The sequence below is a fragment of the Ascaphus truei genome, chromosome 5 (genome assembly GCF_040206685.1).
Source record: "Ascaphus truei isolate aAscTru1 chromosome 5, aAscTru1.hap1, whole genome shotgun sequence".
NCBI lineage: Eukaryota > Metazoa > Chordata > Amphibia > Anura > Ascaphidae > Ascaphus > Ascaphus truei.
In genome coordinates, this window is record NC_134487.1 from 133,947,637 (window position 1) to 134,019,725 (window position 72,089).

At 42.0% G+C, this 72,089-nt stretch overlaps 1 protein-coding gene across 7 annotated transcripts; it reads left to right on the forward strand.

Moving 5' to 3' along the window:
- Positions 1–4,943: 4,943 nt before the first annotated feature.
- On the forward strand, positions 4,944–45,883 carry LOC142495413 (uncharacterized). 7 transcript variants are annotated; one of them, XM_075600895.1, is made up of 12 exons: positions 4,944–5,151; positions 6,238–6,351; positions 16,928–17,661; positions 33,045–33,088; positions 34,108–34,173; positions 34,649–34,723; positions 35,513–35,566; positions 36,580–36,621; positions 39,789–39,872; positions 41,370–41,435; positions 43,199–43,588; positions 45,702–45,883. In XM_075600895.1, the coding sequence occupies exons 5-11, from the start codon at positions 34,138–34,140 to the stop codon at positions 43,580–43,582; spliced, it is 741 nt and encodes a 246-aa protein (XP_075457010.1). In that variant the 5' UTR covers positions 4,944–5,151; positions 6,238–6,351; positions 16,928–17,661; positions 33,045–33,088; positions 34,108–34,137; the 3' UTR covers positions 43,583–43,588; positions 45,702–45,883. The 7 variants fall into 7 exon arrangements, with proteins under 7 accessions (XP_075457010.1, XP_075457009.1, XP_075457006.1 ...); XM_075600894.1 differs by having other exon boundaries at positions 16,931–17,661; XM_075600891.1 differs by lacking the exon at positions 16,928–17,661.
- Positions 45,884–72,089: the final 26,206 nt, after the last annotated feature.

The window sequence follows — 72,089 nt, forward strand, 5'->3', positions numbered from 1 at the left end:
GAGAGTTGATTGAAAACTTTTTACGATATTAAAAATAGAAAAGATGTTGGGGCAGAGAAAAGACAGATTTGATTAGGAGTGGCGGAGGGGCAAAACTTTGAAAGAGGAACACAATCTTGTAATTAATGTAGCTTTTGTTTGGGCGAGAAATCTTAAATCGAGTTAGATAATTGCAATAATTGCAATAGTGGAAATTTGAATAGATTTCAAAATAAAGCGCTGTGCAGAGCGGTCACATAGTACAATTATATAATAGTCAAGATGGGAGAGAATGAAGGAATGCATTAGATTTTATTTATTGAGTGACAGAGGAAAAGATGGAAACTATCAGTGTGGCAAAGATAGAAACAGAAAAATGTACACATACTGTAGTTAATAAATAGAATTAAAGGGGAGAATAAGAGGGTTTGGGGACTAGATTAGGAATGTGCAAAATTGTTGCTTCTCTTTGCAAATGTGACAAAAATTTCAGGAACTTCCACAAAAGTTTGTGGTGAGTTTGCCTCAAAAAATATCAGTCTAAAATAAAATTTTCAATCGAGCTTTGAATTTTGCAAGGTGAAAATCTACCATCCAAAATGTCCCGTGACACGAGACCATACCTCCAGTTGTGTAGGCACCACCGAGTCTGGAAGAACAAAGAGTCTCCCCCGCAGGGAGTCTTTGTCTCTGGACCCTGTACTCTGCTCTTCCCCGCTCACCTCTCTACTTCCATCCTTCGCTTTGATCCGACATCTCTATGTATTCATCCTGGCTTATCGAATTACCTGGGCTGTCTGTATAGAGATGAATCCCCATTTTAAAGTACATCTTTTTTCCTTTAGCCTGGGCTTGGGAATATGAATATTACACTAAGCATGGCAGGTGGGCGATAAAATATTTTAATTGGAAAATACAACGGTGATAACGTGTACACGCGTACCCGCAGACCAGCCGCGGTCTGCTGTAAAATGGGTGGACAACCGGTATCTTTCTTCCCCAACCTTTTACACATGATTAAATCACTGTTCCACCCAAATACCCAACATAAAGTCCCACTCCTGAAGTCCCAGGTTTATTGCAATAAATTAAGGGTTACTGTATAACACATACAGTGTATATCAGCACTATAAGCCGCCGGGGAAATATAGGGTGTGGGTATGATGGGGGACATGTCTGTACTGAAAAAGGAGCACACCTGTGCTACTTACTGTAGATGTGGCAGGGAGATATGCTAATGACTATGCAAAGTATATTTAATAGTGTCCCATTATACACTTTGTAAAAGGATTTCCATACTAAATAGCGTTGATTAGCCTAAGGCACCAACCTAATGATTGGGATGGTATCAGACCCAACAGGACTAGAACCCACAACCACTGCTAGAGCTGCAGCCCAGAAAAGCAGTGTGTGATGATAGGGGTAACCAGTCTTCATAATAAAGTTGAAGCCCAACTGTTTCCCCCCCCCCCTCCTTATTATGTCTGACGTGGGACGCAACAAAAATGAAATCACGTGATGACAGCAGCAGCACTGGACTAAGGCATAGCATGTTCGGCGATTGGACAGAGCAAACTGCAGTAATCTTACCCAGCTTGGTCAAAAGAACTCCAGGAGGTGTTTATCATCATTAATAGACTGCACGTTGGAAGATTTATGGGTAAATAAAACTTTCTGGAGCATAACTTTAAGCTATTTATCATTTGAAAAAGGCCATCTCAGGTCAAAAGTCGTCTTTTTGGCACATTAGAAAATCCGAAGTGCCTTGTGTCATTCTTTGATTCCTGGATAATATTTGGGTTTCCAGCAGGCTACCCTTTGGTACAAGAGCACCGGTAACTATGCAAGCTTTTTCAAACTATATGGAGTGCAGCAGTTAACCATTTCTTCCCCCTGGTGTCACGGGAGACCAGGTTATTTACACCTTTTTTACCGGGATCATTCATTGAGCAAAACAAGGTAATGAAGTAATTTGTAATTTATTCGGCATTAATTCGCTTACACACAATGATACACAAAATACAGACACAAAGACTCACTTACTTTGGGACTGGGATCGGAAACTAGATTTTCCTAGGTGCAGGAAACTCTATGGGAGAGTTTTACCCTGACCTTCGCCTTGAATCTCCCGGAACTCAAATCGGCAGGAAACTCCACACGCCACCTGTAAGTTCTCTTCTGAGAACTTGGTCCCTCCTGACCACGAGTTACTACAAATCCTCTGGAACTCAAATCAGCATAAAATCCCAGCCGCGTCCGCTACTTTTGTTTCTGAGAACTTGGGCGCAAAAGTCAGGACTGCGACTCTGGCAGGCTTTTCTGGCTTGAAATCGAAGCCGGTTGCTCTGCTATTCGCACAGAAGCAACTTTGAAAAGCCCACCCGTTCTCTTAATACAGGGAACTCCGAATCTGGCTCACAGATTCTTATAGTATTCTGAGTTTCATTCACAAAACTCAGCAGCCAATCAATGCATGGGAACTTTCCCAAGCGACCAATCAGAGCCAAGCCAGTTACAAAAAGCCGGGTCAGCGGGAAATTCGAAATAGCCAGGAGACATGTGCAAGCTTGCCACCTCTCTCTTTCTCTGGCTATCTCAATGCCACCCACTGGGACAGGCTCTTCCAGGTCTGGCAGATCAAGTGGCATCCTGGAGGACTGCCATTGATCTCCAGGCCTGGAACTCTGCTTTTCCCTGCTGACCAAATGCTATTCCCACCTTTGGGCATTCTCTGGTTTCTTTGAACTCCGATGTCCAGAAGACTTACCGGTGCCTATGGTTTTGCTCAGGCAGCCTGTTTGAACATCAGGTCTGAATGTAAAAACCCTATTACATTAATAAAGTATACTTATCTCTGAGTCTCTGAGTACAGGGGTAGAACATGGGAAAATGTTGTACATTTATTTCTATCCCCCTTATTCTCCATACACTTTCTCTTAGACTCAGTTTGGACTCTCAGAGCCCCTTTACTGGTTGTGGGTCACCTTGACACTAGCTGGGGTACCCCCCTTAACCTAGGGATTATCTCAGCTACAGGAATAGATGTTTTATCCCTGCCCTCATTCACCTTTCTGGGCTGTGCTGAAGCAGTTTACCCTAGTGGTGTGTCGCGCTTGTGTTTTAAAGGGGAAGTATTGCCTGGACAATGTGCCTACATGTATTCAAGAATCAGGCATGATTCCCGTGTAATTTATAGGGGATCCAAAATCTCTGGACCCCGACCTCCTAAGCACATTCTGTCAATGGTTCCTCCACAAACCCCCCCCCCCTTGAAACTCATACCATAGCAATCCCTGCTTGATTGCATGCCCAGTAAGGGAAAAACACCAAAAACACCAAAAATACTTTTAATACGCATAGTACATTGGAATCATACAAAGTTATTGGGCCCAAAAGCTAACTCTCTGGGACCCTTATACATGGATCAGGGGTAACAAAAATGGGCTTAACCTTTATTTGAGAGCCTGGTTACCCTCTACCGTCACAGCTGGCAAGGGGAAGCCATTGCTGGTAAGCAAAGTTTCCTTTTGCCAGTTTGAATTTCTTGTTTGCCGGCTTTCTGAGTGTCCTCGACAAGCCCCCTCCTCTGACGCGTACAGCCAGATGAGCCCCAATCTCGTATTGACTGTTGCAGTTACGATCCATTCTCTGATTGGTCGCCAGCCCCTTATCATGTTGATCATAGGGCACCGAGGTTTATGTAAGGGGACTGCCCTATCAGATAGCAAATGATCTTGAAACGTGGTCTGGTGAAGTACTGGCGAAGTTTTCAAAAGTGCTTTGCTCTGAACAGCAAAGCACTCTGCACAAACTTGCAGGGGAAGCCTGCCCTAGCTGAGGACAAGGTCTACAAATGTCACCAAGTTCTGAGAATCATGAAAGACGAGACCAGCGGGAAGAGCCAAGTATTTCTCCTGGAAAGAGTACTGTGGTGTTCCTGGACGTGGAGCGGACAGAGTAAGCCTTCTGAAGCAGGCACCCTGCACCTAGTGAGGCTAGAGACTCCCCCAGGGCCCCAGTTACGTGTGTAGTACCTTGTGTTAATGGTGTGTCTGCTGGTTTAACCAGAATAAACCCCACTTTTTTATATTACCTTGTCCTGCCTTGTGAATTGATCCCAGAAGGTAAAAGGTGTTAAAAGTATTTGTCTCCTATGACACAGTGGTTGAGGGTTCTATGTCTTGTTGGATTGTACACCATTCCAGTCATTAGGTTGGTGTTTTAGGCTTATCAACTCTTTATAGTTGATATGGAATTCCTTCTAGGAAGTGTGGAATTGGACTCATTTAAATATACTTTGCATAGCCATAAGCAAATCTCCCAGCCAGGTACCCCAGGTGTGCTCCTTTTTCAGGACAGGCATGTCTCCCTAATTTAATTGGAAGAATGTCTGAGGGGCTATATATAAAGAATTGGAGTCTCTTCCCTCTATTCCCTCTCTCCCCCTCTCCCCCTATCCTCCCACCCTATTTCCCCCTCTCGTTTTCCTAGATCCACTTAGAGAACCTTAGACTAAGCTCTACTTGATGTCCTTGCAATAACGATTATCTGTACACTGCTTTAAAATTGTGATGCCTTATTTGTGTTGTCTTCCACTTGATTTGTATTCTTGTATTTATGTTATGTCTGTATAAAACCTATATCCCAAGTACACGAGTAAGGGAGGAAGACTGGTTAAACACAGTATGAGGTTGCCATATACCAATTACCCATATGGAGGAGGTACCAAGGCAGTATGGGTGATATGAGGATGTAATGTATTTCAATGTTAGGACTACCATTGAAGACCACACCCCTAATGAAGGTTCCACGCCTCGAAACATGTAGGGTGGTTTCCATTGGTAGAGGAGAGATGCTGGAAGTTGGAGGAGCGAATGTAGTGCCACTGTAGAGGAGAAGGAAGGGAGCGTGCTAATGTGTAAGCCGTGCTGAGATACAGTACCATCATCCCTGATCCGCCGTGTTGCAACGACGTGAGGAGGTAGTGAAGGAGTTATGCCGTGATGCGCCAGTGGAGAGTCACGTGGTGCGGAAGAAGATCTGAGACACTACCCAAGCGTCAGTGAACAGTGAACGCGCTGACTCAACGGGCGAAGTATCCCTACAGAGGAAGAATGCCTTACATCCCGAAACACAACCTCTAAAGCCATTGCTTTTAAAAATTGGATGTTTGTGAGTATATGTTCATTATTTCTTTATGCTCAGTAAAAATTGTATTGCAGCATGAGGTGTGCGCTTTCTGTTCTTTTTTTCTTGTGTTGTCTTTCAGCAAAGTTTGACTTAGTAAGACACAGTACAGGAACAGTATATAGGGCAAAAAACATTTTCCAATCCACAGTTACTTCCGAATATATTACATTTATTTTTTACCAATTATATATAAGCAGTGATATCATTTATAGACCGGTGTCTGCAAGACCATTGCACGGGCACTTATCCATCCAGGGAAAGAGACGCACTGCCTCTGTGCTCCCAGCTGTGCACAAGCAGGGGAAGGAGTGAGGCAGCGACATGATCCCAGCTTGGAAAGGAGAACATAATCAGCTGACAGAAATAGATTGGTGAATGTGAAAGACACAATTTTGCCCCTGCTATAAAGAAAACACAGAGGACACTGAGGGTCTATATGCTGTAAAACTAAAATTCAAAATTCAAAACAAAAAACAATCCCTGAGGAGAACACGGGTATGATTGTATGGTGGTTGTTTTATGAATTGATATCTATATGATAAATCAAGAGTAATTCATTTGTTGTATTTGTAAAATGCGTGCTTCCAAAAATGATAAAAGCCAAATAAAAAATTAAAAAGCAATGAATTAAAGATAAAACCTGTGATAAAAAAGATATTAAGTATTATAAAAAATTGTTACTAAAAATAGTATGGATATAGTCATTTAAAAAAAATCCCTTTGAATGGTGTGTCTGTGTTTAATTAAAAAAAATATATATATGGGGAAAGGTCAACAAGTGGATCACTCTATGCAACAAGGCTGGGGTATTTAAAAAATCCCACTTTAATGTTCAGTATGGTTTACTCAGGATAAATTTGGGGTTGACTATACAAGATGAAATAACATGATTACTGGAAGACCAACAAATCAATATCTTCTTTTAGACCTCGTGGATGCAATGTTTGTAATCTAAAAATCCAATATGTCTCTTGTTTTCTTAATCTTAGTAGTCTGTCCCCTCTCATAGATCCTTTGCTGATTTGTTCAATGCCTTTGACTGAAAGCTCATTTATGTTTTGTTGTAAGCATTTAGAAAATGTCTAGGCACACCATGAACCACATTGCAAGAAGAAAAGCCCCATCAGGAGTACACGGGATTCCTAAAGAAATTCTGATGCGACTGGGCTTACACAAGGCCGTGTAAGTCTTATATACCTTTATTCCACCTTTACACCAACACACATACACCCATGCGTGTCCATCCTCCCAATTAGACATTAGACACCTGAGCCACGACACCCACTCAGGTTACAACTGCTTCACCTTAAAAAAGAGCAACTATCAGTTCTATAACACTGCCTGTTTCCAACCATTGTGCTCCCCCATTTCTTTTGTATTCACACCATGAACCACAAAACTTTTTAAGATTTTTCATCTGTGCTCATTGAATCATTCTTTTAAACTTACAAATCTACGTAAGTACCAGCACTCACTGTCTAATAGCCTGTGGCTCTGCTCCTTGTGCTCGTGTGGAGTGCTGAGGAGTGAAATAGCAGTCTCAGCTGTTATATGCTACTACATATAACAGCTGAGACTGCTATTTCACTCCTCAGCACTCCTCACGAGCACAAGGAGCAGAGCCACAGGCTATTAGACAGTGAGTGCTGGTACTTACGTAGATTTGTTAGTACTATACAGGGGAATAAGGGTCCCCTTTTGTTCCGTGCACCCTGCAATTGTATAAATTTAACACTATCAGAGTGCTGTCTATCGTCCCATTTTACCCTTAGATTTTGTTCTTTTAAACTTCTTTTAGTGCGACCTACATATTGTAAGCCGTAGGGGTAGGTAAGCATGTATATCACATATTTATGAATTCTTTGATATCGAATTTTTCACCAGTGACCTTGGAGGTAAAAGCCTTGCTCTTATTGGTCAGATGTCTACACACCAAACAGTTTGCCCTGCCACATTTATCCTCATCCACCTTGATACCAAACTACCGTTTACCCTGAAAGTGGATGCGTCCGACGTTGGTGTCGGTGCTATCTTGTCTCAAAGAAAGTCGCCCTTGGCAAGACTACACCGCTGCGCATTTTTTCCAACTATGACGTGGGGAACCGGGAACTCCTGGCAATCAAACTTGTTCTTGAGCAATGGAGGCTCCTCCTGCAGGGTACAAAGAATTCCCTCACCATCCTTACTGACTATAAGAACTACTGTACATAGAAGGCGCTCGTCAAGCTCGCTGGTCTCTCTTCTTCTCCTGCTTCAACTACATCATTTTCTTTGTACGGTACCTGGCTCTAAAAACCTCAAAGTGGATGCTTTCTCTCGTCAGTTCCTCACCGAAGATAAGTCCGAGGATCAGCTGGAGACCATGCTCCCTTCCAAATTTATAATCTCCACCAATGCCTTTGATGTTATGGACGACATCCGTCTGGACCAATCTCATGTCCCAGATGGCCTCAAGGTCCCGCAGGGTCACCTCTTCACCGCACCTCTATACAAAAAAGGGTTCTTGTGTGGTGTCACTCCTCTAAATTGTCTGGACATCCAAGCATTCGTAGGACCACCAACCTCGTACAGCGAACCTTTTGGTGGCCAGGTATGCAGGCAGACATTAAAGAGTCCGTCCAAGCATGTGCCACCTGTGCCCGTAATAAAATGCCTCGAAGCAGACCCTTGGGACTCCTGAGGCCACTTCCAATTCCGGACCATCCTTGGAACTATTTGTCTATGGACTTCATAGTGAATCTACCTCCTTCCAAAGGGATGAACCCTATCCTCATCATCATTGGTTACTTTTCTAAACAGTGAACAAAAAATGGGGAATAACCCACAGAATCTGAGGCTACAACCTGAGGCTACAACCAGGGTTAGATAATATTTAAGTCCATAGAGCATAGAGAAAGACACAACTTCCTGATAAACATGTTGATATAATGAGCTGTAAATCCTTCACACGTTAACGGACTAATTCAGGGAGGGGGGATATGAAGCATGTGTTCTGGTAGAAGTACAATGAGGCATGCAATAGAAATGCCAAAAGGTAAGTAACAATGTCCAGTATCTGCTAGCCTCACCTACATCCCGTGTCCCACGATGAATGAATCAGCTGGCAAGTACTCACAGTAAGATGTGTAGACTGCCGGGTGATGCTGTTAGAAGGCAGCATGGTTCCAAGCTGCTTGTTGTGTCTGCGTGCTCCAGCCAGTGATCAGTACAAGTGGAAAAAAGCAGGTAACTCGGCGGTCACAGCCCTCCGTAATCAACCAAGCGCAGTGAAAAACGAAAAAAAAATTATTGAATCAAAAAATAGACATCAACAGAGAATGTATCACTCTGAGTGATACTTTCTCTTTGATGTCTATTTTTTGATTCAATAAAGTTTTTTTTACTTTTTCACTGCGCTTGGTTAATTACGGAGGGCTGTGACCGCCGAGTTACCTGCTTTTTTCCACTTGTACTTTTCTAAACAGACACATTTTATCCCATTAAAGGGACTTCCCAGCTCAACCAAGCTCGAAGATATCTTTATTCAGGAGATCTTTTGCCTACATGGGGTTCTTCAGACTATCGTCTCGACCGGCGGTCACAATTCCTTTCCCGATTCTGGCGTTCTTTCTCTCAAAGATTGGGCATCAACTTACACTTTTTATAAGGGTACCATCTACAAACAAACGGTCAGAAGGAGAGAATAAATCAAAACTCTGGAGCAGTATCTGCATTGTTTAATTTCCGACTCCAAGGATAACTGGGAGTATAATATCATATTCTGCCCTGGTCTGAATTCGCCCAGAATTATTTTCGCAACGAATCCACCCAGGAGTCACCATTTTTTATTAATTATGGCTGTCATCCTTCCTGTCTGCCATTGGCCTCTTCTTCCTCTGAGGTACCAGCCATGGATAATCAAATTCGTCTTTTTCAGGATTTATGGAAAAAGATCCAGGAGAATCTGAGGGTCGCAACTAATAGACAAAAGGTACAAACAGACGGTCACCGTAGCACAATCCAGGAATTCATCCCAGGAGACAGGGTATGTTATCCTCAAAAAAATATGCCTCAAGGTGGCCACGCCAAAGCTGGCACCCAGATTCCTCGGATCGTATCCTGTGATAAAAAAGATCAACCCGGTGGCCTACTGACTGCGTCTTCCTCCCTCAATGAAGATCCACTCAGTCTTCCATGTCTCTCTGCTTAAATCTGCATTCCAGAGCCCTTGCTTCCTGATACCACCTCACCACCTCCTTCCATACTCATACAAGGGCAACAGGAGTATGAAGTCCTGGCTATTGTGGATTCCAGGACCTCCAGAGGGGCGGTGCAGTACTTGGTCCACTGGAAGGGCTTTGGCCAAGAAGAACGGTCTTGGGTTCATCATCGGCATTTCACGCCCCCAGACTCGTACGGGCTTTTTATCGGAAGCATCCCCTCAAACCAGTCTGGAATCACCCGGAGGTCACTTCTGTAGGGGGGGTACTGTGAGGATCAAGGACTCGCGCAACCCTTGGCGTGCTCCTCACTTCCCTCCGCCCGCTGCCAGTGTTTCCGCATTGCCTCCTCCCACTGCACGTAGGGACGTCGCTACTCCGGGGACCACCCCGCAACCGGCTCGCGCACGCATACCCCACTCCACTCTTGAACACGTGTATACTTACGCCGGTGCCAGGGGCCACGCAGTGCGTGCACATGGTGGGCATTAATTGCACGCAGGGTTCTCCTCCCCAGGGCACATCAGGGATACTGATCTCACCTGAACCCTGCTTGAGATGCTCCAACCACAGCTCGTGCTGTTAGCACACCTCCACACTGCAGTTCTGATTGGACGCTCTCACCTACATATGATCAGCTGTGCCACTGGCACTTTGGTTGAGCATAGTTCCAGTTGCGTTGCACTCACTTTGCATTGCACTCACCCATCTTCTCTGCCACCACAGTCTTGCCTTGTCTTGTTGCTTACCTTCCTGTGTACCGACCCAGCTTTCCACTACCATCTGCTCTTCTCCAAACCTGACCTCAGCAAACGGACTATGACGACTCTGCTCTCTCCAAACCCAGACATGGCTAATAGTACCTGCAACGTTCTGTACCTCTCCTCCTCTGACCCGGCAAGTATATCGACCATCCGCACCTCTCCACACCCGACCTTGCTACCCCGACCAACTCAACACTCCAGACGTGCCCCCTTGGGTGTGGGTGGAGTAACATCCTTTCCCACCTCAGCACCGTGGTCCCACCTTGTTTGTGGGGAGCACTGCTTGACACCCCCATCCTCTTCCTCCCCTTCCCCCATCACTTCTCTCTTTCTCATCCCTTCTCTCTCTTATCCCTTCTCTTATCTTATCCCTTCTCTCTCTCTCTCTCTCTCTCATCCCTTCTGTACCCCAATCCCTTCTTTCTCTCCCTCATCCCTTCTTTCTCTTTCTCCCCTCAATCCCTTCTCTCTCTGCCCATGTCCATTCTCTATCACTCTCCCCAATACCTTCTCTCTCCATCACAATATCTCCCCTTCCCCACAAATAGCATCCCTCCCCCAGAATAGCCCCACACCTTAACTTGAGGGATTCTCCGGCAAGCGCTGAAAGTTACAGTCAGGCCACTGCCTCCTCCACTTTTGCATGCCTCTTACTCCTGCGCAGCTGCATGGTGGAACCCCCCACCCTCCTGGAAGAAGGCCGCACAGCAGCAAGGAGTAGTAGGTGCCCGCCAGTTGGGGAGGAGGCAGATGACTGGAAGCAACTTCCAGCGCTTGCTGGGCTACCACAATTACAGTACTCTGATAGCCCGGGGGTACAATTGCTTGGTGCCCAAATTGACTGCGCCTATTGGTATACCCTAAAGCTGGCCCTGTGTAGTCAGCCTTTTTACTCTCAGTATTGTGAATGAATATGGTATCATATTTGTCCTTATAGAGTAATCTATAGCTTCCTTCCAAATATGTCACCTTGGAATCTCCTTGAAATATTAATACTAAATCCTTTCGCAGATAGTCCAAGACAGTTGTATGTCTTATCTGTCTATCTATAGGTTTAACCACACCTCTTTACTTCTGAATAACCTACATGCAACCTTATCTGCAAAAGAATATTTGCTTATCAGAATTTCTTCATTTAGCATCTTATTACAATATAATACTCCAAAATGCTATTAAACATAAAGTAATAGTATAGACTATGCCCCTTGTTTATTATGTTGTTGTTAGGGACAGTATCCATTAAGTTAAGATCCCTAAAAGAAGCAATGGAGTCCTGTATAAGTAATGAAAATGAATATGGCACGCCATAGAGGGCCTCAGGATAAAGGGCTCCCTGATCAGCCCTAACTGCGGATCGGCGCTAATATTCCTCTTACGTCCGTATGGAAGTGGCAGTTCTAAAATAGGCAAAAGGTATTGGGTCAAAAAAGAATGATCCACCAGGATTCCCGTAGGGGCCCAGATGAATCCTGGTGGATCATTGGTTCCAAAGCAGCAAGAAGGTTCCAAAGCAGCAAGCAGGATAATGGTTCCAAAGCAGCAAGAAGGTTGGATCCCACATTTACTCAGAGGAACTAAGTCAAAGTATCGCATTGGAGTGTTGAGTGGGCACTGATAAAAAAACTCTATTCTTGTATGTGTATTATAAAACACAGTGATAACAATACAGACCGGCGCCTTAATGTCCAATAACGAAATAAGTCCAAAGATGTACTGCAGGGTCCAATAACGGTGCTCCAGTAGTTAGACAGAAGACTCCACAGCAGCAAACATGGTGTTATGCAGGGGAGATAAAGAGAGAAATCATAGCGTAATATTGCATAAGATTAACATATAACTCACAGACAAGACATACACCACTAACAACACTGACAGAAAGGCTGACAATAAAACAGAGATTTATTAGACAATAACTAAAAAGGATGAGAACTAGGGAGCAGGTCCAGGATCCGGTGTGTAAAACCGGAATCCTACTTACAGCAATCCAAAATATTCGAGCGGTGTTTGCAAGGTGTGTAGTCCTGTTTCAGCGTTTCTCTGGCGCGTGGTGCTTCTGTAATGGCCGCCGGCACTTCCTCCGATTGATCTCGGGCTCGGCGTCCCTGCAGGCCAACCCTCGCGAGATTTTTCGTCTGCGCTGACGTCACTCGCTGGGTGTAGCTACTCGCCGCCGCTTACTCCTGTCTGCACGTCTCTGCCGTCCGCTGGCACTGGGGATCAATGCTGAAGTCTGCTCCTTACACTGTTCTCACTCCAAATGATCTCTAAAACACCCAATGCGTTTCGTGCGCATGCGCACTTCTTCAGGGGTAGATTGGCACAGTCTAAGCTTTCCTTATGTAGTGGCAGGTGGAACACAATTGGTGGAAATAAATAGTCTCTTAACATTGATCTCATGACTATTGTGATTGGTTAATCGTCCTGTCACTCATGGCTGTGCTTAACAATGGCAGCCTAACATACACAAAAACAACATGTAACACAAAACTATACAAAAACATATCTTATGCACTTTATCCTGACAATCAAGGTGTAAAATCAATAGTAATTCATTCACAACTTCTAGATGTTTAACTATCCACTATTTCTGTTACACATGTTTGCACGTAAACCTGCATATACTAAATATAAAAAACAAAAAGTGCAATTGAAGATGTCTTCTTTCTATAACGAATACTTAAAATTAGTGGTTATTAGCTAAAAATTATTAAAAAATCCTTGATAAAAAAAATATATATAAGGGGTTTTCAAGATTACTGTATACTTTTACGAATAAATATTTATATGGTAAAACCCTTAATATTATTATCTAATAGGCATAAAACTTATTAAAATATATATATATATAAGAATATATGTAAAACTGTTATTTAAGAAAGACACCCAGGTCGAAGTCTATGTTAAGTCCATTTGGAGACAGGGTTTTCAGCTCGTAGATCCAGTAGGCTTCACGCCTACTGATCTGTTGTAGCTGATCCCCCCCTCTCCAATGTACTTGTGTACTTTCTATAGCCTGACATTTCAGCCCAACAGGACTTTTATTATGATGCACGCTGAAATGGTGCGAAACACTATGTGTGGCTAAACCTCGTCTAATGTTATAGATGTGCTCATATATTCTTCTTTGATAGCACCTGCCTGTCCTGCCCACATATTGTAGGCCACACGGGCACTGCAATAAATAAATCACAAAAGTGGAGTGGCAGTTGATAAATGTTTTTATAGTGTAAATTTTATCTGTTACATTAGATTTAAATGTTTGCGTGTTGTTGCTGAAAGTACAAGCTGTACATTTAATACATGTATAAAAGCACTTGTTTTTATTTGCTTTTGTTAATTTTGAATTGTCAAGGGGACAACTAGGAGCTAGACGTGTTTTTATATTTGCTGCTTTTGTGAAAATAATTTTTGGTTTCTCTGGAAGGCATTTGGACAGTACATCATCACAAAGGAGCATAGGCCAATGTTTATTAAAAATGTGTCTAATTCTTGGCGCCATTTCATTATACTGGGTAACAAAAGCCACCCCATTAGTTGGTTCCAATTGTTTTTTGCTGATGTATTCTAACAGTGTGTTACGTTCAATTTTATCTACCTGTAGGGACGCTTCCTCGAGTAGTTCCTCCGGATAGCCTCTATCTCTAAACTTGTCCTTCAGCTCGTCTGCCTGGAGCGCATACTCCCCAGAATTTGAACAGTTGCGCTTCAGACGGGTGAGCTGACCCCTAGGGATATTCCGGATCCAACTTGGATTGTGCTGGCTGTCTGCCCTAAGGTAATTATTAGCCTGCACTGGCTTGAAAAAAGTTTTCGTTTCTATTTTATTATCTGAGATGTATATTCCAAGGTCCAAGAATTCTATATGCTCCTTATTGTGATTGAAAGTAAACTTTAAATCCCTGTCATTGGAATTAAGATACTCAAAATAAACAGAGATTTATTAGACAATAACTAAAAAGGATGAGAACTAGGGAGCAGGTCCAGGATCCGGTGTGTAAAACCGGAATCCTACTTACAGCAATCCAAAATATTCGAGCGGTGTTTGCAAGGTGTGTAGTCCTGTTTCAGCGTTTCTCTGGCGCGTGGTGCTTCTGTAATGGCCGCCGGCACTTCCTCCGATTGATCTCGGGCTCGGCGTCCCTGCAGGCCAACCCTCGCGAGATTTTTCGTCTGCGCTGACGTCACTCGCTGGGTGTAGCTACTCGCCGCCGCTTACTCCTGTCTGCACGTCTCTGCCGTCCGCTGGCACTGGGGATCAATGCTGAAGTCTGCTCCTTACACTGTTCTCACTCCAAATGATCTCTAAAACACCCAATGCGTTTCGTGCGCATGCGCACTTCTTCAGGGGTAGATTGGCACAGTCTAAGCTTTCCTTATGTAGTGGCAGGTGGAACACAATTGGTGGAAATAAATAGTCTCTTAACATTGATCTCATGACTATTGTGATTGGTTAATCGTCCTGTCACTCATGGCTGTGCTTAACAATGGCAGCCTAACATACACAAAAACAACATGTAACACAAAACTATACAAAAACATATCTTATGCACTTTATCCTGACAATCAAGGTGTAAAATCAATAGTAATTCATTCACAACTTCTAGATGTTTAACTATCCACTATTTCTGTTACACATGTTTGCACGTAAACCTGCATATACTAAATATAAAAAACAAAAAGTGCAATTGAAGATGTCTTCTTTCTATAACGAATACTTAAAATTAGTGGTTATTAGCTAAAAATTATTAAAAAATCCTTGATAAAAAAAATATATATAAGGGGTTTTCAAGATTACTGTATACTTTTACGAATAAATATTTATATGGTAAAACCCTTAATATTATTATCTAATAGGCATAAAACTTATTAAAATATATATATATATAAGAATATATGTAAAACTGTTATTTAAGAAAGACACCCAGGTCGAAGTCTATGTTAAGTCCATTTGGAGACAGGGTTTTCAGCTCGTAGATCCAGTAGGCTTCACGCCTACTGATCTGTTGTAGCTGATCCCCCCCTCTCCAATGTACTTGTGTACTTTCTATAGCCTGACATTTCAGCCCAACAGGACTTTTATTATGATGCACGCTGAAATGGTGCGAAACACTATGTGTGGCTAAACCTCGTCTAATGTTATAGATGTGCTCATATATTCTTCTTTGATAGCACCTGCCTGTCCTGCCCACATATTGTAGGCCACACGGGCACTGCAATAAATAAATCACAAAAGTGGAGTGGCAGTTGATAAATGTTTTTATAGTGTAAATTTTATCTGTTACATTAGATTTAAATGTTTGCGTGTTGTTGCTGAAAGTACAAGCTGTACATTTAATACATGTATAAAAGCACTTGTTTTTATTTGCTTTTGTTAATTTTGAATTGTCAAGGGGACAACTAGGAGCTAGACGTGTTTTTATATTTGCTGCTTTTGTGAAAATAATTTTTGGTTTCTCTGGAAGGCATTTGGACAGTACATCATCACAAAGGAGCATAGGCCAATGTTTATTAAAAATGTGTCTAATTCTTGGCGCCATTTCATTATACTGGGTAACAAAAGCCACCCCATTAGTTGGTTCCAATTGTTTTTTGCTGATGTATTCTAACAGTGTGTTACGTTCAATTTTATCTACCTGTAGGGACGCTTCCTCGAGTAGTTCCTCCGGATAGCCTCTATCTCTAAACTTGTCCTTCAGCTCGTCTGCCTGGAGCGCATACTCCCCAGAATTTGAACAGTTGCGCTTCAGACGGGTGAGCTGACCCCTAGGGATATTCCGGATCCAACTTGGATTGTGCTGGCTGTCTGCCCTAAGGTAATTATTAGCCTGCACTGGCTTGAAAAAAGTTTTCGTTTCTATTTTATTATCTGAGATGTATATTCCAAGGTCCAAGAATTCTATATGCTCCTTATTGTGATTGAAAGTAAACTTTAAATCCCTGTCATTGGAATTAAGATACTCAAAAAACAACTCTAATTGTTCCTGGCTCCCTGACCATACAAAAATGATATCATCTATGAAACGGTGCCAGAGCACAAGGTGGGCCCCAAATGGACAGTTGTTCCAAATGAAATCTTTTTCCCAACTGTCCATGAATAAATTTGCATAGCTTGGGGCGAACCTTTGCCCATCGCCGTTCCACAGATCTGTAAAAAAAAAAAATAAAAAAAAAAAAAAAAAAAAAAATGTGAATTAAACTGAAAATAATTGTGCGTTAAAATAAAATTGATACTATCAACTAGAAATTTTTTAAGTGCTGGTGATGAAGTGTCGTCCAATTCTAACCTGCGTGATACGGCCTGGCAACCTTTAACGTGGTTGATGGTGGTGTACAGTGAGGTGACATCCGCTGTCACCCAAGTGTACTCAGGCTTCCACTCCAGATCTCTAAGTATCTGGAGGACGTGTGTTGTATCACGCAGGTAGGACTGGACTTGATGAACCAAAGGTTGAAGGTGATGGTCTATAAATCAAGATAAATTTGAAGTCAATGATCCGATACCTGATATGATAGGTCTGCCAGGAGGTTGTGTAGTGCTCTTGTGTATTTTTGGGATAAAGTAAAAAATAGGGGTACGAGAAAATTTTACATCCAAAAAGTCTAGTTCTTGTTGTATTATAGCCCCATCCTTGAGACCTTTATTTAGCAAAATAGTCAGCTGAATTTCAAATTGTTTAAGGGGATTGCTTGAAAGGGGGAGTTATGTGTCTTTATCACCGTAGATATGTCTTTGTCTCATAGACTCCTGGAGATAATATTCAATGTCCATAACCACTATACCTCCCCCTTTATCAGCAGGTTTTATAACTATCCTCTTATTGTCCTCCTGCCACTACATAAGGAAGTTCCACCTGCCACTACATAAGGAAAGTTTTGACTGTGCCAATCACCCCCTGAAGAAGTGCGCATGCGCACGAAACGCGTTGGGTGTTTTAGAGATCATTTGGAGTGAGAACAGTGTAAGGAGCAGACTTCAGCATTGATCCCCAGTTCCAGCGGACGGCAGAGACATGCAGACAGGAGTAAGCGGCGGCGAGTAGCTACACCCAGCGAGTGACGTCAGCGCAGACGAAAAATCTCGCGAGGGTTGGCCTGCAGGGACGCCGAGCCCGAGATCAATCGGAGGAAGCGCCGGCGGCCATTACAGAAGCACCACGCGCCAGAGAAACGCTGAAACAGGACTGCACACCTTGCAAACACCGCTCGAATATTTTGGATTGCTGTAAGTAGGATTCCGGTTTTACACACCGGATCCTGGACCTGCTCCCTAGTTCTCATCCTTTTTAGTTATTGTCTAATAAATCTCTGTTTTATTGTCAGCCTTTCTGTCAGTGTTGTTAGTGGTGTATGTCTTGTCTGTGAGTTATATGTTAATCTTATGCAATATTACGCTATGATTTCTCTCTTTATCTCCCCTGCATAACACCATGTTTGCTGCTGTGGAGTCTTCTGTCTAACTACTGGAGCACCGTTATTGGACCCTGCAGTACATCTTTGGACTTATTTCGTTATTGGACATTAAGGCGCCGGTCTGTATTGTTATCTCCGTGTTTCTACTAACTGTGTTTGGGTTAGGTTTTTTCCTTGGCAGCCGTCCTGTATTTAGTCATTTGTCACATTGTGTTTTATTGTGTATCATTCACTTTAATAATATTGTTAGTGCTATTTACACCATTCTTTTTTCTTATTATAAAACACAGTACAACGTTATTGATATGTGAATGAGTTGTCCCTGTCCATGGAGACATAATTAAATAACTGATATACTACAAAAGTTCCTGGCGTCCAATATTTTACAACATTGCTGCCTCATCATTTAGCTTCCTAGCCCATGCAGAGTATCCGTACATAATTAACCGATGTGATCTCCCTAGATGCTGGGCAGGGAGGGGTACACTTACAAGTGATTGTACAATTCCCCCATGTGATGCTAGTACCTACAGTAACCTCCCCTTTTTATTTTTCTGTACCTTTAAAAAATGTATAAATAAACCGTAAAAAAAAGATATTCACTGTCAAAGGTACATTTTATGCATTTCAAAAAGTATGTGCTACAGAGAAAATGATACATTGCATCTGATTTTCATTACATTTACCTCATCTAAGAATATTCACTTAGCTAAATTGACATTTCTATGTAACATTACACATTATTTAAATATTAATGTTATGTACATAGATTTAGATTTGTATTATAAGCATTTAAGCATATATGTCAATATTTAAAGTATTGCATTTATTAAACCTTTTATGTAACTATGGTTTACATAAGAGCTATTCTCATATGTTCGGATTACTATACCACTATTTACCGTAATTTGGTGAACCCAAAAATTAACACGCAGTATGCATTTTCTACTGAACGTCATGTAGTCTAACATTGTACTGTACCATTTATTCAACAAGTGATGTGTGTTAAGCTCTTCGCTACAGTGGGCTTACTGTGTGCAACAATGGTGAATTTCTGAATAAGCACAAAAGGCCTACATACATCAAACTACGTTAAAATTGAGTTAATATCGACGCAGTAAAAAAATTCTCACTTATTATTGCAATTTTGTAACTGTTATTCAAGATTTCGGTAATCATTTATCGGGTGCAATATTTTTGTACTTGACACTATGCGGGAATTAAAACAATGGCTAATAACTCATTAATTCCTGCATTGTAATCACATTACTAATACAGTATTTCTACCAGAGGATTCTGCAACACAATAAAATGCGCACACCTAAATTACTTAAGAAGTGATTAGAGTAATATTCAATAGGTGATGATTAATACGTGGAGAGGTGCAGATTACAGAATGGTCTTTCTCAACACCTTTAGAATACAACAAACAAACTTTAAGCGCAAACTCTCCTCGTGTATAACTTATAAAAAGTGTGAGTGAATAAATAGTGAATGCAATCAATCAACACAAATTGAGCAGTAAGCCCAAATACAAACACATGCTCCACAGAATAAAATAGCGTGGTGATCAGTCTGGGTCTACAGTATGGCGACGGCGCTCTGCTCACAAGCAGTGGGTGATGGCCAGCTGCAGGCACTCTGATTTACCTGGTCTCACTGTTCTCACAGGTGAATCACACTTCTGGGTTCCCCCGGTGGATGACGTCACCGCGATTGCCAGCCAAATTGGAGCCTTTAATCCAGTCAGAATAGTGTAGGGAGCAACAGGCATGGCACACAGTGCTTCAAAAGTAATACAGGACCACCCTACGTGTTTCGTTCCATTATGAGAACTTCCTCATGGGTGCATTACTGGATTCTGTAATATCAATTATTACAGAACCCTATGGCAGAAATTACATAAACCCCTTTGATGCCTGTAGCTACCAAGGTATACCCAGACATCAAAAGGGTTAATACAAAAACCAAACTACCTATCCCCTTGGCCACCATAGTGACTAGTAAAGCATTGCCATGCATTGCTAAGGAAATAAAGGGTTAACCCTTTCTTGTCACGGGAGACCAGGCAATTTACACCTTTTTACCAGGATCATTCATTGAGCAAAACAAGGTAATGAAATATATTGTAATTTATTCGCATAAATTCCCTTACACAGTGAAACACAAAATACAGATGAAAAGACACACTTACTATGTGTCTGGGGTCGAAAACTAGACTTTCGTAAGTGCAGGGCACTCTAAATAAGAGTTTTAACCATACCAGGGCTTAACCCGAATCTCCTGGTTCCCAAATCAGCGTGAAGTTCCACACGCCACCGCTCCCTTCTCTTCTGAGAACTTGGACTTTCTTAACCACGAGTTATCCCAAATCTCATGGAACTAAAATTGGCATAAAATCCCAACCGCGGCTGCTACGTTCGATTTTGAGAACTTGGTTGCAAAAAGCTGGACTTGGAATCTAGCAGGCATGCTTTCCTAGCTTGAAATTGAAGCCGGTTGCTCTGCTTTTTGCGCAAGAGCAATTTTGAAAAGCCTGCCTACGCTACCTCTGACTGAGGGCATGAATCTGATTGGTTCATCAATCCTTATATTATTCTGAGTTTAATTCACAAAATACTACAGCCAATTAGAGAGTGGTAATTTTCCAAAGCAGCCAATCAGAGACAAGCCGGTAGAAAAAGCTGGGTTAGCAGAGAATCTGAATGAACCAAGGGACATGCACAAGTTGGCACCTCCATCCCTGGTTCCCTCAATGCCACCCATGTTGACAGGCTACTCAATTATGGTAGAGAAAATGGCAGCACGGACGACTGCCATTGTTCTCCAGACATGGGTACTGCTGCCCCTGCTGCCCATTTGCCCTTCACACTTCTGGCATCCACTGGCTGCTATGAACTCCAATGTTCAGCAGACTTACTGGCACCAACTTCGTAGCCCTGGCAGTCTGTTTGAACACCGGTTCCAAAAATCCCCAAGCACAGTACATTACAGTACCCTACATTGTATTAATAAACAGATGTTATAATACATTTCCTAAGTCTCTGGTTATGGGGAATAGAATAAGAAATATGTACTTTTATTCCTATCAGCCTTATTCCCCATACACTATCTATTAGACTTAGCTTGGACCCCTATATGTTTGGAGGTCCCACAAACTAAATACTGGTTCTGGGACACCTTGACACTAACTTGGGTACCCTCCTTAACCTAGGGATTCCCTCAGCTACAGGGATGCTTGTACATCCCTGTGCTTCATTCACCTTTGTGGGCTATGCTGAAGCAGGGTACTCTAGCAGTGAGTCATGCTTGTGTTTTCAAAGGGAGATATTGCTAGGAAAATGTGCCTACATGTATATGAGAATCAGGAATGATTCCCGGGTACATTTATAGGGGACAACTCTGGACCCAATGGCACATTCTGACAACAATTCCTCCGCAAACCCCCCTTGAAACTCATTCCCTAGCAATACCTGCTCGCTGGCATACCTAGAAAGGGAAAAACACACAAAATATTTTTTACTACATGTAACACAGTTGAACAATACAATGTTACTGGGTCCAAACAGCTTTAACATTTATTTGCAAGCCAGGTTACCCCCTACCGTCACACCTCCCCCTTCAAGATGAAGGTTCTCTTGCAGTCACCACATCATGTGGCTCCACAAGCCTGGATGTCCATGATGTTTTTCGCTCACTGGGGAAGTCCTGTCGGAATAGTCCATCACCATTACCATGCTTGCTGCCTTTCTTGTGCTGAATGGTAAAGTCAAACTCCTGCAGGGTGTGACGGTGAGGGGGTAACCAGGCTCACAAAGGTTTAAGCCCGTTTGGTTACCTCTGATCCATGTATTGGGCTTCCAGAGTGTCCGGTATTGAGCCCAGGGTTTGTACATGCATAACCTGTATGTGCAGTAATAAAGTATTTTATGTGTTTTTACCTTTCCTGGAGAGTCAGCAAGCAGAGATTGCTGTGGTATGAGTTTCAAGGTTTTTTTTGCCGAGAAAGTGTTGTCAGAATGTGCCTAAGTAGCTGGGTCAAGAGTTGCTGGATAAAAATGTTCCCTGGAGTCATGAGTGATTCCTGGATACATGTAGGCACATTGTCCCGGCAATATTTCCCCTTGAAAACGCTTGCGCGGCTCACAACTAGGGCTCCCTGCTCCAGCACAGACCAGAAAGGTAAAAGGGGCATAGGGGATGTAAGATGTCCCTGAAAGTCAATGTGTACCTAGGTTAATGGGGATACACAGTAAATGCCCAGGTCACCCAGAACCAGTATAAGTGATCTGAGGTGCTCCAACCATACATATAAGGTTGTGAGGGACTTTTTAGGATACATACTAAGTCTATGCAATAAAGTGTAGTTTTTTATTCTATTTCCATACCAGGAAGACTTAGGTTTTTAAAGTGTTTATTTTATTAACAAAGTGTGTTAAATACATGTGTCTTAAATACATATGCTTTGTGCACAGTAAATGAGCTGGGACGTTCAGGACCAATGCTAACAAGCCACTGGTGCTACCAAGTTAGTGCCAGTGAGTGTGCCAAGACATCGGAGAAGAAAGCCACAGAGGATGTCTGAGGTGTAAAGACCCTTTGGGCACGAGGAAAGTGCTCAAGTACCCACATCCTGGTATGAATGGAAGTCCTCAGAATTTCCATTTGCCCCACCAGACTTGGAGGAGCCAAACCCAGCGTGTGACATCTGAATAGCAAGTGGCTGAGGTGACAAACTTGCACATGCCTGTGGCAGATTCAGAACCCCTGCTTTCCCAGCTTCACAACACCAGCATCGCTCTGATTGGCTGGTTAGGAAACTCCCATGCCCGGATTGGCAGTAGAGTTTTGTGAATGACACAAAAAATAACAAAGATGCCCATAGCTACTTCCAATATGACAAAAATACACAGTGCAATACCTATATATTCTCTTGAAAAAGGGTCCTTTAGTTTATCCCTTTTGCCAAAGCGTTTTAAGCTTTCTGCCACTTCAATGCATGTCCGTTATTAGGTCCTAACTCCCTGAGTTACAATTCTTATTCACCTCTATAATTAGGGGAAGAATGATCAAACATTGGATCTGGGTTACGACAGTACAGAATGTAAATGTCCCGATCACGTGATTGGGACATTTAAATGCATAGGAGATACCGGCACCCCATAACGGGGCCTGTATCTCGGGAAGCAGGGGGTCCCTGCACCTGAAATAAACGCGGTTCTGCTCTGGACACCTCCTGCTCATCTACACTAGTCATAAAAATTAAATTTAAAAATATTTACTAAGCAATAATAAACAACCCACCCCCTGTGCCCCCCATAAAACCATGATTTATTTTGTTACACACATGATTAATACCCCAGGCCGGCAGGGGTCCCCAGGTGGTCCCGATGGGTGTCCACAGGCCCCACAGTGCACCCTTGGGGTACCCATGGGTGTCTTGGGGCCTCCGGGTTGTCCCCACCAGGCTCGGTGGCCTCCAGGTGGTCCTTGTGGGCCCCCAAAGTGTTCCACAGGTGTTCCCCACAGGTGTCTGGGGGCCCTCGGGTTGTTCCCACGATTGTCTGGGGGCCCTCAGGTTGTTCCCATGGGTGTCTGGGGGCCATGGAGTGGTCCCCACCGGTCCCTGGGGCCCCACAAATGTGGGGCCCCTGGTTCTTCCACATGGGTGTCCCCCGTGGGTCCTCAGGTGTTACCCATGGTTGACCAGGGGTCCTCGGGTGGTACCCATGGGCGTCCAGGGGTCCTCGGGTGGTCCCCGTGGGTCCCCCCTGCCTGCGGTACCATTCCTGTATGTAAAAAATAAAACATGGGCTACATTTAAATCAATACCCCCCCCCCACAAAAAAAAACCACATCAGTACACTAATATACTGTATATCCAGATATGGGTAATAGATTATTGTAAGTAAGTAGAGGATTTAAAACCAGAGACATAACATAAAACACAGACAAAGCTCAGTGCACATCCAGAAAAACTTATATACGGTACAGTGCCGTATATAAGTTTTTCTGGATGTGCACTGAGCTTTGTCTGTGTTTTATGTTATGTCTCTGGTTTTAAATATAAATTGCCATGCTCAGTAGCACTCCTCTGTGAAACTTATATGCTTATATATATGTTGTGGGTATTTTGGGGGTTCAATTTGAGCTTGTAGGTGTTCTGTATGTTTTGTTAAGTAAGTAGAGGATCCAGGGCACTTCGAATTTGCAAAAAAGAATTTATTCTTTTAGTGGCACACACAACGTTTCGAACTTCAATCAGTTCTTTATCAAGTGACTGGCAAATATGAGATGTACACTGCCGACACAGTTTATCCGAGTGCGGCTCATTCCGCAAGCCGGGAAATGTCCCGGCTTGCGAGCCGCACTCCCTCAGCGTGCCGCGCATCACCGATGCGCGGTCACACATCATCGGGTGCCTGCGCCCCCTGCACGCGCGTCCAGGGCTCCACGAGGGAGCCCTGGTGTCCCGCGATCGCGGGACGGCGGCAGGGGGTTCCGGGGGACCCGGCGGACCCGGCAGCGGTAGGGAGAGTGCCCCGATCGGAGGGCGCTCTTCCGCTGCTTCGGCGCGCGCCCATCACCCTGCGGCGCGCGCCAGGATACTGCTGCGGCCAAGAACAGGCAAATGCTCGAATAAACTTGGCCGCAGCAGTAAATGTCCAACATATACAGTCCAGAGATAAGTGAGTAATTTACAAACACCCCCCTCCATTACCCCATGTGCTTCAAATGGTGTTCTGATTGCACTTCCACATGAAAGATCAATGTCTGTGATTGGTGAAGTGCTGGGAATGCTCTGTCCGTGTCCGTTGATTGGTCCTGCTTCCTGCATCCATTTCCTGGTAGGATTCACTCTGCGTGTAAGTGTGGTATCCCACGTAGCTGGAGGCCATATGAGGGCGTTACTCTGAGCATGCATCCATTTCCTGATAGGATTTACTCTGCATATCAGTGTGGTATCCCATGTAGTCTACGGCCATGTGAGAGCGCTACTCCAAGCATGTATCTATTTCCTGGTAGGATTCACTCTGCATGTCAGAGAGCACTCCACCAATCACATACATTGACCTTTGATGTGGAAGTGCAATCAGGACACCATTGGAAGCACATGGGGTAGCGGAGGAGGGTGTTTGTACTTACTCTGTAATGATGTACCACTATGTACCACTATGACACTCAATGGGTACAGGGTGGGTATAGTGAGTCCGGGGTGGGTGGTTAGGCTCCCTGGGTGGGTAGTGGGGCAGGGTGGGTTAACCCGTTAATTACTATATCTGTTATTAACCGCTAAGGTGATTAAGGGGTTCGGGGCCATTACATTGTATTTTGCTAGGTATTTTTTCTGGCAATGGAGGACATGGACATGGACATGAACAAGCTGTGATAGGTGCCACTATATACGAGAAGTTTTGAATAAAGCGCCGATAGTGATTTGTGAACCCAAGAAATCTTTGGATGGCTTTAAGAGATAACGGACACGGCCAGTCCGTAATTGCTTTGACCTTGTCGGGGTCCAAGGCGAGTCCAGTGTCTGAAATAATGTAACCGAGGAAGGAGGTTGAACACTGGTGAAAGTGGCATTTCTCCAATTTGGCGAAGAGCTTTTGAAGAACTTGTTTCACAAGTACTGGATGTTCCTGAATGTTTTAGGAGTAGATCAAAATGTCATCCAGGTACACGATTACGTGTTGGTCTAGCAGATCCCTGAAGATTTCATTAACGAAGTCTTGAAATACGGCTGGTGCATTGCAGAGCCCAAATGGCATCACTAGGTACTCATAGTACCATCGCGAGTATTGAAGGCTCTCTTGCACTCATCTCCCAGACAAATCCTTACCAAGTTGTAGGCCCTTCGTAGATCCAACTTGGTAAAAATGTTTGCGGTTAATACCTGGATGGGTACCGTCTGAAGGGAGATGAAAGTGGGCTGCAGCAGCCGACCGTCTATGGCTTCGAGACCTACGGGACGACCCTTATGTACAAAGGGTATTTGGCGTCTCTCCGCAAATCCTTGGTCAATGAAGTTTCCCTCCTGACCCGGAGTCATGAAAGGCCAGTGTAGTGACTCGGAAGGTCTCTCCGGATATGGTGATGGGGAGGTTGATCCTAGTGGAAGGTTGCAAGGGAGGTATGGATGCGGTACCCAGCGTGATCCTCTCAACTCTTACTGGGCTTTGGTGTTTTCCTGATCTCAGCGGGCAGGTGGCCAGCAAGTGCCCATTGTTCCTGCAGTATAGGCATAAGCCGGTGCATCGTCTGTGCTGCCTTTCACCAAACTAAAGCCTAGTCCCTTCTAGTTGCATAGGCTCGTCTAGTGTTGGTGCTGCGGAAGGCTCGCGTCCTGCTGGATGACAGGTAGAAGGCTGTGTACCTTGTTGGCGTCTGCTCCTCTCCATTCTTCTCTCCTGAAGATGCAGATCAATGTGGATGCAAAGAGCCACAAGGTCTTCACGTCCTCCGGGATGGTCCTGGGACGCTAACTCGTCTTTGAGGCGCTCGTACAACCCCTACCAGAATACTGCCGACAGAGCCTCGTCATTCCAGCCATTCTCAGAGGCCACGGCCCGGAACTCCAGTGCGTAGCGGACCACGGTACGGTCCCACTGAGAAATGTTGAGAAGGGTAGAAGCGGCACTTACCTTGCGACCAGGTGTGTCGAAGACCCTCTGGAACTCAGCGGTGAAGAGATTGATATCGGAGGTCAGGTCTGGTCGTTGCTCCCAGATCGGAGAGGCCCAGGCTAGGACATCGTCGGTCAGAAAGGAAATGACGTATGCCACTTTCGAGCGTTGGAAGAAAAAATGAGAAGGGAGCAGTTTGAACTATATTGAACATTGGTTCAGGAATCCTCGACAACCCAAAGGATCCCAAGCATAGCGGTTAGGGGTAGGTAATCATGGTTCAAAAGTCGTGGCCACTGGAGCGGAAATTGGTATAGATGCTGCGGGGTTAGTAGTAGAGGCAGAAAGAAACCTGACCCTGTCAGATACGGCGTCTATGTCTTGCTTAAGGTGGTCTAGCTGTTTGTCCTTGTGAGCACAAGATCCGATGATTTGCTGAAACCACCCGTCATATACGTCAAGTCGTCGACCCACCTCAGCGGGGTCCATGTTTGTTGGGCTGAGCATAATGTCACGCTGTGCTCACCCCAAACAGGACAAGACCGCAGGGCAGAGGTGGGGATGTATATAACCGCCGCCCTACAACCACGGAGCCAGGTCCGGAATGCATAGTCTGAGTCATGGAGCCGGGTCGGGGTAGGAGAGACCAGGGAAGCCGTGGTACTTGCCGTGATACCGGGTTGGAGAGAGATGAATGGTCGTTATCCGAAGCCGTGGTCGAGGAGAAGAGAGAGCGGGGGTCCAATAACAAGCCGAAGTCCAGGGTAGAGAAGAGACAGGTCCAGGTACAAGCAGGGTTCACAACACGAGTCAGGCAAGGCATAGGAACAGGCAAGATCCAGGAAGCAGCGAGCACTGCACATAAACAGCAGTTTATGCTCAGCAAAGTGAAAGTGAAACAGAAAGGCATTTAAAGGGGATAACACCAATCAGGAACCAGCAGGGGATTCTAGACACTGGAAAGGCTTCGGACCAGAGGCACACTCTTGGATACCTCACCATCAGATCCACGCTCCCAGCTTGTTAAGGCGGTTCCACACCAGGTTTCCGCACAAGCCATATGGGAATTGTCCTGAGGCCGTTTTTCAAGGGGGGGGGGTACTTTAAGGAATCGGGGAACACGTCCTTTGCGACGTGTTCCCTCCTTACCTGTGTCTGCACAAACCTCTGCACTGGCACCAACACATGCGCGCAACCCCGCTCTGGTTACAGAGTGTGCGCGCACGCGTAGCTCTTCTAGGACTGCCACAGAGCGAGGCTCCACCCCCCCCGGAAGTGCCACACTTCTCTTGCTCGTGGCGTGCTCACATGATGTCATGCACTGCTCCCCAGCTGCTCGGCAACTAATTCCTTGCCACTTGTCTCCTTCAGACTATCGCAACACCCGCTGGGGCCGTGCCTCTGCTCCGCCTCCTGTCCCATTGGTTCCTGCTTCCTATTTGTGCCCTGCTCATGCTCAGAGTCATTGCTGAGCATAACTCTTGTGACCTTGTGTTCCTGCATTCTGTTTTGCCTTGCTACTGCATTGCTGCTGTTTCTCTGTTGCTTTCTTGTGTACCGACCTGGCTTGATCATAGGACCCCCTCTGGATAAAGACTCTGGCTTGACTATTGGACTCCCTCTGGATAAAGACCTCGGCTTGCCTCTGACTACCTGAATCTCTCCATCCCAGACCTTGGCTTGCTTCTGACTACCCGCACCTCTCCATCCCTGACCTCGACTTACGGACAATCTACCATCCTCCTGGCTCCAACTCTAGACTATGGCACATGGACACTGACCACCCCGCTGGCTCCCCTCTCTGGATCTTGGAAAGTACTCTCACTAACCAAATCTCTCCAACCCAGACCCAGCTACGTTGACTATCCACTCTCCAGGCGTCGGCACGCTGCTGTGGGTGCGTTGTCTTGTACTTTCCCACCTTAGTACCAGGGGTCCCACCTTGTTCGTGGTGAGCGCAAGCGTTACACTCACCAGTCATCGGTCATCAGTATAGGAACGAAGGTGAATTTCTGCCCTCAAATGGCCAGGATCATCATTAACTGAGTATAGATATTATTAATATTGCAGAGACTACGGGCCTTATGCAGTATCGGAGCAATGTAAATTTTTGCCCGTTTTGCGACAAAAATGCATACCACGATTCAGTAAGCCCTGAAAACTTGGCGAAAACCAAATAAACCGCCAAGTATTTTGGCAGTTTTTTTCCCGCCATCGGCGTGGCGAAAAGGCACTTTGCGCCGCTACTAGCCATGTTTTGAAACCCATTAGAACACACAAACCCAGCAAGCTCAAACGCCCAAACCCACCTAATCTTGACTTTATGTAATGTCACAAAGAGTGCCACTGGGCTGTGGCAAGTGAATATAACAAACAACAGAGGGTGCCCAGTGCTACATCCAAATGACAAAACATACATGGTAATAATTACAAGAAATAATGCTTCAGTACTAATAATAATGCTAATACTAATAATAATAAAATTATACAGATTAATTGCATCATGTACACACTCAATGCAATTGTGTGACATTTGATATTCATTTGTCTAGCTGCTGGTTTAATTGTAAGATGCAATATGGTGATTTTCAGATTAAGATTTCATGTTTTTATTTATGCATGTTTTATGTGTTTCACAATGGGCAAATAATCTATTACCCAGATCTGGATAATAGTTATTTTGCACATGACTGTACTGTATGTGTGTATGTGTGTGTGTGGGGGGGGAGGGGGGGTATTTATGTATTTAAATGGATAGGTCAGGTTTATTTTTTTTTACATACAGGGTTGGTTCCTTTTGGTCTGCTGGGAACTCTGGAGACCACCTGCGGTCTCCACGGGCTTCTCACGGGTACCAGGCTAGCGTGTCCATGGGGGACACCTGCGGAGAAGAACCGGTGGCCCTATCTGTGGGGCACCGCGGACCCGTAGGGACCTCTCGTGGGCCACCAGACCCCCGTGGGAACCACCCGAGGCCCCTCAGACACAGGTGGGTCTGACCCGGGGCCCCCCAGACAGCCGCTGGCATACTCGTGGAGGCCCCATTATGGCCCACGGTGACCCGCGGAGACCACCTAGTGGACCACGGCGCCTGGCGGGGACCACCCGTAGGCCTCCAGACCCTGTTTGAAACCTAGTGCTGGGCTACTGTGAGGTCTACAGACATCCGTCAGGCCCACCGGGGACTCCCGTGGGCCTGGGGTATTAACCCTGTATGTAAAAGAGTAAATCATGTATTTATGGGGGGGCACATGGGGTGGGTTATGTATTTAATAAATATGATGATGTTTATTGTAGGGCTGTGTATTGTTTTTATTGTGGGTACTGGGGGTGGGGGAAGGGGGTATTGGCCCCAAGGGTATGTGGGTAGGCCTCCTGCCTGGGTAGTGGCTGAGGGTAGTTAGGCCTCATGGGGTGGGTTTTGGGGTAGGGTATTTAGGCCTCCTGAGTGGTGGGTGAGGGTGGGTTAACCCCTTAATTACTGTAGCGGTTAATAACCGCTTTGGTGATTAAGGGGTTAGGGGACATTACATTGGCTGTTTTTATTCTTGTTTATGTTTTGCAGCATAGGAGGGGAATGGACGGTGATGAAGATGAGGATGGCCTTCATCGTGGCAGCCGGACATGGGTGAGTGCTATATGTATTGAATGTATTTATTGTTCTTTATGTATTTTAAATGGGCAAATGCACTATTATCCATTTGTGGATAATAGTAATTTTGCACATTACTATACTGTATGTGTTAGGGGGGATGTATTTATTGAAAAGTATTTATGTGGTGTTTAATTTTTGGCGGGGGGCACAGAATTGGTACTGCAGCTTCTCGCCAGGCAGACTGTCTCGCCAATGGTTACTCGCCATGTTTGGGAATGTTGCTCTTGCTGTGATTTGCCAGGGATTTGGCCCTTCCTGCATACAGCGAGGGCAACACGCCAAAAACATGGCGAATTCGAACCCCTGGAGAATGCAATTTTCAGCCGCTTACTGCATGACCCCCTATGTGTCTTTTTGTTTTCAATTCATTTTTTCATCAAGGCTCATGTCCTTTTGCCACTAGTACATACATATTGAGTGCTCTCACATAGGGGTTCTTTTCTCTCCATTGTTCGTATCCACATCTCATACCACCCTAGCTCCAAGAATGGGAAAGCTGATGCCTTGTCACAGTCATTGCCTAAACCTTGTTCAGTTTTTTTTTGGCGTTACTTTCTCCACCGCTATCCTTGAGCATGAATTAAGGAAGCTTACTCAAATGACTCTTTTCTTAAAAACCCTCCTCTGGAAGCTAAACTATTTCTATGTGATGGTCTGTGGAACTGTACGGACCGTAAGATTAGAGATGCTCCAATTAATGCACGACTCCGGACCCGCTGGTCACCCAGGTGTCCTCAAGACACAGGAACTGTTGTCCCTCTCTTTTTGTTGGCCTAAATTAGCACAACATGTTAAAAACAATGTCCTCTCCATTGAGACCTGCGCTAGGACCAAGACTCCTCGAGCATCACCTATGGGTTTGCTGCAGCCTCGTCCAATATTCCTACTCATCCTTGGGGGTCCATATCAATGGATTTTATTGTTGACCTGCCCAGTTCAAGTGGACATAATACCATTCTGGTAGTAGTGGATCGACTTACATTGCAGCACAGAATCTTCCTTCAGCATACCAGACAGCCAAGTTGATTGTGAAAGAGGTGTTTTGGCATCACGGGGCTCCAGGTGAGATCATATCAGATAGAGGGGGCAATTCACTTCAAAATTTTGGAGGACTTTCTGTTCTTCTCTAGGAATTCGTTTATTTATCGTCTGGCTATCATCCACAATCCAATGGCCAGACCGAAAGGACCAATCAGACATTGGAACAATACTTATGATGCTTTGTTTGTCATCTCCAAAATTACTGGATTGATTTTCTACTGTTAGCTGAGTTTTCATACAACAACTCACATCATTCATTGACACAGAAGAGTCCTTTCTTCTCAAATTTTGTATTTCATCCAACCTTTATTCCTCGTTTTCCATCTTCGGGTCCCATTCCGGCAGTTACAGAGAAACTGAGGATTCTGCGAGACATCGTGGAGACCCTCAAAGAGACACTTTGTGAGCTCAAGAAAGGTAAAAAAGAGCAGCAGACCAATACCGCAGACCCTCCCCAGAATTTAATGTCTGGCTTTCTACAAGAAATGTACGATTAAAGGTTCCAACCATTAAATTGGGACAAAAATGTATTGGGCCATTTTGCATTTCAGTACTAATAAATCTATTGTTCTTTAGATTAAAGCTTCCAGAGACCATCAATATACACCCTGTTTTTCATTCTTCTCTGCTGAAGCCATTTCGTGAGAATCCATTTCCTGGACGGAGGCTTCCTCCTCCTGACCCTGTCCTCGTGGATAACTAAAAGGAATTCATTGTGGAGAGAATTTTGGACTCCAGGTTACACAAAGGGAAATTACAGTACCTGGTCCATTGGGAGGGCTACGGCCCAGAGGAGAGGTCCTGGGAACCCAAAGGTTTTGTACATGCTCCGCGACTAGTCAAAGCTTTCCATTGGATATATCCAGACATGCCTAGGAAGGATCGTCCGGAGAACACTCTTGGGAGGGGGGATAATGCCATGTTCTAAAAATTAGAGTCCGCAACAATGGATTTGGACACAGAACTAAATGTAATAGAACAATGAGAACAGAACTCAGACTTTCAAATCCTAGAAACTAAATTAAAAAGCAATATTGATAAGTTTTATGATTTCCACTTAGGCTGTATGATTTTTGGTACAGGGACTGTGTACATGGCTGGGGTTCTATAAAAAAAGATTAAAAAAAGAAATACAAATATACAGTTTGATAATTGTCCACTGCCCATGTATTTTGAAAAATATGTTTAAAAAGCTATTTAAATGCCCCATATTGAGGACACTGTCTCTGAATTAAATATGCTCTGAATTTTAGTAGGACACATACCGTACTGTATGTGTGGAGAGGATTTTTATGTAAGAATAAGCATACGGAAGAATTACAAGTTCTTATAACTCACCCATGATTAAAGCAAATAGATGGCATCCAATACAGGGAACAACACATTTGCTAAATGATGAAAGAGTGATCCATATTGACCCTTTCAGAATGCCATTTACAAATCAGGCTCAGGTGATGACTATGCTCTATCTTATGCCAATCACAAAATAAAGAAGGCGGAGTCAATACCCCCAAGTAGCTTTCTTACAGTATAAATTGAGTGCTTTGAATGTAGAGATCTATCATCTCAGCAGCTTTAATTGGGTATTAAGGTTGTAACCAATAATCTCAGCCATGAAGATCGCACTTGCCTTCCTGCTCGTGGGTCTCAGCAGCTGCTTTGGTAAGATCCATTATTACTATGTACTCGAGTTGTGATTTAAAAAAATCGTTTGATTTTGTAAACTTTTTTGTTTTTGTATGAGGGTAAAATTGCAAAAGTCAGGATGAGGGATGTGATTACAGGTGCGTGTATGTTGCTTAATTTGCCTTTTCTTCCAAAATATCTAATATATTTACATGTTGCCTTTTCATTTGATAGAGAATGAGGACTACAGTACAGTCCAGTATTGTTGTGTAAAACATGCAACAATACAAAGAAGGATAAAAATAATTTTAAAATGCAGAAAATACCACAAAGCAAGTATTGAGGCATTGGGACTTATTAATTACATGAAAATAAAACAGGAGCAGTATATAAGTTTCTGTGTAAAAGGTGCAGGGGTTGTTCTTTTTCAGTAACTAAAGAGTAAAGAGTTGAGAGAAGCTGAGACTGGAATGGATTTTGAAGTTTTAGCAGAATGCATGAACAATAAAAAGTAGTTCTAGGGTCATGTTTTCTTTATCTTTTTTATCTGCAGTCTCTACTGATGCCAATGCCATTAGGGGTCAACGGAAACTTACGGTAAAGAACAACAAGTATCTTCCATTATATATTTTACTGTATTTCAGCAATAATGCTCATATATCCTATACTGTACCTCTTTTTAATGTAAATTATTCTCATGTAATCGAGAGCTTTTCTAACAGGAAATCAAGAATCTATAGAATAATTAAGCAACCTCCCCCCAAAGTTCACCCACAATTTGCAACATATTTCTTCTAGAGCCGTGGCTGCAATTGCTGTTCTATTTATGTAAGACACTATTGATGCTGATGCTATTTTTGAGAGTAGACCAGGGCCCTGGAGAAGAAGGGAAATAATTGATGGGGCTAAAGTGAATTTATTTAGCATGCCCGATGATAAGGTACTCCAGAGGCACTGCCTAACACCTCCCATTATCATGGAAATGTTGGAGCGTTTTCAGGCTGATCTAGAGCCTAAAACAAACATTAAGATACAGTAGCTATCCCTCCAGTGATCACTATAAGGCTTAGTTATTGCACAATGCAGTAAGTCTCCGAAAGCTAAGTTAAGTTGACATTTTGCAGATGTAATTACTATGCACACTATGCACATACTATTACGTCTGATTGCTCGACATAAAAATAACACATCGCCATTGGCACTAATGTAAGACCCCATGAAAATAATGCAAGACCAGTTGTTTGTGACTCTGGTGCATCTAACTCTAAATAATAATAATAATAATTCTTTGTTCTTGTATAGCGCTGCTAGTTTTACATAGCGCTTTAAAGAGAAATGTTTGCAGACACACTCCCTGTCCCTTAGAACTTACAATCTATGTTTAAGGGTCTTATTTCAGGTTGAGCGGTGACGCATCATCATTTACTCTACGCCATTGCGATTTTCTGGTAACTAAACTAAACTGTAAATCAGCCCATTTGTGTCAAACACCCAATTTTACACTATTTAAACTGTTGCTGGAATTTGCTACTGAGAACTCTGAATGCACCTTTAACTGTCTTCTCCCTTGTTTTTATTTCTAATCTTAATGATTTGTTTTGTTTTAATTTTTTTAGGAAGCTGAAGGATTCTTCCATGGACGCCTTATGTTTTTTATTTTGTTCAGATTGGAGAAAAGTAAGGTAAAGCTTATCACTGTCAATTTATTATTTTAAGCATCTATAAAATATACAGTGTGTGTACAAATTCACATTCTCTGATTAAAACGACAAAGTAAACATTTGCAATACCGAATATTGCACATGAAGAAATGCATGGGACTTTGATTATTCTTTTTTCACTTGCTGTTCCATGCATAATATATATATATATATATATATATATATATATATATATATATATATATATATATATATATATATATATATATACATATATATATATATATATACATATATATATATATATATATATATATATATATATATATATATATATATATATATATATATTTATATATATGTTTATATATATATAAATATATATATATATATATATATAAATATATATATATACACACACACACACACACACACACACACACACACACACACACACATGCACAAATATATACTGGTTGTTCTTTTTTTTCTGCAGGGTTGCACTCGCTGCTCTGATGCTGAAAAATATTATATGGACAGGTGTATTGTGGAAGATCTCTGCCTACTTCTGGTAAAGCATTTTTGGTTCATCTATTTCCTTATCCCCTCGAGTGCCAAATGCATAAAGGAATAACATTTGTCTGGCCCTTCTAAAACTCAAGAGGTTATATCTATAAACAAGGTTAAAAAGAGCCAAAGTATTGATGATCTGTAGCCAGCATTTCTTAATATAGAGGTTAAAATATTTAAGGTGTAATCTCCCCTAACTGGGATTCATGTAATTATTATTTTCACTACCATGAATGATAAATTGGTTCCCTTTTTCAAAATTATGTTTACTGTTCATTATATTTCATTTGAAAGATTCCGATTGTTTTAAATAAACCATATTAGCTAACCAGTGCAGCCAGATTATTTACATGTCGACCACGCTGGAATACATTGGCCTATAGGGAATAGCATGTGACCAGATTACAAACTAGAGAAGCAGTGAAGTAATTGGTGTACATTTGCTGGACTGGTAACCTCTGAACCGACTAATTGCTGATAGTACAGACTCTGAAAAATAGGCTCGTAACTTTTAGTGCCTCTACAAGGCAAAGAAAACCTCAGTCTTGGTAAAGGAATTCACCTTAGAGATCAATGTGTTTTCCTTTAACAATATATCTATTTTGTATATACGGAGTATACTGTATACAGTATGTACTGTATATCAGATAGGAGGCAATGCACCTTTCAACACTGAAACATTTTTAAACATCACAGAAAGTAATACACTGTACTAATGTATGCACCAATAGATTCTTCAAGTAATGGGCTAGTTGCTGTCATTCTTAAAGTAACCACTTTTATATTTTAGAAACTGTTGACAGAAGATATGAAATGTTCAAAACCAGATTTTCTGCATAAAATGGTAAGAGCAATATTTGGTTAGAATAATATATTTTTTTTAATTATGTTTAATGCTGACACTGCCAGTGATAGGAGTCATGATTACTACTGACAACCATTTCTAAAGATACTTAAAAATGTGCTGCCCTGAATGAGCAGGGGAGATTTATCTCCATGTAATGCAATCAGAGAAACATGTTACTTATTAAATGGGCTACAGACTTTTAAGGTCATCTGCACTCCCATCCCATGCCACATTTTGTGGTGAGATGGACACAGCCCTAGAAATCCATTACTTTGTCTGCATTGGTTATTATTTCCCTTTCTGGTGAAAAAAACATTACTTATTGCAGCCTTCCATTTCTGTTCATTTCTGTTCATCTAATGATATACAGTATTATACTGTTTTGAGTAACATCACAAAATGTTCATTTAAATGTTTATCTTTATCTTAGGTCATATTTTTTTAAATGTTGCAGTGGAATTCTTTTGGTCTGGGTTCAGAATGATCACGGTCTTTAACACGCATTAATCCTGTGTGTGATACTGGTAGTACAATCCTTTGTATAAAATGTAACATAAAACATAGGCGGAATGTTTAAGGGAAATATATAATACATAAATAAATAAGCATTCTGTTTGTGTAGGAACAATTATTTATATTAAAGCCGGAATGTGACCTACAGGAACTTTTTTAATAACCGCATTGGAACTGCTCTGTGTTTAGATTCGGGTACAACCTGGGTTCAGGGTCTTCTCTTCCCCTCTAGAGAGTTCACTATGGCTGCCAAATGTCGTGTGGTTTATGCACTAATAGGAAGCCATAATGACATCATTTGTAGCTTCCTATTGGATGGCCATTCAACAACCAGTTGGTAACTAAACAAATAGGAAGTCACAGGAGCTAAAAGATATAACTACATTGTATGTTTTGTTCTGGAAAATTCCTTGTTCTAATGCTTTAAAAAAAATAAAATTCTTTACTAAATGTTTAATAATAATGACCAATTCATTTCTTATATTTTCCTTTCTTAGAACATTGGCATAGACATCAACATTTTTTTTAATGCAGTAGAGGTAAGAAAAAAAGTTATACATCTTTGAAACAGGTTAACCCTTTCCATGTGAGCGGACTACCGGTTCTTCAGGTACATGACCACATGGTCGACTTTGGGTAGCGATCATGTTATACAAGCAGCCCCCTGTGATGGGAATGGAAGCAGTGAATGAGGTTATTCCCTAGAAAAGGAGTCATAATTACATAAAGTTCCATGAATGTCATAAGGGTCCTATAGTGCTGGCCCTAATGATGTTCAGGTAACACCATTTGGGCTACTTAGGTTTTACATCTTCCCAAGACAGGGGCATTTGTAAGGTTTATTACTTGTGATGTCTTATTGCTTTGGGGACAGCTAAACACAATAAAATCAGGGCCTGTGCAAATAAGGCTGCCCCAAATATATGAGTACAAACAATAAAGATACAAAGAAATTGGGTGCTAGAGGCAAAGGATCAAGGGGCTTATGCAGAGAGGAACGTTATTTAATGTGAAAACGGCAAGAAAATAGCCACAGAATTGGAGCAAGTTATGGTTGTATGCTGAAAGCTGCGTTACCTCATTTTTCTGATGAGATTCAAAATTGCCAAGTTTTTCTGGCTAGATTGAACTCGCTATAATATAGGGCAGAATGGCGATTTGCAGTGCATCTATGCTACCTGCATACCACCCTATTTTAACATGGCGAATTTACCAATCTCTCCACGTGTTTGGCAATTTTTAAAGTAAAGAAACCTGCTGTGGCGAATTTTATGAATCTCTCCATGTTCTCTGCAGGACAAGCTTCTCTGGTACTATTTTCGCCAAAAGATGGGGCTATTTCCCTTCTCTATCCTCTCTGCATAAGCCCCCTAGTCAGAGTAACTGCATATACAGTAGTACAAAAGAGGGAAGATCCCTGATGAAAGTGCTAGCCACCGAAACGTTTGATGTTATGGATGTTATACTGTATGACTGTGTCCAGTCATTAAAATTATTCTTTTGCACTAACTTTTTTTGCACCTTTTATTGGTGAACACGGCTTCATCTTTTGTTTTATTGCTTTGGGGAGCACGGCTAAGAAAATAACATGGTCTCATTATAACAATCCGCACCACTTTCTCGTCCTTGTAGTTTTGCATTATACTGGGAATAGAGATTGGCAAATCCACACAAATCCATTTGCCGGATATTACCACATTTCCCCCCCAACCCACCCAATCCATGTAGCGGTGTAAAATCCACAGACGGATTTGGTTTGTTTTATTCTGTACGGATTCATCTAAAACCCTCAATCCTTTGAAATCAATGTTGTTGATAAATGCGTGAAAAATTAGGTATTGGAGGGGTTCATTAATAATCTGTATAAATGTTTTTCGGGCTGATGCTACCATTTCCTCTGGTGCAAACACGAATTTAAATTTTGTGTCTCAGCGTCAATGAATCAAGGAAATGTTTTCCTCATAACCATCACCTTGCTGTTTAGGGAGAGTTTGAGCAGCAGATCCCCTCCCCCGTGATACCCTACTTTCCTCCTTAACTCTTACCCTCTTTCCCTTATTTGTTAACAGTATGTTTTGAACTGTCTCCCAGGAGCTGAAACAAGCTAATTTCATCATCGGGTACCCCCTGCTACAGAGATACATAGCTGTAAAATAATTACCTGAAGCCCATTGCATTTAAACCCACAAGCCAATAGGAAGGTGCAATGGATGATTGATTAATTGTGCAAACATTTTTTAAATTTATATATCCTGATACATAGGACAAGATTTCCTAAACAGTGAAATAAGAGATAATTTTGCTCCTGGTAGACAAAAATGCACATTATTACTGTAACTGAAATCTGTGTTCATAAATTAAGATTGCCATTAAATTCTGGCTAATGCAGTACATGGTATTATCTTTGAATCGGTTGAAATGCTTATGCTAGTTACCGACACACATAGCTATATAAAACCTCAATTATATGCATTGCTATTGGGAGGGAGAGATATACTAGGCCATAAGGCATTGGAGGTTGGTGCTTCGGGGAGGGTGTGAGCAGAGATGCCACCAGAGAGGGGGGACCTGTCCCTGGCACGATGGTTCAGGGTGGCCTGACCGACCAAACATACAATTTGTTCCCAACCGGAATGAAGTTGCGACTTTTGTGATCATTAGAGTAGTCAGGCCCCTTCCAATGAGATTGGAGTTGAATAGCTGGCCACTTGTTCTACCAAAGGATTAATTTATAAATATGTTATACACTGTAAACATATTACATTTGTATCACATATTCTAAATTGGCCATTGTTGCCTTGATTATGTATATAGTGACCATTATTAACATTGGTAAGATAGGTGTAATGCCAACCTGGGTAAGTGATATAAATGATTACAAATTATTTTTTGCAGTTGTCCAATATTTCCAGGTATCAAGGTTTAGGGAATGGCATGTTAATGAGTAATTTGACATTAACCAATTTTCATTAAATGTAACTCTTAAATATTGCATTAGGAAAAATGTATGTTTTTTTACTGTATGTGATAAACAATGCACGAATTGCTCAGAAAAAATAATGTATATTTTTGGTATTAAGGCATTTTTCCTTTTCTCAGAGCTTAGTAAATCTATGCCATAGATCCGAATTGGTACATTCAAAGTGGTTTAGAAATGAGAAAACTGTCTCATTGAAAGAAATTCTAAAAGGCTGCTTCTTCGCAGCCATTGCTCTAGGAAACAGGTGGACTACATCATATTGTTACACTTAGACCACGACCCACATTCCCCTTTATATTGTTTAGAATTTATTGTTTGTACTTATATTTTTTTTTCAGCATATATTTCATTTTCTAATCCACATACATTTTTTTAGTTAGGTTAAATAGATTGGTTGTGGGCCACTAATAGTAAAAGTTTCTTTCTACATTGTTTAAAGCACATTATTTGGTGTAAACCCTTAGCAGGTAGGTATTTGGGCTGTAGGAATAGCAAAACATCCATTATGAACATCTGAGTACTTTCCCCTATAAATATACAGTATGTGTTTGGGTGTGGATGAACCCTTTACTCAAAATGTAGTACATTTACTGTAATTTAAAATGTGTATCACTGATTATTTGGAATTCAAAATGTAGATAAAGTACAGTATGCGTTTTTCACCAAAATATCATAATTCACCAGTGACTGAGACATAATTACTTTCATTTCCTTTTCCTTTTTCAGCATTCTAAAATTGATGATCTTCACAAAATGTTAAGACCAGCGGGCAAATTAGATATATTTGTGAATAAAATAGTGGATGCCCTGGTAAATCAACCTCTTTTTTTTTTATATGTATCTGTGTATCTGATTATTTTACTAATATTCAACAAAGTACAATGTTTTTGTCTACTTATATTTCATGTACTATAGGCCACTGAACAGCAATAAGGCCTAATAGTGCCAAATATGTATGTATATTTGCATTTTTATAGTGCCAACCTAGGTACTCAGGCAGTGCCAGCTTTATTTCGATGCCATTGGTGTGACTGTACCTGGCCCCAGGCCTACCGAGGCCCAGTACTCTCCCCCGGGACCTCTCACCTGTGGAGAAGGTGCGGTAGTAGTGATGGAGGACGCCCACTCTGGAGGCAATCGTGGAAGCCGGGCCCTACTTTCTGTGGTCCCAACTCCCATGTCAAGACAACCCAGGTGGGCTCCCTCCAGCTCTGTCACTAAACACACCCACAGGTAGGGCTACAGGGAAGAGACCCCGCAAACACACTCCATACCGGGTGCCCCACATATTTTAGCATATTCCCAATGCTTAACATTACACTACAATTACAATACAGGGCATATAATAATATAGATGGGAAAATACATCAGGCCATAAATGTAACAATGGGAAAAAGGAGTCCCTAACATCTAATCGACATGTGGGGAGTAAATTTGAGAAGATTGGTTAGAGTGTGTATAAGAACATACTTTAGATAGTCAGTAAACAATGGATACGTGAGTTTTAAGATATGATAAAATTGTAAACTTAGTTGCAAAAAAAAGGTATTATAAGAATACAAAAAACACACCAACAATTTGACCACTCAAATATCTAAATACTATATATATATATATATATATATATATAAAAATATTTTGTTATCTTTCTTTCTGTGTATATATTGCTTGAAAACCAAATTGTTTTTTTTGCAACACTACAAAAAACAATTGAACGTGCCTTACTACCATCCATTTTTCATATACTCTTATCCCTTTATTTTTGTTATATATTTCACTCTTCCGTTGTTATTAACTTAAATTAGCTTTAGAAGTGCATTTTATATAATAATAATCTGTGATTTCTCTATGCATACGGTTTCTTCTCTCATTCAACTACCTGAGGCTTAGAAGCCACAGATCTGTGTAACACCCCTTCCTAGGACCTTATCTACAACCAAAATTACCCATACTGTACCTCAGTAGGAAACCAAGCAACATCTCATCTCTTCAAATTTATTTGTGTTTCTTTCTCAATTACCAATCATATTCCATTTGTTAATATTTAAGGCATAAAACTGTATTATATTTGATATACAATCGTAATGACCTGGAATTACTATATCTATGTGGATTTTTCATTTGATGGCAATTACACATTTTTCATTACTAAGCAATTTACAGCAGTTAGCAGGCACTTACCTGAAAACCAAATATCTTTAGTCATAAGTAAAAAAAGACAATGCCAAACCACGCTGCCAGACAGATATTATTCATTTCATTAGAAAATAATTGTGTATGGTATTATGCACTATTTTTCTTTTCCAGAATGGCATTCTAAAGGAGGTTAATATGGATCTTGGGAAAATTATTGAGTCACAGAACGATCTTTTGGTAATTAATCCTTATGTTCGTCTTCTTTTTTGCACATGCTTAACAATGTAGATAAAGCTTTTTAGTCACCTTTGCCTTATAGATACTGTAAGTCTGAACTCCAAATCTGTCTAAAAGTGATCACTAATGATAAATATACCATAAGCTTTATTTATTACAGCCACTGGTCAGAACTTTAAGGAATCTGTGTACACAAACATAAATAATGCATATATCATACATTTGTCAGATATTATTAACTATTGGCAAACGGTTTTAAAATGTAAATTGGTAGACTTTAGTCTATCAAGAAATTACATGAGAATAAATATGTTTACTTTACCTGCTGTAATAAAATCATTATTGATTATAGGCTGTTTTCCTGCTTTGCAAAATACAGTAAAGGTTATTCATTTAATCTATATTTTAAAGTCAATGATTTAGTAATATTTGAATAAGGAAGGTGTAGACTGTAGATCCTGTAAGTGTCAATATAAATACTGTTAACATCTTACGGCTATCTGAAAATAAAATAAACTTAATTATTATTCTTGGTTTTTCCTTCAGACTCAGGGGCAGTGATCTGGGATTTTATTTTTCTGTGCTGCACTGTAAACCATCAAGCAAAGAAACTGAAGGAGAAATATAGATTTAACATTAATGGCAGTCATTACAAGACTGAATAAAGAAAAATAGTCATTTTAAAAAGGAAAAAATAGGGAAAATGTTACATTGTTAACACTGTACTGCAACTCTGAATCATATATTTTAAAGGCATTTCCTGCAAAAGCCAGTACAATGCCATATCTAATATAGATAGATGACTTAATGGACGTAATTCAATATTTGGTTCCTACTTTGGTTCCTACTTTGGTTGCCTTTTCACAAGAGATGTTGAGACCATGAACAGTACTAAGATCATATTTGAAAATGTTTAGTGTGGCAAAATGTTAGTTTTATAAAGTACAGGTAGTGCAAAACTTCCTAAACTATGGCAGTGTGTGTATGAAGAACATATGATGCATAGTTTATTGTTTAAAATGAAACTTTGTATCATGATGAAAACCTGATTGACACAATTTAAATTAAAACAAAATGGTGTATATTTTATTTATAACTGGTATTAGTGAAAATAAATGATTAATGTAATATTATTTATAATACAGATTTGTGAAAATAATAAAGATGTTTAACCTGTATAATGTAACAGCCATGCTGATTTTGATGCAGGTCCCAGATACAGGTTCTTTGTAGTACATGCCATTTACATCTGTGAATCATCCACTTCCCAATATACATGACTAAAAACATTTTTGATTCTTCGGGTGCACATTGAGATAAAAAGTTTAGCATATGTGGGCATATAAACACATATTCTGATGCGCCGATTTTACTATTAAAGTTACAGTTGCAACCCTTAGCACACAGGTCCCTTTAATAAGTACAAGCAGTGTATCTAATCATGAGGCTTGTGATACAAAGTGGCTCTCCATGCTAGCTGCACTATGCAAGGATAGTGGGCGAGCATTGAATAACTAAAGTTCCTATATTGTATTCCCCAAAAGTAACTAAAGAGACAAAAGAAAAAATTATAAATGGAGAACCTAAAGGCATAATATTGTACCTATTAACATAAGTTATAGCATCTAAAATATTCTCTCAACAAGTAAGCACCTCAGCTCAAAGCTAAAGAATATGAGCGAGAGACTTTTCTGTCATTGTGAACTTGCATCACTTAATTATGAGACATATATTAATGCATTCAATTTTTTTATACTTTACAGGGTGGTGTTCTTAATGCCGTAAGCGGGGTGCTTTCTGGAGTCGTTGGTGGCGTTCTTGGTGGTGTTACTGGTGTTCTTGGTGGTGCTCTCAGTGGCATTACTGGTGGTCTTGGTGGCGCTATCGGTGGCCTTACTGGTGCTGTCGGTGGCCTTACTGGTGGTCTTGGTGGTGCTGTCGGTGGCATTACTGGTGGTCTTGGCGGTGCTGTCAGTGGCCTTACTGGTGCTGTCGGTGGCATTACTGGTGGCCTTACTGGTGCTCTCGGTGGCCTTACTGGTGGTCTCGGTGGCCTTACTGGTGCTCTCGGTGGCCTTACTGGTGGTCTCGGTGGTGGTGGTTCTGGTAAAGGGTCTGGTGCTGCAAAAGGTGGACTCCTTGGCTAAATACAGGTAAATGTACAGCTCTTTTAAATTATTTTGCAACTCTGCATTTTTGGAATTCAGCTAATTGTAAAAGATTTCAAAATAAGGCCCATCCACCTCAGTCACATGAAAACTGGGAACTAAGAATAGGCAGGTTGTCTTATTTACAAATTATATAGGTAAAAAATGTAGATCAAGAAAACCTTTTAGAGAATAGAATCAATAGAATAATAGTTTCACTTTATTTAATTAGAGCAAGTAATCATCGTAAATAAACTTCAGCAGATGTGATCTACTTTGACTGTCCATATAATTTTAATACAGTTCAATATAGAAGAGGACTTTAAATATGTGAGTTGGTCTGGTGAACATTATTTCATATGATAGGCAGTAAAGATCGGGCAATTAATTGAACATACATTATGCAGATTAAACTAGTGTTTTTAGTTTAACCTTAAATCCCATGGCTGTTTAACTTGTTTATTACTAATGTAGAGATTGGTATAGTAATTAAGATCTCAATATTTGCTGAATTTGAAAGGACTTAGATTCATTAAAAAAAAATAGACATGTAAATTACAGATGAGGATTATAATTTATAAATGTACAGTTTTGCAGTTCACCAACAATATTTTTTTTAATTCTCAGTTTGGACATTATAATATAGTACATACTGTACTACAATGGGAGACAGTAATGGCATATATAATATGTACAGATGTACAGTAGTAAGACTTACTATTCCTGATATTGTGACAAAGTATGAGATGGTTTACTGCACGCAAGCTACAGAAAGCCAGCAAAATTATATCATGCTGTTAAGTGGGTTTTAAAATGTTATTTGAAAAACACAGCGAATTGCACGTATAAGTGTCATGGATTGTTGCACAGTAATCTACCCAAGTGTGTCAGCACAAATTTTAAAGATTACCATTTTGACTCACATTTTAAACAGAATCAAAACTCCCTATCCCCCCCCCCTCCTCCATAATGCATTTTCTAAAATAAAAAAATCCACTCTTGTACATTGTGCATATTGACTGTTAAATATCTTGGCAATGTTAACTTGGCTCACTATTGAGTACGGTATGTATGTGGGGGAAGGAATAGAGATCCAGTATGTCTGACCAATTAATCAGCATAAAATATATAACTCATCCATTTAATGACACAGCAGGAGACTTTACCTAAAAATAGTGTTTCAGACATTGAGATCTTGATGAAAAAAAAAAAAAAAAAAAATGAACAGTGCTAGGCACCATTACATTAATATTCTATACAGCCGCACACCTTCCAATTAAACAACTCTCACCCCTGCTCTTGTGCTTTTTTTGTCATAATACAGCTCAACCCCGTTATAACACGATCCGTTACAACGCGAATCCGCTTACAACGCGATGCAAGCGTGGCTCCCAATTTTTGTATTTATGAATACTTTACAGCACGATTATTGGTATCTTAAATACTTTATTGTACAATGCATACAATTGTACATTATTTCTAACGCGATCCGCTTATAGCACAATGTGATTCTTTGGACTCCAAGCACAGAGTTATAAGGGGGTTGAGCTGTAGTAGAAAAATAGACTGGACATATTTTTACATCGTAATCATGAATGAAGATACTGTACTAATGGAAAAGCCTTAAACATTACCATGTCAGTGAACAAAGATAATGTTACACAGGAATTATTCTTAATTTTTTTTTTTTTTGCATATCTTGCTTGTGGTCAGTAATACTTTTTGCTCCATTAAAAACACTTACAGTGTACACAGTGCTGAGTATTTCAGGCACAAAAGCCCCTTCCTTGCCCATCTTACAATGTAATTTTGTGTCAGGGATGATAAAGCGATTTACTAAAGATCACAGCTGATATTGGGATTGTAACGGCGTTCTGTTCACTTGCTTCAAAGGCATTTACATTACCACTGAGCTACCCAAAATCAATTAATTTCCCAATCAGTGACTAGATGGGCCCATTTATTTATATATATATATTATTTATATTGTGTTCCGTTCAATAAACATGTTCAGGCAAAATAAAAGTGTTTTATGCAAAACAATATACTTGAATTGCTTTTGTATAATATATTAAAGAAACAAATGCTCAACATTTAATATATTTTACTTTGTTTTCAGGCACCTCAGTTTCTCACCTCTGCAGGACAAACAACAGTGATGCGTTCTTATCATTAAACTTTCCTCTTCTGTTTTTATCATTCAATGGATCTTGTTCTTCTTCCATTTATTGTTCTATATTTCTAAATTACACTTTATGATTTCACTTTCCCTTGTATCACATCTTAATAAATAAACAAAGAATTGCATTTATGGAATTACTGCCTGTATTTATTTTACTACACTTGGGAATATACAGTAGCTGAGATTATCCAAAAATGTTTTGTACGCTTAACTTGGTCATAAAAGAAATAGCCACATACTGTATCCAGAAAGCTCTTCTAAATCAGTTGTCATGACTCTAACACATCATGTTACCTAAAACAGGTATTATTTTCTCTGAGGTTCACACGTATTCACAAAGCTAATTATATGCATTATGGATTTGAGTGGGGAGGTGTAGAGATTTAATTTTAGTTAATTAATAATCCCCTCAGAATAGGGCATTACTGGCCAATAATGCCCTGGCTGGAAGAGTTGAAGGCCCGAAGCCTTGTGTGCCAAAATGATAATCGATGCTACCTCTCGTAAAGAAGAAGTGAATCCACGAGCAACTGGATCTAACCGGGTTCTAAAATATGTTACAGGCAGTGCCGTCTTAAAGCATGGGCACGCTGTGCAGTTGCCCGGGGGCCCCATGAGCATAGGGGCCCCATGCTAATCTATGCACAGACCAGAATTTAACACTAATTTTCCGATCACCCACCTCAACATTCAAAACTCCCGCTAACTCGGTAGAAGGAGAAAAATTACGACTTGTAGAGGAGTAATGTAGATGTGCAGCGCACAGCATCCAAACAAGAGCAGGTCTGGCAAAAACTTTCTTTATTGTCATGGCATAAAATTGGGGGACGCAGCCCTTCAACGCGTTTCGTGCAAAGCACTTTGTCAAGAAGTGCCTTTACACGATATACAGCCACTTAAATACAGATGACCGGTCAAATCTCGCGATATGTGGTGACGTCATCAAACCGCCACTAGCCAATGAAATTATATCCCTCGCGCATGCGCGCCGCGATCGAGCCCCGTGATACCAACAACCACCGCATACCAATCATCTCACTGTCACGGCGACGCGCACCAGCTGGTGAACACAGCGCCGTTCAGGAGACCAACCCTGGATGCGGCAATTGAGTACCCCAGACCCTCTGCCACGCGCATGCGTATGTGGATAACCTAAAGTGCCTTATCTATTGACGGATCGATGCGTCTGAGCTGCCTTAGAGTAGAAAAGAGCAGACATATACAACGCTCCATCAGAAAAGGCAATAACAAATTTACACAAATATACATTAAAAAAGCGGCTTATCTCCACAAAACTATGCGTTTAGTTTGGCAATCAATGTCACCATACATCATTGTAATAAACAGCTCAGTATTCTACAATTTATTGTTTAAAAACTTAACTAAACTAAACTAGATACACCCTTAAAATACAAGTATACTGCTATACTCATGTAAAAACAGTTGTGCTCCCTCCTGATGACATTGTGATCATTATATCCATATAAAGCAATATTCAAATATTAATTTATTTCCTCTGTGGAGAACCTTATAGAAAAAATACATTGGCAGTTAAGCACTGAAGGCATTAGTATGAGCCATACTCAGAGTATGGTTCAATGGCTCATACTAATGCCTTCAGTGCTTAACTGCCAATGTATTTTTTCTATAAGGTTCTCCACAGAGGAAATATATTAATATTTGAATATTGCTTTATATGGATATAATGATCACAATGTCATCAGGAGGGAGCACAACTGTTTTTACTTGAGTATAGCAGTATACTTGTATTTTAAGGGTGTATCTAGTTTAGTTTAGTTAAGTTTTTAAACAATAAATTGTAGAATACTGAGCTGTTTATTACAATGATGTATGGTGACATTGATTGCCAAACTAAACGCGTAGTTTTGTGGAGATAAGCCGCTTTTTTAATGTATATTTGTGTAAATTTGTTATTGCCTTTTCTGATGGAGCGTTGTATATGAGTCTGCTCTTTTCTACTCTAAGGCAGCTCAGACGCATCGATCCGTCAATAGATAAGGCACTTTAGGTTATCCACATACGCATGCGCGTGGCGGAGGGTCTGGGGTACTCAATTGCCGCATCCAGGGTTGGTCTCCTGAACGGCGCTGTGTTCACCAGCTGGTGCGCGTCGCCGTGACAGTGATATGATTGGTATGCGGTGGTTGTTGGTATCACGGGGCTCGATCGCGGCGCGCATGCGCGAGGGATATAATTTCATTGACTAGTGGCGGTTTGATGACGTCACCACATATCGCGAGATTTGACCGGTCATCTGTATTTAAGTGGCTGTATATCGTGTAAAGGCACTTCTTGACAAAGTGCTTTGCACGAAACGCGTTGAAGGGCTGCGTCCCCCAATTTTATGCCTTGACAATAAAGAAAGTTTTTGCCAGACCTGCTCTCGTTTGGATGCTGTGCGCTGCACATCTACATTACTGGACTTCACTCTATACAGCGGCACGCATTGGAAGGGAGACTCTGGAGGTGATTGAGACAGTGAGTACTCACAAGGGGTTAACCCAATGAGGTGGAGGAGGGTGTCCTAGGACAAACTACCCCAACCTTCAGGGTTTTGTGGTGCCCCCCCCCCCATGACTATGGACTGAGTATATATGTAATGAATTGATACCTTAATACCCAGTGCTCTCCCTCCCTTCAGAAACACACACACAGCACTTTGAGCACCATTGTCCTATCCTAGACTTGTAGAGGAGAGTTGGCAGGGCCCAGTGCACTGCTTTGCCCGAGGGCGTATAATGCTGTTAAGCCGGCCCTGGTTATAGGGCGCTGTTTATCTCCATGGGCCTGTACCAGAGTACACCAGAAAAATTGGGAACCCACTGTCGACAATATCCAGCCATTCCCAGCAAAGCACTGACCTTGATATCTGATGAGAATGTGGGGCTAAGATAATTGGGGCAAACCTTTCTGTAGTTAATTCTCATTGACCATGAAGCAAATGATGTCCTAAATAAAGAACAGAAGGTTCCACTAACTGAAGCTTTTTGATTTATTTACCTTGTGATATATTTATCTTGTGAGCGTAATGTGAGCAGGTTCCGCAGAAGAAATCAGACCTGTCAGAAGGACTTGTAGCCCAAACATTGTCAGACACTTTCACTAGATCCTCTTCTTGAAGCGCGAAATAGGTGCAGCACAGAGAGAGTCCTGCAAAATATGTGAGTCTGCAAAACCAAAGTTATCACTGGGAACATCAAGATAGTCTCCACCTGGAGTGCAGGAAATAGTACAACCTAATTTACTAATCTTTACCAAGTACTGTAGATTAATAAGTAGATGGACAAAGAAGGAAAGAATGGTTAGCAGTTATAAAATATGTCACATTTAGTTAACTTTGCATTAGACAAATACTGATTTTTGGACTTCAGAAATGGAGTGGCAAGGAAATGCAAATTCTCCATTCAAATTCTGTACAACCCATATAACAGTTTTTTAATTCCACTCCATTTGTGCTGGAAAGGAGGCAGAAAATCTAAACAAAAAAAAAATTGGACATTAGAAGGCAAAATCTTTATATAATGGGCCTTCATTCCCAAAACCTGTCCCTGCCTATAAAGACAGCAGACTCCTCCAATGTGCAAACAGAGAGACCTTTCATTGCCAGCATCTCCGTACAAATGTGTGTTTCACCTGCATACTGTATCAGTGTAATGCAATTAGTTGTTTAGTATATCCAACCTTTATATTCTTAAAACAAATAATTATCCCTGGCGGGAAAACAAAATGTCTGTTTTTTTAATATGGTACTTTTAAACTTCTACACTTATTCTGTATCTAACATTCACTCAGTATCACTCATTTTTAACTACCAATAACATTAGTGCTATGAGGGACCTTTGATAGTCTTCTGGGCGTATATAGACAGATTTCTGGAAATTACGCTAATTGCCCTTGTACGGAAAAGAAAAAGAGATAATAACTTTTCTTTTAAAATGCTATATTCTAATGGTGGATTTCTCTATACCAGCAAAGTAAAATACTTAATTTAATATGTTATCTGTTTACCTTTTTATGTGGCCTATGATACATTAATACTTATAAAGACCTAGATTGATATTGTTCCAAAGGTGGGAACTGCTTCCACACCATTGATTTGGCCACTTCATAAGACTTTGTCCTACAGTACCTTGACTCATTTTACAAAGGAGCTCATACTGTATGAATACGGCTATACTACGATGATACATACACGAGATAGACTGTCTTTAACATATACACTACAGTGATACGTATCTAATATCTATTATGTGAGACATATATATATTCTAAGGCGTCATAATTTTAGATTTTCACTGTATACAGTTGTTCACTCATTGTTATTTACATGCTAATAAAATGTTATTGTTATTATTATTTTTCTACTAATCATACGGATCATTTTGAAGTTACTGGAGTCTCACTATATGTCACTTGCAACTATAATATCAGTGTCTTTATATCCTGGAGTCCTGCCATCCAAGAGTCTTGTCCTCCCTGACTTTTCCTTATTTAATATGAGTTCAATCATTAGGGATTATTGTGACCCCTTCAGTGATAATTATTGAATATATAAATTGGTATTTTCTCCCTTTATGCACCTCCAAATGATTACCTGATATATTGGTCACAAACATTCACATACTTAATATTAAGGCTGAGCGGTAAGGTTATTGTATATTTGATCATTTATATTTTATCTCACTGATCCAAGGAACACTCACTAAAATCCCTTCTAAGGTCTAGTAAAAATATATCTATACAACCATTAAATGCACATATGAATCCTTCTCAGGAAACAGAGCAAATGGATCTTTTAAAAATATTTGATACCCTTAATAGATAGAGATACAGTATGTATGTACAACAAAGAAAGTATCACACGAGAAGCACTCTGTTGTACAAAAGAATTATACATTTATTAATTACACAACATCACTAAAAACATACAGTAGTAAAACAGTCCCTCAGAACCGAATACTGTAAGTAAACCTCCTACTGCAGAGCACAATTGATAAAAGGTAATGTCCGGGTAACATAAGTAATACTCTAATAGTGGTCACTCTCTAAAGAAACAGGGTGAGGTGAGGCAGTAATTATCCTCATACCACCCAGACCGGCAGGTCAATACAGTAACTGAAAGGTGGAACAAGAAATCCCTCACCTGAACAGCAATATAAGAAATAGAGCAAGTACCCAAATGCACATAATATACAAATGCATTGACACATATAAACAGATAAAGTCAGCTGGATATGAATAATGTCCCTACTACTGCAAAGTCAAATGAACAGTTCTCAGATTCTCAGATTTGACTGAACGAAGCAAAGTCCCGTATCATGCAAGTATGTAGATTTGCAAGTTTGCATACAATTGGCTGTCAGAAACGTAGCCGATATTGAGAAGCAATTAAGGACAAAATCAGCTCCTGGAAGATAGCGTCCGTTCACTGCGAATCCAGTAAAAGTGCTTGTGTAGGAGAGGTTGCAGGAGAGGCCATGAACAGGAGGACTGCCCCGACGATTCATCTGGGCGCTTAAAGGAAATGTGGTAATGATATATATATATATATATATATATATATATATATATATATACCGCCTCCGTCGTGATGTTTGGCCAATAAAAAGCAGGCAGCATGGAAGCGTTGTATCGGGAAAACAGTTCCAACAAAAACAGACACAACCTTTGCACCGCTGCCAAACTGAGGAACATATACTTTTAGCAAGATAGGAGAAAGGAAGAGGCACACAAATTGTAGTGGAATCAAATGATTTCAAATGTATTGATGCATCAGAGCTAACAATAGTAACGTTTCAGGACAAGCAGTCCCTTCCTCAGACCAAACACATTCTTTTAAAACATTACATTTGTAATCTTACACTATTATAAAACATAAGCTGGACTACTGCAACCCTAAATCACTAAATACTATAGAAACACTTCACTTAATGACATGGCCTTCTGTTTTTTAAAATTTGAATCAGATGCTATGTTCCGAAGGGAAATGTTTTTTTGGAAAAATATTGAGTTGCTTGTAGGTTAAAATGGAATTCCGCCCACAGCCTAGAACAGTCTAAAGTTACCATGACAACCCACAGATTTAGAAATGTAGAAAATCACAATTTGTAGCATTAACAAAAACATTTAGAACAGACAGTGGTGTCTCATGACCGGGGTCTCATGACCGGGGGGGGGGGACTGGCCTTCCCCTCACTGGCCAGGGGAGGAGACACACAGGGCTGCCTGCCAGATGCTGTGATCTTCGTTTTCACTCGTTTGGATCCGTGGCAGCTGTGGTGGCCCGCATAGTTGCTCTAGCTAAGCGCTACATTTGGACCAGTCTTCGCAAGTGCGCATCGCAGCGTAGTTAGATAGTCCAGGGCATAGGCATGCACAGTTCAGGGACCATCCTCCAACAGCAGCATAGCATCGACAACTGAGCAATTTAGCATTCTGCAAGCCGAGGCTGTAAACCATGACAAGAGGTGGTTGGACCGGCAGCGGCGCGCATTGTTTTCAAGCAGGCCAGTGCGCGGTAGCAGACAAGGCAGTGGTATCCCCGCAGCATCGCGCGCTGAGCAGGCGTCAGGCAGTAAGGCCATTCCCAGTGGGAAAGTGGCACGGCTGCGTAGTATACGGCAGCACGATGCACGAGGCGGTTTTCAAGAGCCACACGCAGGAAAAGGGGAAGCAGGGGCAGCATTGGGAGTCACAGCAGTGTGGGGTGGGGGGTGCATAGTGAAACCATAGGTGTCCCCTCCCTGGTCAGGATAAGGCCGGTAGTGCAAAACGGTCCTAGCAGTGGTGGGGCAGCAGCACCAGAGGAGACAGCGGCCAGGCAGTCATCAGCACTCCCTCAAATAATCTCATCCCGCCCCGGCAGCCACCGCCTGACCCTGGTATCTCTTAATCCTTCAACCATGGCTGGGGTAATTGTGCGGTAGTGGCTCCATCCGGCCTGACCCCGGTGTCTCTTAATCCTTCATCCACGACCGGGGTCATGGGAGCAGCGGCGGCTCCATCTGGCCCGACCCGGTGATTATCAACACAGCCAGGGTCTTTGGCACAGCATCGGTGGGAGCAGGGGCGATCTCGGTGTGGGCTTTGCGGATGCGCACTTGTGTATTGCCAACGGGTTAGGCATACATTTGACGAAGGAGGAGAGGGAAATTTTTTGGGCTGGGGACTTTATAGAGATCCTATGCCTGCTGCCAGATTACTGGGAAGCGCTGGTGCGATCATCCAATAAAGGGGTAGCTAGAAAAGACGACACCGAGAAACGTCTCTTCCCACGCATGTTCGCCAATTAGGGCCAGGCATTCAGAATCATGACGGGAGTAATCAGGGAGATGTCCCCCCACCTATATTCGGCCCTTTTTAAATATGAGGACATGATTGGGGATGCCCACCAGAGGCACAGCGATATGGGTTGGTGGTTGTAAGATGTAAAATGTAGGCAGAAAATGGCATTTCACAAGGGTAAACTAGCATGGGACATGAAAGAGCTGGACATCTGGATTGATTGGATTGGCATATTGGACAAGCCAGCGCCCTTTCAAGGGACGGGGGGAGGGCGCCCGGCCGCAAGCATGGGCAGGCAGGGTGATAGCTGGGAAGGGGTGTGCTGGGCCTTTAATGAAGACCGGTACTCATGCACTAATTGTCGTTTCAAGCATCAATGTACCACTTGCGAAGGGGCGCGTCCTCAGGCGAAATGCTTTAAGAGCAGAGTACGCGGTTCCCGGAGGACATGGCGGATGGCTGGACAGGAAGGAACCATCACCAATAATCATCCAAAGGCTTAGTCCATGGCTGGAAAGCTACACAAATAGGGAAGCTGCCCAGCTGCTCCTCGCCGGGTTATCTGAGGGGTTCAGGATCCCGTTTGTACACCAAGCAGGATCATGGGTTAGAAGAGAATTTGAAATTGGCTAGGGTTTAAAGTGAAGTGGCAAGAGAGAAAGTGGATAAGGAGGTGGAGTTAGGAAGGATGGCTGGTCCATTGGCCCACCCACTCTCCCTAACTTGAGGATCTCGCCTCTGGGGGTGATTTTAAAAAAGACATGGGGTTGTTCAGGCTAATCCAGCACCAACTTTCCTACCCCGAGGGCACATCAGTGAACGATGGTATCGATCGCGAGTTGTGCTCAGTTAGTTATGCAAGCTTTGATCAGGTGGCAGTGCTAGTGTGTAGGATGGGTAGGGGCGCATTGCTGGTGAAAGCGGACATTGAGTCCACTTTCTGACTGCTGCCAGTGCACCCTGTGTGCTTTCACTTGCTGGTTGCATGCTTGATGGTCAGTACTTTGTTGATTTGTGCCTGCCTATGGGCTGCGCGATATCATGCTTCTACTTTGAAAATTTAGTCCTTTTCTCGAATGGGTGGTGCGTTGCAGGGTACAGGCCCCAGGGTGCATGCATTACCCAGATGATTTCTTGTTCGTAGGTCCAGCAGGGTCAGAGCTGTGCACAACATGGCTGTTTAAATTTTTGGCCATGGCGCATGAGTTTGGGGTCCTGCTGGCTGAGGAGAAAACAGTGAGGCCAACAATGGTCAGCTTACTCGGGATTGAAATTAATTCAGTAAGGATGGAGTTCAGGGTCCCGCCGGACAAGCTGGCAGCCTTGGTGGAGCTCATGCAGGAGTTCAGGGGCCTGAGGAAAGACTCGCTGCATCAGTTCGAATCATTGTTGGGCCATCTGTTTTTCGTGGCGCAGATCATGCCGGTGGGGTAGTTTTTTGCATAGGCCTGGCATCCACAGCAGGGATCATGCATCCTAACCACTTCATCTTGGTCACTGACGAGATCCAGAAAGATTTAGAGGTCTGGTTGGACCTCCTGCGGAAGTACAATGGGTGGACCTTATGGCGCGGGCGTCCATCGTGGAACGCCGAACTACAGCTGTTCACAGATGCATCGGGCTCAGTAGGTTATGGGGCTTACTTCAACGGTGCGTGGAGCGCAGAGCGCTTGCCCGTGCACTAGCACGAGTCGCAGCTCATCAGGAACTTAAAGTTCCTGGAGCTGTTTCCATTGTTGGTCACGGTGCGACTGTGGGGGCAGTTGCTCGCAAACAGAGAGGTGATATTCTGGACTGACAACTTGGTGGTGGTCGAAGCAGTGAATATCTTTGGTTCATGTTCCCAGCTGGTCGTGAACCTATTGCGCAGCTTCGTCCTCTCATGCTTGCGTTTGAACATATCATTCAGAGCGCGCCATGTGCCTGGGGTTTTAAATAAAATTGCTGACTCTTTATCTCAGGTTGCAGATGGAAGAATTTTGGAAGTGGGCCAGAGGTGGACCAGGTTGGCATACCTTGCCCGGTAGAATTATGCTTGGGACCCGGCAGTGACAAGTTTAGTGCGAGTGTCCGTGGCTTCTGGTATGTGGGAGGCTAGTCGCCGAGGAGGGAACATATCTCCTCCCAAGAAGAGAAGAAGGGTGTGGCCTAAGAAGACGGAAGAAGCCGGAAGAAGATGGAAGAAGACCCCAGAAGACCCCAAAGAAGAAAGAAGACACAGACGTGGATTTGTTATGGTTTTTTTATTTTATGGCTTACCTGTGGATTGGTTCCTGTGCTTCCCGGTCGCTTGGATTTCGGAGAGTGGACATCTAATGGTGAGTAAACAAAAGAAAAGTTTATTATTTTTACTTTTTTTTATTACTTAAATTTTTATTGAGCATTTTCAAACATACAAAATGAGGTAAACATAACATACTACACAAAAAAAAGGGGGATACAGTAATACAAATAAACTGGTAATGAAACAGTGGAGAAGAGGGAGATCAGGGAGGGGGTAGAAGGGGTAGCATTTGTACCAATGTCGTACTGTATTCAACAATTTAAATATCACATGTATCACTCTGTTCAAAGTATTCTAGTCTATATATGGGGATATACCTGCATGATGGAACCAAGGAGCCCAAATATCAGAGAATTGCGCGATAGAGCCGTTCAGATAAGCTGAGAGTTTTTCCATATAGAATATATGCCAAATTTTGTTGTTTATTTGATTTAAGGATGGGGGGGGGGCAGGTTGTTTCCAGTTTTTGGCAATTGTACACCGTGTAGCGTTTAAAATTTGGGATATTACTCTAGCTTTTTTTGGGAGGTATTTGCCATTGGTTTTCCTAGTAATATATATACTGGTTCGTGTGGGACAGAGATTTTTAGTATCTTGCGTATTAAGGTGAACACTTCCGTCCATGTTTGTTGGATTTTGGGGCATGACCAGAATATGTGCAGTACAGTAGCGACATCTTTTATTCGAGTAAATGCCGGCGGCATGCCGGGATCTACCCCAGCTGCCGCCAGTCAGAAACGCGCGCCGCCGCGTTTCCCCCACGCACCCCCCCTCCACATCGCGCGCAATTACCCCCCCAAAGACACCCCGAACCCGGCTTCTACTCTGCCCCTCTGCTTCCCCGCACCCCCGCTTACCTAGATTTGAACTCCAGGGGTGTCGGGGAAGCCTGGGGAAGCCGGGGAAGACGGGGAAGCCGGGCGCGCTTGTGACCGTGACGTCACAGTGCGCCGCCACGCGCCGCGGCTACCCGCTTCCCAGCCTCATTCAGCCAGCGGCATTTGCTCGAATAAGAGCTGCCGCTGCTGTATATTCCCACTTTACCACAACCGCGCCAGCACAGAGGGGAAACGCCTGGGAGAAAAGAGTGCAGCCTGGCAGGATTCATATACCATTTGAATATTAACTTGTAAATATTCTCCTTAATTACAACGCATGATGAATTTGTAGAAACAGCCTCCCAGATCTCTGTCCAGGTATCGAGATCTATACAGACGTTAAGATCCTTTTCCCAGGAAACATGTATTTATCGGGGGTTTGGTTGTTCTTGATAGCGGATAAACTGTGACATATTCTGGAGATAATGCCCTTTGTGTGGGGTTGGTGTAGACACCAGTCCTCAAACAGAGTTAAAGTATGGGGATGACTTGGCTTATACATTGATTGGATATAGTGCCTAACCTGGAGAAATCTGAAGAATTCAGAGGAGGGGATATCATGGTTTGTTTGTAGCGAAGCGAATGGGGGGATTTTCCTTTGGGTGAGGATATCCTTGACTCTTGTGAGTCCTTTTTGAATCCAGGTATGGGAGTGCGGGTTTCCTGTGTAAAAAGGAAGGGAGGGGTCCGAGAATAGTGGTTGCATAAGGGAAGGGGAATTGGTTAGTCTGAATTTGGTTTTGAGGGAGTCCCAGAGATTGCAGGCAAAGGATATCACCGGGTTCTTGTAGATCTCAGGTGGTCTAGACTTTTTGTTGAGCCAGAGAAGATTTTTTATTTTACATGGGGAACAAACTAGGTCTTCTATCTCAACCCACCTCCTCTTGGTTGGGTTCGAATGCCAGCTAATGAGTTGCCCTAGCTGTGTGGATCTATAGTAGTTTTGTAAGTTCGGGAGAGTTAAGCCTCTTTCTGATTTGGATTTATAGAGAATATCTTTACGAACTATAGGTCGCCTATTTTGCCAGACAAACTTCAAAATTTTCTTCTGTATATTATTTAGGTCTTTCTGACAAATTTTAACCGGGAGAGTTTGGAAGAGATAGAGGAGTCTAGGTAGAATATTCATTTTAATGGTGGTTATTCTCCCAAACCAGGATATTATGTATGGATTCCAAGTGGTTAGATCCTTAGCTATCTGGTCGAAAAAGGGTTTAAAATTTGTGTTGTATAAAGTCGAGTAATCTTTTGTTAATTGGACCCCTAGATATTTAATGTGGTTTGAGTTCCATTTAAAGTCGAAATTTAGTTGGAGTAATTTTACTAATTCTTTAGGGAGATTTAAGCTAAGGGCCAAGGATTTGGAGTGATTAATTGTATATCCTAAAAGGGAGCCAAATTCTGATAAATCATGGAAGAGGTAAGGGAGGGATGTAAGAGGTTTTGAGAGCGTCAACAGTATCTCATCTGCAAAAAGAGCTATTTTTAATTCTTCCTGACCAACAGGAATACCCGCAATATTGGGGTTCATCCTTATCCGGCATGCTAATGGTTCTATGGCTAAGGCAAACAACAGAGGTGAGAGCGAACAACCCTGTCTAGTTCCATTTGATATTGAAAAGGGATCAGATAAGGAGTTGTTCGTCCTCACCATGGCCGTTGGTGTGGAGTATAGTGTGTTTATGCTATTTAGTATTTTGGCTGTGAATCCCATCAGTGAAAGCGTAGCTGACATAAACTGCCAGTCTAATCGATCAAACGCTTTTTCTGCATCTAAAGAGAGTAATAGAGATGGGTACTTTGTGTTTTGTGCTACGTGTATTAGATTCACTATCCTCCTAGTGTTGTCAAGGGCTTGTCTGCCCAGGACAAATCCCACCTGGTCCGGATGAACCAGTTTAGGGAGGATGTTATTTAATCTGTTGGCTAAGATCTTTGCATAAGGTTTTAGATCAGTATTTAACAATGAAACAGGTCTGTAGCTAGAGCACAGCAGAGGATCTTTCCCCTCTTTTGGGATTACCACTATGGTAGCGCGAAGCATATCCCTAGGAGGGGGAAGGCCTAGTAGCATCTCATTAAATACTTTGGTAAGAAATGGGAGGAGCATTGCGGAATATTTCTTATAATAAAGATTAGAAAATCCATCCGGACCAGGGGCCTTCCCAATTTTCAGGGATTTTATTGCGTCCATAATTTCCAGGGGCTCTATAGATTTTTCGAGGTTTATGATATCGTTCGGATCTAGAATGGGGAGTCGGCATTCTGCTAGATAATTTCGAATCTTTATTGCTCTTTTGTTTTTAGCCGAGTCTCCCACTGGGCCTGGTAGGTTGTATAGGGATGTGTAATAGTCCTTGAATGCGTCGCTTATAATTTTGGGATTGTGGGATACTGAGCCATTTTTAGTGTGGATGTTATGAATTTTAGCTTTAGCTTGTTTTTGCTTTAATTTGCGTGCCAGCATTCTATCTGCTTTATTATTTTTTTCATAGTATTTCTGTTGGGACCATCTTATAGCTCTTTCTGAGTTTGTCACCAGCAAAAGATTTAGTTATCTGCCTATAATTTTTTCGAGATGGGTTTGACTTGTGAATAGATTCTAGTTCTGATAGTTTTTGTGTTAGTGTTTCAATTTGTTTTGTTTTTCTTTTTTTTCTGAGAAGCCAGGGCAATCAGTTTGCCTCTTATCACTGATTTGTGGGCCTCCCAAAGGGTAAAAGAGGAAACCTCTGGGGTGTTGTTTAATTCAAAGTATTGGGCCAGGTCTTTTTCTATTAGTTGGAGATTTTGTGGGTTCAGTAATAGGGATTCATTCAAGGACCATGACCTCTTTTTAATTTTGGAAGTGAGGCCAGCCAATTTGGTTATAAGCATAGAATGGTCTGTCCAAGCAGAGGGGACAATTACTGCTAAGGAAATATTATTGCTAATTTGTTGGTCTATTAGTATATTGTCGATTTGAGAATAGCTATTATGGGGGTGAGAGAAAAAGGAGAAATCCTTTACATTGCTATTAACTAATCTCCAGGAGTCTACCAAAAATAGATCCTTGGTCATAGATACAAGTCCCCGGGTAGAGGGAACTATTTTTTGTGGCTGGGGGTCCATAATTGCATTTAGATCTCCTGCTAAAATTAAAAGGCCTTTCTGGACTAAGAGAATTAAATTTGTTAGTTCCTGGAAAAAGGATTCTTGATTTTCGTTAGGGGCATAAGTGTTGACTATTGTTATATCAGTGGAGTCCAGTGACCCTGTAATGATTAGAATTCTCCCAGCGAGATCACTTTTAATTTTATCTACTTTGAAGTTTAAATATTTATGGAAAAGTGTAGCTACGCCATTTTTTTTTGTGGGGGCTGACGAGTGGTAGACTAGGGGGTAGTCATTGCTGAACAGCAGTGACTGATCTTCCTTCTTCAAATGAGTTTCCTGTAGCAAGATTATATCTCCTGCCAGTCTCTCGGCTTCCAAAAGGGCAATACGTCTCTTTCGGGGGGTGTTTAAGCCCTTGGTGTTTTGGGATATTATATTAATCGGTATGGTGGGGGTTCAAGGTTCTATAATACAAATGAACAGAGTGATAACTTACATATAGTTGAAGAGTCGGTACATCCGTCTTCGGAAACAATCTGGTATGGGAACATATAAAACGAGATCTATACATATTATTACATAATAGTGACAAATGCTTGCAGAACTTGGAGGAGGGGAGGGATAGAGAGGGAAAGGAGGGGTAAACCGAGGACCCCGGCTTCCAAACATTGTTTGGGGGGACCAGCCATAGTGGAACCCGTGGTGTGAGTCTCTCGCACTCACAGGTTAAATTAACGTGAGGGGGGCGGGCAGTGGCCAGCTGCTCAACACCGCAGTGCTCCTTTGTTTGGGAGCTAAGCTTTCGAAAAGGGAAAACAAAATCACCCCAAAGAGAACGGGGTGGATTATGTGTGTGATCTTTTACATCAGGGAATAAAAGCAAGAATGGGGGGCATTGAACGTTATAACTGTTTACATCAACATATCTTTGATCAATTTTAGAAGCATTAAGTAGGGTTGACTGGCAGCTATGGTTTGGCAGACTCTGCATTCGTAGACTACAGGGGGAGAGAGATAAATAACATGGAAAAAGTTACCTAAAACGTAACCTTTAATATTTTAACCTATAATAGAGAATTGGTAGCTGAACTTTGGGAGATCAATTCTATTATAGACAACATATAGACTTAAATTACTGTAGCCGTGACCCCTTATTCACCCTGAAAGCGCGGGAGGTTGCGCCTGCACAGAGGGAGTTGCAAAGCCCGCGAAGGAGGAGAGTGCTAATTGGCAGGAGTTAGCAGAGCCTTGACCCAGCAGCCCCGCGGGGAGGGTCAGGTGAGAGAGTTGAGCCAATGGGCTGCGGAGGTGGAGTGATATAGGGAGGTGGTTGCGCGCATGTGGAGTCAGAGCTGGTTGTAGAGGAGAGGAGACGGAGTGTCTGTGTAGGGGAGGTTAATCCGCCCCGGCGCAGGCCATGTGCCCCAGGCCCTAGTTAGCCCTGAGTCACGGTAGAGACAAGCTGAGCTAGGGAAGGCCCTAGTAAGGTTCCTGTTCCCATAGTATCGTTATACCTTGATCGGGACTATACGCTTGAGTGGGAGGTCTGGGCTCAGACACCGCTTGTTGTTGCCGGAGTCCAGGTGGGATCTCCCCGGACCCTCGAGAGAGAGAGAAGGAGAGAACGGTGTTGACTTACAGAGAATCTTTGTGAAGACCGTAGCAGTTCCGAGCACGGGAGTGCTCGGTAGGTATTTCAGCAAGTGCACCAACGGTACCATTTCATTCACTCACGACACAGTGGCTGCGCAGTCACCCATACACACATATAGAGGACGAATCCGTTAAGGATCGGATATGGGGTGGGATCACCCGGTGGAGGTTGTGGGAAGAAGTGTTGGCGTCCACCGTGGCGCATGAGTGTTGGCGTCCGCCGTGAGCAAGATAGTGTTGGCGTCCGCCGTGGCGTGTTATAAGCGTATCTATAGTAGTGATGTTATGTTATGTTATGTAACTAAGGGCCTCATGCAGAGAGCATAGAATTTTAAAATTGGCGAATTTCATAAAAAGTAGCTTTTTTGGAGAGTTTTATTCTCCATATGCAGAAAAGTGCGAATTCTGCTATGTTTAACATGGATGCGTGTGGCGAGTTTAAATGGGAAAGATGCGCGCTTCAGAAACGTGTAAAAACAAATTCGCGCCTTTTTTTCCCCTTTACTATAGGCGGCGAGCGCCATATTGCCATCTTTTCCTGGCGCGGCAAAAATGCGAAAATCGCGCCATTTTCTTGGCGCGAACAGCCGCTACATGCCGTTCGCACCTCTCTGCATTCGGAGAGTTTTAAAAATGGCGAGATGGAGGTTCTCGCCAGCTGCGTGAGTGTAATTCTTGCATATACGTCCTGCGAAGACCCACTCCCCCGTTTGCAACTCATTTCCCAACCCACACGAACAAACCTGAAATCGCACAACCATTCCTTGCTTGACTGGATTCTCTCCTCAAATCCCAGCAGAATCCAATCCTCTGGCATCCTTCCTGACATTTTCAGTGACCATGCAATAGTGTACTGTGTAAGGAAAATGAAACCGCCCCAATCAAGCCCTAAAGTTCTCCTCACTAGAACTTTTAGAAACTTTAACCCACAACAGTTTCTGGCTGACCTTACCAACTGCCCTTGGCACAGAATCGATTTAATTCCTGACCCTGATTCTGCGCTTGACTATTTCCAATCCGAGTTCTTAAAACTCTGTGATACCCATGCTCCACTACGCAGAATAAGGGTACGGGGTGCCCACCTTTCATGGGTTACACCTGACCTTATAGCACTCTACCAGTTCAGGGATGCCTTGTGGAAAAGCCACAAAATAACTGGCACTATCAAGGATCTCAATCACTACAGATGCCTGCGGAATGTGTGCACAAGGCAAACAAGGCACGCAAAAGCACAATATTACTCTGACAATCTCCTCCAGAACACATCAAACCCAGCTAACTTCTGGAAGGTTATCAACAACAAATTCTAGCCTTCTAACCACCAACAGCCAAGTAATATCACTAAGGGCGATATTACTCTAACTTATTAGCAAAACGCAACCCAAACCACAAACCTGAATCTCATCCTGGGAGTACCCCTATATCCCCACCCCCTCCCAACACTGCCCACAATTTTCAATTTGGCCCAGTATCCGAAGAGGAGATTACACAAGCGCTTCTCAAATTAAAACTAAGCAGCCAATGTGGACCTGACTTACTACAATCTAGGTTCCTAAGACTTGGTGCCCCAGCAATTGCCAAACCAATTGCTACCATAGTCAACTCTATCCTGTCTGCTGGCCATATCCCTAAGACCTGGAAAGCTGCCAGAGTTGTCCCAATCTTCAAAAGTGGGGATGATAATGTGTATATCAAGGGGGGACTCCATTTTGTTTGCTATATAACCATTTCTCTATAACCATTATGTACTAACATTTTAGATCTCAGAAACTAACTAAATGCCAAATGTCATACGTAACTGTCTCTTCAAGTCAGATGTGAGAAAGTGACCTCTCACCCAGTTAATGCCAACTGAACTCTGTTTGTTCAGACTTATTGAGCTCTGTAGAAACAGGAAATGTCGCCAGCCATGCTGAGCATGACTTCTACGAATGTCTTACACAATATACTGTCCTGAAGAATGACATTTCCTTCAACTGCCTCCAAACACTGTACTCAGGCCACTTCCCAGATCGTAAACCGTCTAGCTGTCACTTTCTGAAATAGACAGACTATGAATTAAAGGGGAAGTATGTTACTCATATCTGTGTTTTTTCTATGCTCAAGATGGCTATATAACCTGACTCAAAATCTTTAATAAACAGGAGAACAGTTTTTGACAAAGCTTCACTGGTTGTCTGACTCAATTACTGCTTTCCTCCGAGCTCGTCGCCATTTTGTCTTTTCCAGATAATCAGTGCTTTAAGAGTGGGTTTGAAGCCTCCGGAGGTGAATCGATTCAAGTGCCAGCAGACGTATTCTCACGCAGCGACGTTAGAGAATAGGATACTTTCAGATGGTGTCAGAAGTGGGACAGAAGCCACAGTCTGGGTAAGTGTACAAGATACTTTTTATCTGTATATTATCCGTCTGTGTCTCCTTGCCCAAAGAGCCCATAAAGGTTTTAAGGTTTAGAAGTTTTTAGAGTTACCACTGCACTGAATGATTCAAGGTTAAGGAAAAATATAGAGACACATGAATAAGTGATTCATGTGAGTCGGGATTAGGTAATCCTTGGCTAAAGTATATACACAGGGTTATAGTCCCTGCTGAGAGAAAGGAAAAAAAGCGATATATGTGTTTATCTGCTTGAAATACTCTTAAAGTGTCTGTGGAAAAGTGTAAAAAAAAATTTAAGGGGGGAGGAGGATTGTAAGGGATTTTTAAGGAATTACTGTATTATTGTGCATTTGCATGTTTTATATAAATGTAGCGGTCATGTAAAATGGCTACAGTCATCTCTCCTGCTGACAGTAAGGCCTGGTAAATTGTGGGCATGCCAGCAGTAATTATGGAGGTTTGCCCTCACACCCTGGTGAGGTGCCTATGTATGGATGGGAGTGGTCACAGGCTCTGACTCCATGGTTAGTGATGTCAGAGGTGTGTCAGCCTCCAGAGTATACATAAGGCACAGCACTGATCCAAAGTTAGGAGTTGTTGCTGAGGAGTTCCTGTTACTGTGCTGCTGTGTTCAGTAAGAGGCAGATGGAGGTCTGCAACATTGTTGCAGTAGTCTGAATGCAGAGCTGTGAGTCTGGCAGCACAAGCAGACAGAGACAAGCTGCCTGAGAGAACTGTGACCAGGGACCGGCACAGGGCCGAGATCCCTGCGGGGATAGTGAACCCACCTATTAAGGGAAGGCGTACCTTTCGGAGGAAAGCAGCTGGAAGATGGAGGGCTAAGTACACCCCATTGTGGAGGGCAGCTAGCCCACCTCAAGCAATAAAGATGCTCTTAATCACAAACCCTCTCGTGTACATGTGTGGAGTGAATGCACAGAGAGGAGCACCACGGAGGAGTTCCTCAACAGGACCATCCACATGCGGACGCAGGGACCCTGATGAGGTGGAGGCGCTGCACTGGAACTAGGTAGGACTCAGCAAACTACCTCAGCTGCCTGTCTGGACGGGTCCTCCCCACACACCATCATGCGGGAGACTCAGGAGTCCTGTAGCCAACAGGTGCACCACCAGACACTATCACACTGTAATGGGGACCGGTTAGACCACAGGGGCCAATGTGAGATTGGGTGGGTCAGGCCGGTTCAGAAATACCGTTACATATATATAAGATCAGATATATAAGATATATAACTGCATAAGTGATAAGTATATAAGTGCATAAGGTTAAGCCGTATTGCTCATATATTTTTACAGTGCAGTGCTTGCTTGATTTTGGTTATTTTAATCAAGTGTGTATTGTATTGTCTAAATGATGGAAATTTCCAACTCCAAAAGTGGCCCTAAGGGAATAAATGATTGTAAAAAGAGCAAGAAAGTTGTTGACACAGCGTGTAAGACATCTAGGCAGAAACCGACTGTTACACTTATCATTAACAGAGAATATAACCCTGACATAGAAACACCTAAACATTTTGTAAGTGCATGTACGTCAGATTTTTACACAATTCCCTTTGTGGATAATATGGCTGGCTGGTCTGAGAAAATGCAATCTTCCAACCCTTTCCCGAGAGAAGGTAGTTTTGCCCCATTTCACATGACAATGATAAAAGGTTTATATTTGGGTGGAGATCCTGAATGGCTATGGTTTCAGCCAGATCCCGAGTGGGACATGCATTATATGGTATTATGTGGCCGCATTTGGGTAAAAGTTGCACCTCACATTGATGAGGCTAAACAAAATAATAACCCAAAATCTGATGAGCCAATCTGGCCACCCCAGCCTGATAACCTTACAATGGTGTATTCCCAAGCCCCTAATGCACCCCCACAGGAGTTTTTACCTCCAGATATTTTACCCCCACCACCGCCACCTTGTGTGATGTTACAAGTACCCCCGTATACTCCTATCACACCTGTGCCACTATATCCAAGTTTGGATCCTACCATGTTGGCAGCTTTATCACACTATGCTGCAAGTCATCACCACAAACCTCCTGCACCTGTACGTAGGGAGGAGAGTAATAGCATTTGCCCACAACCCTCTCAACCCACATATGTGGAGTTGAGAAACACTGCAGAATCAGAGGGGGCACACCTCTCTGAGCCTGTGCCTCATATGTCGTCCTTTAAAGGAAGCCCAAAAAGACAGCTTCCCACTGTCGTAAGCCCCACAAGAGTTTCATCTCCTGCTTCACCCCCTGTCTCCAGGGAGAGTGAAGGGGAAGATTCTAGTTCGGAATCATCTCATTCCGACATACCATCACCCACTAGCCGATTGCCTTTAAAGAAACTTAAAGAAACCACTGCTTCAGCAGTTTCAGTGACGTCTGAGTCATCTGCAGCAGCCAGCAATAATAAAGTTAAGGAGTTTTGTGCTTCTGTAAGGGTACTTAAAACCAGAGACATAACATAAAACACAGACAAAGCTCAGTGCACATCCAGAAAAACTTATATACGGTACAGTCCCTAAATATACATGTATAAATAACTAATAAATAAAATGGTCTTTTAGTTTAACATTTTGGCCAAATTGTTGTAAGCCCTTGAGCCAAACTTCACGGCAGACCACGTTTCAAGGGTCCCTACACTAATATAAATTCTTAATAACCTGTGCATTGCCAGGAAGAATGATTTATAATAAATCTGTCAATATAAGTTGCAAAAGTTCTAAGTCTGATTGAAGCTTTTATTAACCTGTACATTACCAGGAAAAGCACTCTGTAATAGATTTGTCACAATCACACTGCATGCAGGCAAGTTCCCCTGATAGTTGGAGATGCCATGGAGTGAGCTTTTAACCATTTAAATGTGGGAGGGAGTGAGCTTCAATTGGATAGGAGGTTGCCACCCTCCAAAACAGCCAAGACTAGCTGCACAAGAATTATAAAACATACAGAACACCTACAAGCTCAAATTGAACCCCCAAAATACCCACAACATATATATAAGCATATAAGTTTCACAGAGGAGTGCTACTGAGCATGGCAATATGTATTTAAAACCAGAGACATAACATAAAACACAGACAAAGCTCAGTGCACATCCAGAAAAACTTATATACGGTACAGTGCCTAAATATACATGTATAAATAACTAATAAATAAAATGGTCTTTTAGTTTAACATTTTGGCCAAATTGTTGTAAGCCCTTGAGCCAAACTTCATGGCAGACCACGTTTCAAGGGTCCTTACACTAATATAAATTCTTAATAACCTGTGCATTGCCAGGAAGAATGATTTATAATAAATCTGTCAATATAAGTTGCAAAAGTTCTAAGTCTGATTGAAGCTTTTATTAAGCTGTACATTACCAGGAAAAGCACTCTGTAATAGATTTGTCACAATCACACTGCATGCAGGCAAGTTCCCCTGATAGTTGGAGATGCCATGGAGTGAGCTTTTAACCATTTAAATGTGGGAGGGAGTGAGCTTCAATTGGATAGGAGGTTGCCACCCTCCAAAACAGCCAAGACTAGCTGCACAAGAATTATAAAACATACAGAACACCTACAAGCTCAAATTGAACCCCCAAAATACCCACAACATATATATAAGCATATAAGTTTCACAGAGGAGTGCTACTGAGCATGGCAATATGTATTTAAAACCAGAGACATAACATAAAACACAGACAAAGCTCAGTGCACATCCAGAAAAACTTATATACGGTACAGTGCCTAAATATACATGTATAAATAACTAATAAATAAAATGGTCTTTTAGTTTAACATTTTGGCCAAATTGTTGTAAGCCCTAGAGCCAAACTTCACGGCAGACCACGTTTCAAGGGTCCCTACACTAATATAAATTCTTAATAACCTGTGCATTGCCAGGAAGAATGATTTATAATAAATCTGTCAATATAAGTTGCAAAAGTTCTAAGTCTGATTGAAGCTTTTATTAACCTGTACATTACCAGGAAAAGCACTCTGTAATAGATTTGTCACAATCACACTGCATGCAGGCAAGTTCCCCTGATAGTTGGAGATGCCATGGAGTGAGCTTTTAACCATTTAAATGTGGGAGGGAGTGAGCTTCAATTGGATAGGAGGTTGCCACCCTCCAAAACAGCCAAGACTAGCTGCACAAGAATTATAAAACATACAGAACACCTACAAGCTCAAATTGAACCCCCAAAATACCCACAACATATATATAAGCATATAAGTTTCACAGAGGAGTGCTACTGAGCATGGCAATATGTATTTAAAACCAGAGACATAACATAAAACACAGACAAAGCTCAGTGCACATCCAGAAAAACTTATATACGGTACAGTGCCTAAATATACATGTATAAATAACTAATAAATAAAATGGTCTTTTAGTTTAACATTTTGGCCAAATTGTTGTAAGCCCTTGAGCCAAACTTCACGGCAGACCACGTTTCAAGGGTCCCTACACTAATATAAATTCTTAATAACCTGTGCATTGCCAGGAAGGGGGTTCAATTTGAGCTTGTAGGTGTTCTGTATGTTTTATAATTCTTGTGCAGCTATTACAGAGTGCTTTTCCTGGTGTGAAGTTTGGCTCAAGGGCTTACAACAATTTGGCCAAAATGTTAAACTAAAAGACCATTTTACTTATTAGTTATTTATACATGTATATTTAGGCACTGTACCGTATATAAGTTTTTCTGGATGTGCACTGAGCTTTGTCTGTGTTTTATGTTATGTCTCTGGTTTTAAATACATATTGCCATGCTCAGTAGCACTCCTCTGTGAAACTTATATGCTTATATATATGTTGTGGGTATTTTGGGGGTTCAATTTGAGCTTGTAGGTGTTCTGTATGTTTTATAATTCTTGTGCAGCTAGTCTTGGCTGTTTTGGAGGGTGGCAACCTCCTATCCAATTGAAGCTCACTCCCTCCCACATTTAAATGGTTAAAAGCTCACTCCATGGCATCTCCAACTATCAGGGGAACTTGCCTGCATGCAGTGTGATTGTGACAAATCTATTACAGAGTGCTTTTCCTGGTAATGTACAGGTTAATAAAAGCTTCAATCAGACTTAGAACTTTTGCAACTTATATTGACAGATTTATTATAAATCATTCTTCCTGGCAATGCACAGGTTATTAAGAATTTATATTAGTGTAGGGACCCTTGAAACGTGGTCTGCCGTGAAGTTTGGCTCTAGGGCTTACAACAATTTGGCCAAAATGTTAAACTAAAAGACCATTTTATTTATTAGTTATTTATACATGTATATTTAGGCACTGTACCGTATATAAGTTTTTCTGGATGTGCACTGAGCTTTGTCTGTGTTTTATGTTATGTCTCTGGTTTTAAATACATATTGCCATGCTCAGTAGCACTCCTCTGTGAAACTTATATGCTTATATATATGTTGTGGGTATTTTGGGGGTTCAATTTGAGCTTGTAGGTGTTCTGTATGTTTTATAATTCTTGTGCAGCTAGTCTTGGCTGTTTTGGAGGGTGGCAACCTCCTATCCAATTGAAGCTCACTCCCTCCCACATTTAAATGGTTAAAAGCTCACTCCATGGCATCTCCAACTATCAGGGGAACTTGCCTGCATGCAGTGTGATTGTGACAAATCTATTACAGAGTGCTTTTCCTGGTAATGTACAGCTTAATAAAAGCTTCAATCAGACTTAGAACTTTTGCAACTTATATTGACAGATTTATTATAAATCATTCTTCCTGGCAATGCACAGGTTATTAAGAATTTATATTAGTGTAGGGACCCTTGAAACGTGGTCTGCCATGAAGTTTGGCTCAAGGGCTTACAACAATTTGGCCAAAATGTTAAACTAAAAGACCATTTTATTTATTAGTTATTTATACATGTATATTTAGGCACTGTACCGTATATAAGTTTTTCTGGATGTGCACTGAGCTTTGTCTGTGTTTTATGTTATGTCTCTGGTTTTAAATACATATTGCCATGCTCAGTAGCACTCCTCTGTGAAACTTATATGCTTATATATATGTTGTGGGTATTTTGGGGGTTCAATTTGAGCTTGTAGGTGTTCTGTATGTTCTGTAAGGGTACTGACTGAGGAATTTAAGGAATTTAAAGACGTATTGACTGATTCATTTGCAGTAACATCACCACCTGCACATGATTGCAAACCTGTTATTGCAACACCGCAATCATCCATTCTCACACCTAGAAACACTACAACTAAAAACACTACTAGGAAAGATGCAATCGCACTGCTAAAATACGCGAATATGAAGCATTGTTAGCTGACACTTTAGCTGATTCAATAAAACTCTCTGAGGAAATCATAAGTTATAATTCTCCAAGACAGGATCCCCCAATATCAACTAGAACACGGCAGGCATCACAAGTAAGGGAACAAGCTGACACACAGGATTGTGCTGAATCAGAAGTTGATTTAGCATTGCCGTTTATGACTTTAGGAGATGATATTTTGATACACTCTGTAGACACCACATTAATGGAATCATGGGCTAAAGGCTGCCCGGATCCTTTTAAAAATCCAAATGGTGCAATTAAATACCTAAAGAAAAGAAGTCAAGGTTATCAATTTACAGGAGGAGATATTAGATTTTGCTTGGACTGTTTGACAGGACACATTGACATTGATTGGTCTAAGGCTGACAGATACTTGAGTAAAAAGTATGATGCACCCGGTGAAGGGGGAAGCCTTAGTATACTTGGGTCTGCTGGGTCTGCACACGCAGAGGGTGAGTTTGTCTGGAATGATCAAGGTGTTGTTTCCAAAATGTGGGATCTGTTGCAGAAATATTTTTTTGATCAGGGCAGATCAAGGAAAAATGTGGGTCTGATAATGACCATTAAACAAAAAGAGGATGAGTCAGTTACTGATTTTTGCCGTAGATTTAAGAATGAATGGGTTAATACAGCAGGTATGCAATACCCTAAGGCAACAGATGATGAGATGAATATTTTGAATGTACAATCTTTACTTAACGGTCTATGTGAAACACATAGAATGATAGGGGAAATGATTACAGAAGCAAGGGAGGACAGAATAAAGGAAGGATTAGGGGACAGCAAGGCAATAACCGGCGCAAACCAGGCGTTTGTTTTAACTGTGGGAAACCAGGGCACTGGAGAAATGAATGTTGGGCCCCTTCTCAGGGTAACAACCCACAACAGAATCAGCAGCAGGATTATCAGAGTCAAGGAAATAATAGGCAGCATCAGGGCTATGGCCAGCAGTATCAGGCAGGATACCAGCAGAATAGTAGCAGAAATCATCAGCAGAATACTCAGAGGCAACATCAGAATCACAATTATCAAGGCCAAAATGTTTCCAGCCCTCAGTATAATGTGGCGTGGAACCAAGAGATGCCCTATAGCCAATAGGGATGCCCGAGGACAGAAACCCTCGTTTGCCCACAAGATTCTGTGTCTAATGGTTGGTTAGATATACCATTACTATCATTGTATGTCAATGGCAGATTAACTGATTTTCTTGTAGACACAGGTGCAACGCGTTCTTGCCTTAATAAACATTCCTACAAAGGTCCAATGAAGCAAGCAGACGAGTCCTCTATGGGTATTGAGGGTACTCTCACTAAATGTTACAACACTCCTATTTTGTCAGTTCAATTAAATCCTAGGTCTGACAAACACTGGCAGCACCCATTTAGGGTTATTCCACAATGTCCAGTGAATTTATTGGGACGTGATCTAATGGCCAAAATGCAAATTGACATAAGCATCGATGACAAGGGGGGGGATTATTGTAAGTTCTCCACATCTCTCCCCCAATAATTATGATCTTTCTCTTTTTCAGCATGACACTGGCAGACTCAAAGTTCGAGGCTTAACAATGCCAGATAGATTAGTTGAACAACTGACCAAATTGTCAGATTTTGCTACCCATGGGGATATGCCTTACACACGCATGACATTTGCTAATCCTGTTTCATGTATTATCTATGATCCAGAAGCAGAGATGCATGATCCTGAAGCACACACAGACGTGTCTGCTCGCATTGAAGGTGTATGGATCACACCAACTACTATATACATTGCATCAGACAAAGGAGCCTTCATATGGGCTCAGGGACAGCAGCTTGTATTACAGGACAAGTATTTACCTATTGACGAGATATGGGATATAGAATGGAATCTTTTTTCTACTGGCATACCTTTATCATTACAGGACATTGACCCACGGGTATGGGCGACTTCTCACACTGACCCAGGTCTCATCTCATGCACACCATATGAGGCAACACTAAAGCCAGGAGTAAGTCCGGTTTACATCAAACAGTACCCATTAACTGCAGAGAAGGAAGCAGGGATAGCACCTATTATCAGGGAGTTATTCGCAAAGGGAGTGATAGAACCAACTGTCTCACCATACAACACACCAGTTAACCCTGTACCTAAACCTAACAGCTCGCAGTGGCGTTTCACACAAGATTTGCGCGCAGTTAATCAGTTAGTGCAACCATTAGCGCCTATTGTACCAGATGTTACAGCGATCATTACAGCCATACCTGCAACAGTGATCTATTTCACGGTAATAGATTTGAACTCAGCTTACTTTTCCATTCCGGTGCACCCCAACACAAGATCTTTGTTTGCGTTTACCTATAAAGGTGAACAATATCGCTGGTGCCGTTTACCACAGGGGTATTGCGATTCCGCCACGGCTTACAGCCTAATTGTGTGCATGACTCTTGCTGACTGGTGT

What these genes read in the sequence shown, in the direction of transcription:
- LOC142495413 (XM_075600890.1), top strand. Translation starts at nt 32,479, where the DNA reads ATGAAGATCGCACTTGCCTTCCTGCTCGTGGGTCTCAGCAGCTGCTTT. An exon ending in AAGATCTCTGCCTACTTCTG is followed by an intron (nt 34,724 to 35,512) that starts GTAAAGCATTTT and finishes TTTATATTTTAG; the next exon opens with AAACTGTTGACAGAAGATAT. An exon ending in CAGATTTTCTGCATAAAATG is followed by an intron (nt 35,567 to 36,579) that starts GTAAGAGCAATA and finishes TTCCTTTCTTAG; the next exon opens with AACATTGGCATAGACATCAA.